Here is a 72,089-nt window from a genome sequence, read left to right as displayed (position 1 = left end):
ACTGACTGATCGCTACTTTTGAGTACAAAGAGAATACCAAGAGAAAAAGGATACTGTACCTTGGATCTGCTCACTCACCTTAGTAACCCCATGCATGTCTTTGATAATTTCCCGAAAGCTTTAAAACATCTTAAAATTTGTGTTTCACAGGAACCCTGTGAGATAGCCTTAATCTTCACTATGATCATCAAGTTCTGTTAATGAAGATGTGATGACTTGGAGAGGGCAAGTAATTTCCCCCAGGTCCCATTATTAGCAGATGCAGGTGACTGGGCACCAATACACTCCTCTGTTCACTTCCTGATGTCACATCACACATGCCTGTGGCCCTCGGTCTGCATGTGTGTAACCAGGACCTCATCAGGAGCTATGATGACTCTGCTTAAAGAGAAAAATATTTTGTCTTTGACTGCAAAACAGCAGTGACCTTAGAACACTGGTTTTTTCCACTTGTTCTGCTCTGTCTATAAAACATGCACTGTTACAGTCTTTGACAATTATCAGTGTGGGGGCCTGGTTCTCCTGGCTAGCTTTTCTTCCAGGCACTTTGACAGCTCTTCTACTTTTATGCATCTTTAATCCTCTCGTTACGTTTGTTTCTTCGAGAAAGTAGTAACTAAATCTCCAAATGGTAATACAAGAATATTACCTGGTCAGCACCCAAGACAACGTCATCGACTCTGCGAACAAGGCCTGCCCTTTCCTGACTTTGACTTTTTAGGGACAAAATTTATCTGTCTGATCGGGGGTACATCCTGACAACCCAAGGGGCTTAGTTTTTGAACCATCTCCAAGCATCTCCTCTTTGATAATAGAACTAGACTTCATGCTTCCATGATGTATGTAATATTTCAGAAATTATTCCTGGCCCTACCTTTGGCTAACAGAAGCATAAAATCATAGACTCTTGCACGTGTGATTTTAATATTACTTTTCCTGTGCATCCTTTGTATGCAAACAGAATTTAAGACTGAAATGAGCAAGAATTGAGGTTGGACAAGAGAACTGATAAAATAGAGATTTTATCCTCCTGAATGAGATCTGAACATGATTCTTTTTCCAATTTACCAGAAGAGTGGTAATTTAATTAAGGATAACATATCTGCATTTATTAGGTTTTCTCTGCTCTTAGTTAGTTTAAAGGGGCATGGTATCTGAGAATAAAATGGTTAGTTAAAATTAGGTGATGAAAATAAAAGAAGAAGTTCTCAAAGGAAGACATATAAGTTGGAGAAATTTGGGACTATATCTTTCATCAACTAAAGACCTTATTGTGACAGGCTAGGAGAATAATAGCTTGTATAACATAGATGTATTTGTGTGCATATATTTATGTTCATGTATACATATGTTATGCATAAAAATATGTTTATTTCATTCATGGAACTTTGAACCTTAAAAAAATTCGATTTTATAATAGCTGGTAAATATAACAGAATACCCACATTCCTAATGTAATTGATCATTTATTGGTAGATGACTATATGTGTTTTTTTTCTATTAAAATATTATTCATGTGTTTGCTTTGGTAGCACATATATTAAAAAATTGGGATAATACTGAGAAGATTAGCATGGCCCCTACCCAAGGATGACACACAAATTTGTGAAGCCTTCCATATTTTTCTGTAACAACTTTGAGGGATGGGATGGGAAAGACGGCAGGAAGGAGGTTCAAGAGCGAGGAGACATAGGTATACCTATGGCTGATTCATGTTGATGTTTGCTGGAAAGCAGTACAGTATTGTAAAGCAATTACCCTTCAATTAAACATCAATAAACTTAATTATTAAAACTGTTATTGGCGATCATATAAGAGGTTCATATATCCATTGTATGACTAAAGACTATCTGACTGGAAACTGATGGTGTCAATTATCATTGGTTAGTGATTCATTAACTTTATAATTGAATGAGAAAAATAAACTAACAAACACTATTGTCTTGATTCAGTGTCATAGCAAGCTATAAGCCTTGTCTGCCTTCGCTTTTAGGTGGTATAGTGCCCAAACTTTGAAACTGAGGCTGTTTCCAGAAGCGCACAGTCGTGAGTCCTGCCCAGGGTTTTTGTTCCTGATGCTGGAGGCTTCTGTTCACTGGTCCATTGAGGCTGAAATCTTCTCTGCTGAGCATTCTCTGGGCCTATCACGTGCACAAGTCTTTATATTTTGGTTTTCTAATTTGATTCTCTTATTCTTTTAATTAGACTACCAAGTCCCTTTACGATTTATTTTCAGACCCTTTTGTGCTTTGATCTTTCTGATACTCATTAGTGTATTTGCTTCCATGTCTATCTCTCTGAGTAGTTTTCAGCATCTACATAAACCCTACCCTATTCTCTTACCGTCTGGATTTTGGCGTTTAGCATCAGCATATTTTTATGAACTTCATTTTCCTTCTGGTGTGGTTTCTGGTACACAGCTTAAGCTTGTTGGCTCCCATCTGGCTTGTTCCTGTTGTCTCCAAAAAATTAGAGAACTCTGCTTTCTTTCGAGGCAGTACTGCCACTTGTTTTGCTACCATTGCTAATTTTCCATGATTTCACTTCCTGCCACATAAGCTTTGTCTTAACCTACTGTAACTTGAGTACCATGTGCCTCTATGTTGGTATTACTATTTTAAATCAATATCAACCTAGTATAGCAGAGAATTAAAGGGAAGAAAATTACAGTAGTATTAGTAATAATACATTCCCCCAAATTATAATACAGTAATGCTCCCAGTTTTAAATGACTTTCTATGCATGTATTACTGAGGTCCCCTACTCATTTTTCTGTACTAGGTGTTTCAATTTTGAAATAGAATGTAGAAAACAATGGAGTGGAAAATTCTGAAAATCACCTTGGATTTTAGATGCCTCAAGATTAAGTATATAATTATTAGTTTTTATAATTAGTAGGGTGTTCTTAGCACATACAGCTCAGTGTCAGGTGATTGCTAGTGAGTGAAGGATGTATACTGTGAACTGCAATCACCAAACAGGTGGTTGGAGATAAAGAATGCAATGCCAGGAAGAAACAGGCTTTTGTTCTGGAAGGAAAACCTTACAGTGTCTGTCATCTACAGTCTACTCTTCAGATTTTTCAAAACATTTACTCTTCCTTTGCTCATTTAATAATTTGGAGTGTTTTGATTTCTTTTCCTACTGAGTTGCATGAGTCTCTTATATATACTTGGATACGAAGCCCTTACCAAATATGTGATTTGCAATTTTTTTTTTATTCCATAGGTTGTCATTTCATTTTACTGATGGCTTCTTTTACTATGCAGAAGGTTTTGAATTTGATGTGGTCTCACTAGTTTATTTTTGCAGTTCTTGCCCTTGCTTTTGATGACTGAGTTGTTTGAGCTGCTTGTATTTTGGAAAGCAATCCTTTATCAATTGCTTTATTTGCTATTATCTTCTTCCATTCTTACCAAAACACACAGACTGGCTGAGTGGATACAAAACCAAGACCCATATATATTCTGTCTACAAGAAACCCACTTCAATCCTAGAAACACATACAGACTGAAAGTGAGTGGATGGAAAAAGATATTCCATGCTAATGGAGAAAAAAAGAAAGCCAGATTGGGAATTCTCATATCAGAAAAAATAGACCTTAAAATCAAAACTATTATAAAAGATTAAGAAGGACACTACCAAATGATCAAGGGATCAGTCCAAGAAAAAGACATAATAATTTTAACTATTTATGTACCCTACATAAGAGCACCTCAATACATAAGGTAAACACTAACTGACATTAAAGGGGAAATTGACAGTAACACAATAATAGTAGGCATGTTAACACCACACCTATACCAATGGACAGATCAACAAAATAGAAAAGTAATAAGGAAACATAAGCCTAAAAGTCAATGTTAGAGCAAACAGACCTAATTGATATCTTCAGCACATTCCATCCAAATGCAGAAGAATACAATTTCTTCTCAAGTGCACATGGAACATTTTTCAAATCTTGGGTCACAAATCAAACCTCAGTAAATTTAAGGAAATTGAAATTATTTCAAGCATTTTCTCTGACCTCAACACTATGAGACTCAATATCGATCATAGGAAAAAAACGACAACTGTAAAGAACACAAACACATGGAGATTAAACAAAAAATTTCTAAATAATGAAAAGGTTACTGAAGAAATAAGGGAAATCAGAACATTCCTAGAAACAAAGAACAATGAAAACATGATGATCAAAAACCTATAGGATGCAACAAAAGCAATTCTAAGACGGAAGTTTATAGTAATAGAAATCCTACCTCAAGAAACACATAAATAGATAACCTAACTTTGCAGATCTTTAACTCTTTTTAAATTTCTCTTATCAATGTCTTAAAGATTTTCTATAAAATTTTTCAACACCTTGCTTAAGGTTATTTCTAAGTGTCTTATCTTTTTTTTGATGCAATAGTAAATGGGATTGTTTTCTTTATTCCACTTTCTGATAGCTTGTTGTTGATATATAGGTAGGCAACTGAGTTTTTTATATTGGAATATAGTAAACATAATGTATGCTCCATCTTTAAAGAATAGACATTTTCCCATAAATAAGACATACAGATGATTTAGAGGTATATGACAAGCTGCTCAGCATAAGTAATAATCAAACGAAATGAGGATCAAAAGCACAAGAGATATCACCTCATACCCCTTTGAAAGTCTAGTACCAAAAATGTAAGAAATGACAGATGTTATTGAGGATGTGGAGAAAAAGGAATGCTTATGCAATGTTGGTACGGACGTATACCGGTGCAACTCCCACAGAAACATACTGTGAAGTTTCCTCAAGAAATTTAAAAGAGAACAGTTATGTGATCTGTTATCCCACTTCTGGATATATAATCAAAGGAAATGAAATCATTGTCTCAAAGAGAGATCTGTATTCCCATGTTCATTGCAGCATTATTCACAGTAGCCTTGTTATAGAAACAACAATCTTTCAACAGGTGAATGGATTAAAACTATCTGATGTGACATATATAGGTAAATATTATTTAGCCATTAGAAAAAAAAAAAGAAATCCTTCCATTTGTGGCAACATGGATGAAACTGGACAGCATTATGCTAAGTGAACTAAGTTAGAGAAAGACAAATACCATATAATTATAAGCAGTTAAAAAAAAAAAAAGATAGAACTCAGAGTAGAAAAATGTTTGCCAAAGACTGGAGGGTAGGACAAATAGGGAGAGATTTTTAAAGGTTACATATTTTCATGTATAAAAAATTAATAAGGTCTGAGGATCTAAGTTTGAGCTTCATGATCTAATCATGAGATCTAATCATGAGATTGAACAAGCTCTGGGAGTTGGTTATGGACAGGGAAGCCTGTGTTGCCACTGTCCCTGGGGTCACAAAGAGTCGGACACCACTGAATGACTGACTGAACTGAAGAGAGTGGAACTTACCTGTGTTCTCCTCAAAAAGCAAAAGTTAAACATGTGTGGCGATGGCAATGTTACTTAATAGAAAGGGAAACTAGTTTCTAATACATGTACAAATGGGGGTGGACAAGATGATGGAGGGGTAGCTGGAAGTGGGTACACCTCTTTCCACTGATGCATCAGGAACGTCCAAAGACGCAGCAGTTCTCACAGAAGACCAGGTGAATACTGGCAGGACTCCCTGACTACTGAGAAGGAATATCTGGATCCATACAGAACTCAGTTGGACAAAGGAAAGAAGGGACAAGGAGGAAGGGGAAAGAAGGAGCAGAGCAAGTGGAACCAGCCTGCACCTGGGGGAGAGGGAGCTGAAGCACAGGAGAGAGATCCCCGCATCCATGGAAGTCCACTGGGACGGGGGAGTCATTTGAAGCTGTTGGGGAGTGAACTCACTAATCTGTGACAGTCTGAACGGAATGAGAACCACATAGACGAGCCATGTTGCAGCCTTTCATACCTCGGACAGGGTTGTAAGTCCACTGGTGTCCACAGAAGCTGGGAGCTGGAGCCATGGGGATTGCAGAATGATCCCAGGGTGAGGACTCCTGTTGACCGTGGGGAGTCAGCCAGATGGGATGGGATGGGATCGAAGAAATGTGCTGCATGGAATGCTTCTTAAGGAAAGCCATGAGGCCATAAAAGTAGGGTTCAACTGCCTGTGGAGTAGAGCTATCTCTTTCTCCATGCTGGTACCTGCAGGTTGAGCAATAGATAAAGACTTCAATGAGGGTGGTCCTTGAGTGCCTGATGTACTAAGCAATGGAGAACTTTGAATGTCTATATACCCGACTCTACCCTATTCTTTGTCTAAATTTTGGGTTTTAGCATTGTAATATTTTTATGAACTTAAATTTCTTCTGGTAGAGTTTCTGGTTTCCAAATTAAGCTAATTCCTCACAGCTGACTCATTCTTGCTATTTCAAGAAACTTTGAGAACCTTCCTTCCTCTCAAGGCAATATTGCCCTTTCCTTTACTACCACTGCTGGCTTCCCATACTTTGACTTCTTGCCTGATATATTCTATGTCTTTCTCTAGTCACTATAAATTTAGTAGTATGTGTCCCTATGTTGCTATTAATATTTATAATTAATTATTATCCTGATGCAATCAATAACCAAAAGGACTACAGTTACAACAGTAGTAATAAATTGCCCCCAAATTATAAACCATTAATGCTCCCATTTAAAACTGATTTTATTTTTTTCCCTTTTTTAAATTTATTTATTTTAATTGGAGGCTAATTACTTTACAATATTGTGTTGGTTTTGCCATACATCAACATGAATCCACCATGGGTGTACACGTGTTCCCAATCCTGAACCCACCTCCCACCTCCCTCCCCATACCATCCCTCTGGGTCATCCCAGTGCACCAGCCCCAAGCATACTGTACCCTGCATCGAACCTGGACTGGCAATTCGTTTCTTATATGATATTATACATGTTACAATGCCATTCTTCCAAATCATCCCACGGTCTCCCTCTCCCACAGAGTCCAAAACACTGTTCTATACATCTGTGTCTCTTTTGCTGTCTCGCATACAGGGTTATCGTTACCATCTTTCTAAATTCCATATATATGTGTTAGTATACTGTATTGGTGTTTTTCTTTCTGACTTACTTCACCCTGTATCTATATATTATTGAGGTCTCTTAGCTAATTTTCCTTACTAGGTGGCTCAATTTTGAAATGAAACATAGAAAACAATGGAGTGGTAAACTTGGGAAATTATCTTCCTTTTGATATTCCTCATTTGTAAGTATGCAAATGTTAGTTCCCCTCCCCTCATTGGGGCTGTTCTTAGTATACATTATAGCTCACTGTGGGATGATTGTTATTGACTGAAGAATGTACTCAGTGAACTGTAATTGTCAAACAAGTGAGTGGAAATGAAGAAAGTAATGCCAGGAAGGCACAGGCTTTTGTTGTTCTGGAAGGAAAACCTTGCTGTGTCTCTCATCTACAGTCTAATCTTCAGGTTTAGTGAAACTGTTCCTTTTCTTATGCTCCATTAAAAATTTGGATTATTTGTGGTTTTTTGCCTTGAGATGTATGTCTCATGTCTTTTTGGATATTAAGCCCTTATCAAATATATGATTTGAAAATATCTTCTGTCAATCTGTAAATTGCCATTTGATTTTGTTGATGTTCCTTTGTTTGGAGTTTGATGTGGTCTCACTTGTAGGTTTTGCCATTGTTGCCTTTGCTTTTGGTGTGAAACCCAAAAACTCATTGCAAAGACTGATGGCAAGAAGATTACCTTGATGTTTTCTTCTAGGGGTTTAATCGCTTAAGGTCTTTTGTTCAACTTTTTAATCCCTTTTTAGTTGATTTTTGTGTATGGTAAAAGACAGGGACACAGTTTCATTTTTTCATAGGACTATCCAGTTTTCCCAGTGCCATTTTTGAAAAGCTTGTCCTTCCCCCACTGGATATTCTTGGCTCCTTTTTCATAAGCTAACCGACAATATATGGGTGTGCGTTTCTTTCTAGCTTCTATGTTCTTCTCTGTTGAAATTAGAAGACAATTGCTTCCTGGCAGGAAAGCTATGACAAACCTAGACAGTGTGTTAAAAGCAAAGACATCACTTTACCGACAGAGGTCTGTATAGTCAAGGCTATGCTCTTTCCAGTAGTCATGTACACATGTAAGAGCTGGACAGACGATAAAGAAGGCAGAGTGCTAAAGAACTGATGTTTTTGAACTGTGGTGCTGTAGAAGACTCTTGAGAGTCCCTGGGCGCCAAGGAGATAAAACCAGTCAATCTTAAAGGAAATCAACCCCAAATACTCTTCAGAAGGACTGATGCTGAAGCTGAAGCTCCAATACTTTGGCCACCTAATGTGAATAGCTGACTCATTGGAAAAGACCCTGATGCTGGGAAAGATTGAAGACAGAAGAAAAAGAGGCTGACAGAGGATGAGATGGTTGGATGCCATCACCAATTCAACGGGCATGAACTTGGGCAAATTCTAGGAGATGGTAAGGGACAGGGAAGTCTGGCGTGTTGCAGGCTGTGGAGTCACAAAGAGACAGACAGGACCTGGCAACTGAACAACAACAACAGTTTTATACAAGTTGTAGAAGTTTTTTTGTTTTTTGTTTTTTGTTTTTTTCTGTTTTGTGAAAAATGCCTTGGAATTTTGAAAGAGACTGCAGTGAATATGTAGATAGCTTTGGGTAGTATGGATGTATTAAAAATGTTAATTCTTCCAGTCCATAAATATGAAATATGTTTCCTTTTGTGTCTTTTAAACAGTTCTTTCATGAGTGTCTTGAATGTTTTCATACATAGATCTTTCAACACCCTGCTTAAATATATTTCTAAGTATTTTATTTTATTTTATTTTTAAACTTTACATAATTGTATTAGTTTTGCCAAATATCAAAATGAATCCACCACAGGTATACATATGCAATTGTAAATGGATTATTTGTATTTCTGTAATTTGTTTTGATGTATGGATAGGTAACTGAGTTTTATATATTCAAATACAGTATACAAAATGCATGCTATTTTTTACAGAATAAACAATTTCCCCCCCCAAATAAGACATACAGAATGCCCAAGAAGTATATGACAAGATGCTAAAATATCACTATCAGGGAAGTGCAAATCAAAAGTACAACATACACCACCTCATTCCTGTTTAAATGGCTTTTACCAAAAAGTAAGAAATAAGTGTGGTTAAGGATGTGTAGAAAATGGAGGTCTTAATGGATTATTGGTGGGAATGTATACTGGTGCAACTCCCATGGAATACCTTCTGGAAGTTTCTCACAAAATTCCACAAAGAACTGTCATGCACCCATTAATCCCACTTCCGGATATATATTCATTTCTGCATATATAGTCAAAGGAAATGAAATAATTATCTCAAAGAGAAATCTGCACTCCCATGTTCATTGCATCAATATTCACAGTAGCCTAGAAACAATTTATTATGGGAACAGTCTAAGTATCTGTCAGCAGGTGAAGTGATTACAACAATGCGATGTGATATATATATGTGTGTGTAAGTGTGTGTGTGTGTGTGTCTGTGTATTGTATTTACCCATTAAAAAAAAGTCCTCCATTTGTGGCAGCATGAATGAAATTGGAGGGCCTAATGCTAAGTGAAACAAGTTACTGTGTGATCTCAATTGTAAGGAAACTAAAAAGAAAAAAAAAAAAAAAAGTGGAATTCAGAAACAGCGTAGGTAAGTGATTGCCAGGGCTTGGAGAGTGGGGGAAATAGGGATGGGTTTGTAAAAGGTTATACATTTTAACATATGAAAATTATAAGGTCTGAGGATCTAATGAATAGCATGATGACTATAAGTGATAAAATTGTGTTGTATGATTGATGCTGTCTAAGAGAGTGGTCATGTATGGATGTGAGAGTTGGACTGTGAAGAAAGCTGAGTGCCAAAGAATTGATGCTTTTGAACTATGGTGTTGGAGAAGACTCTTGAGAGTCCCTTGGACTGCAAGGAGATCCAACCAGTCCATTCTAAAGGAGATCAGCCCTGGGTGTTCCTTGGAAGGGATGATGCTAAAGCTGAAACTCCAGTACTTTGGCCACTTCATGTGAAGAGTTGACTGATTGGAAAAGACTCTGATGCTGGGAGTGATTGGGGGCAGTAGAAGAAGGGGACGAGCGAGGATGAGATTGCTGGATGGCATCACCAACTTGATGGACGTGAGCTTGAGTGAACTCTGGGAGATGGTGATGGACAGGGAGGCCTAGCGTACTGCAATTCATAGGGTCGTAAAGAGTTGGACACAACTGAGTGACTGAACTGAACTGAACTGAAGAGACTGGAACTTACCTGTGTTCTCTTCAAAAAATAAAAGGTAAACATGTCAGATGACAGTAATGTGACTTAGTAATACACAGGGAAAGTCTTTTCTAATACATATGTAAATGAGGGTCGGCACTATTTCAGAAGGGTAGGTGGAAATGGCAATATACTGGAGCGGGTTGCCATTTCCTCCTCCAGAGGAGCTTCCTGACCGAGGGATTGAACCATCTCCTATGTCGCCTGCATTGCAGGCATATTCTTTAGCTGCTGAGCCATCAGGGAAGTCCTAACAAAATTGCCATATATCCTAAAAATTCTACTATTGGGCATATACCCTGAGAAAACCATGGTTCAAAAAGACATGTGTACCCAAAATTCATTGCAACAGTGATTACAATAGCCAGGACATGGACGCAATCTAGAAATGCATTGAGAGAGAAATGGATAAAGAAGGTGTGGTACATCTATACAAGGGAATTTTAGCTAACCTGAAAAAGAAGCGAATTTGGGTCACTTGAGCTGAGGTGGATGACCCTACAGCCTGTTATGTAGAGTGAAGTAAGTCAGAAAGAGAAAAACAAATATTGTATATTAATGTGTGTACATGGAATCTAGAAAAATGGCACCAGTTAACCTATTTTCAGGGTAGGAAGAGACACAGAGAACAGATTTGTGGATACAATGTGGGAAGGAGAGGGCAAGTTGAATCGAGAGAGTAGCGTTGACACGTAGTACATTACCATATGTAAAATGTTAATAGATGGCAGGTGGGAAGTGGCTGTGTGACACAGGAAGCTTACCCATTGCTCTCTGACAACCTGGAGAAGTGGGATGGGGTGCAGGTGGGGGATTCAAGAGGGAGGGGATACATGTATACTTATGGCTGATTCACATCATTGTACAGCAGAAACCAACACATTGCAAAGAAATTATACTCCAATTAAAAGTAAATTTAAAAAATACATACATATATCAAATTATCATGTTATATACTTTAAACATCTTACAGTTTTATTTGCCAATTCTGTCTCAAAAAATACTCTGCTTGCTAGTCACTATTCATGACATTTGGTTTATATATGTTGGTGACTACATAGGAAAAAGAAAAACTTTGCAGTATCTACTGAGAAAGGCAAAACGGAGATTTTTTTGATACTTAAATATCACTTAAGCAAAAGGATTAATAATTAAGTAGTTCTCAGTGGATGAATAGCCCCTCAGTCTCTGGCCTCACTTTTATTAGTGAAGACCCTGCTTCTCCTCTTTCTAGTGCTTTGGTGGGTTCCTTATCTTTGAGGGCAAATTTAACAAGTCAGCTTCCATACAAATGTTATAACTGGGTGCTTAGTCCCCAGAGGTGACAAAGAACCTAATCACTTGAACCTGCCTGTGTGAAATAAAGCCTCCCCCATATCATTTGTGTTTTGAAGGAGATCCAAGAAGCTGAGGGAAGCACTAAGGGGGAGGTTCTGTTTTCCAAGCTGGATCCTCTTGTCAGGACTAGATCAGGGGTGTGTGAAATTTTTCAGGCTGCTTGAGCAGCATTAGCTGTCTTATGCTTGCATACATATGCCCATCACACACACACACACACACACACACACCACACACACACACACCACACACACAACACCCCATATAATAAATGACCAGCATGAAACCAAAGTCAGGTTTCCATTTTCCAGTGACTGAAAATAAAAAATTTAGACTTATCTTGTTGCCCTTATTCTCTTCTTTTCAGGGTAAAATGTGAATGAAAAACATGAAAATCCCACACAAACGTTCAATTCAGAAGAGAATTTTAATTTTACTCCTTCATTTTCTTTAAATAAAAATATTCAACAAATATAAATACAAAGACATCAATATATTCATACAGATATACATAAAGGGTAGCTGAATGATCTTCTAACAAAGATGTCATTAACTTTAGTGTGGAAGGTCTGAGTGTGTTATGATGACCAGTCACTGAAAGGTTTGACATTTTTCATGGGGCTGAAATATATTTTTTTTCTGGACACTTCAGATCATAAAGCCTTTGTAGAGCTACATGCAAAAACTGAGAAACTTGCTCTTGTTTTGCTATCACCACTCTGATTTTTGAACCTCTGGGGGTGTCTTATAAACAGAAGTCTCATATGAAATGGCTGCTATTAAAATGAACATGTGTTGTATACTGCATGTTTTATTTGAAAAGATATTTTTATTATTTGTTACCATAATAGCTGGAATTTTCAACTACGTTTCCATTCTGTAGGTAGTTTTACATTTCAAAATGTGGATGTTTGTATTAAAGTTATAGGGACTTTGCATAAGAGTTTTGAAAAATTAATGCTTTGATCAAATTTTGGAACTGGAAAATAGGATTGGGGTGACCTGATTTCTCTCAGTCCTTTTGCTTGGTTACAGAGTGGGAACCACATCAGATGGTGACCATTCTGCTCCTTATACAATTCCTGAGAAGTCAGGCCACAGTCTTCTTTAATGATCCACCTCAGGACTCAACAACCCAGATTGTTGAAATTTCCTGTTATATATACCTTGAAGCTTGAAGTCATTCCATGTTTTCTTTTCCATTTTCCATGGAATTTGAAACCTCTCTAGTCTAATAATTCCTAATACACTTTGATGTGATTATTAAATGATCTTAAGCATAATTTTCTAAGGGTAAGCCATCTTCAGCATTTAGCATTTCTCATGTCTTCCTTTCCACTCTATATTTTGTATATTTTGGCATATGAATAAATAATCAAGATTGAAATTGTTTCAAAACTTCATAATTTATAAAGCAATTTTTATATCCATGCTGATCTTAGTCTCATTGTGATATACAAGGAGACAAGGGTTTCATGCACTTAAGGAAGAAAGAAATCTGGGAAGGAAGGAAGGAAGTTAAGGTGATGTTTAATGAAAGGTTGAATAGAGCAGGAAATGGATGTAAGAACATGAAATAATGGGATGCTTACGTATTTCAGTGGCCAAACTATGTAAGATAGATGGGTCAGCCAAGAACAGTTGCCCTTTTCTGATTCACTAATTTTTGTAGCAAAATCAAAGCCTCATATTTTTTTGCAGTCTGTTGCCTGATTGAATCCCATCCTGACAAAGTTGACACACCTACACACACAGGTGTGTACACAGACCTTGACAAGTGAAATGAGCCAATTTGCATTGTGGCTACCAATGGCTCTTTGGTCTGCCCCTCTTTCTCTCCAATTTTCTGTACTCTTCATGCATGTTCTACCGGGTAGGATGTGGGAATGGATAGCTCAAACACACACATTAAAAGTTGTAGGGATCAAGTTGACTCCATTACAGATTACAGTCACACCGCTGGTTCAGCAGTAAAGACCCCACCTGCCAATGCAGGGGACCCAGGTTCGAGTTCCCGAGTGGTGAAGATCCCCTGGAGAAGGAAATGGCAACCCGCTCCAGTATTCATGCCAGGGAAATCCCGTGGACACAGGAGCCTGGTTGGTTACGGTCCAAGGGGTTGCAAAAGAATCAGACACAAATTAGTGACTAATAACAAAATCAGGGAAGTCTTTCCCCCATCATTCCCTCTTTCTGGCCACTGCTGAATATGATTTAAAAACTGGAGATTTGGAGTTGTAATTGAAAATCAGAAATATATATTACTTTTCCAATTGAAGGAGGAATCTGTAAACTCAGTCCGTGAATGTTTAAAATCTCAGAACTTCATTAAGTTGTGATGACTACAGTGAGACAGTCAAGGTTGAGAAATAGAAGCTCAGCCTTCTCTCCCCACCAGACAGCTGCCAGACGACGCTGTGCTCTGAGCTTGCTCTCTTGGCCTCTGTTCTGCTTGTCTCCTGCATGTAGAGCAAGAAAACTTAAAAAGCTATTTGGGTTTGGGGGGCTCAGATACTCAATGGCAAACATTTTCCTCAATCCCACAAAGAAAACAACTTTTTTTTTTTTGAAAACTTAAGGAAAGATTTATAGACCTTCAGGTTTATAAAACCATCTGGTGCTTTGTAGTTTGCAGGCTGGTTGCTTTGAGAGTTCAAAGTTTAGACTGACCACACCACTATTGTTACCACTCCCTCCTTCTTGAATAGTTCAATTTACTTTCTATAATGATACCTAAGAGTCTAGTTTTTAAACTTATCGGACAACTTGTAAAAATCAGTAGGATTTAGGAGAATGTACCTGTTGCTTTTTAAGGGCATTTTTACTGTTTGACCCTTGTTGCACTAAGGAGTCCAGTTGGTGACCTCTGAGTTTCCACTTAGCTTAGCTTCCTTGTGGAAGCATTGCGTAATTTGGGTTCTGTTCTAGCTGTTTGACCCCTCTCAGTAAAGTGTTTAGGCTGAGGAGGACTGAAAAGAGCTTTCTGATGGGATATTTCCAACCTCTTCCAAGCTAGAGTAGTCTTCCTCTCAGCATAGCAAAGCCTTATATAGAAATGGTTTCCATTCTCTATAGAGTGTTCTGATGGAGCAACTCAGATCAAAGGCTTGATATTTGAAAAACGCACATTCACATTGCAGAGCAAAAAAAAAAAAAATGTTATGCAAGTCAATAATATCACTTCAAAGTAACTCAAGTGTGTTCTCAATTTCAAAAGAAAATGGAGAAAATGAGAACAGGTGTATAAATATTCTCTGCCTAATTCTATTTGTAACTGACCTGAAATCTCAACTATCTCTTTACTGCTAGTGACAGGTCCCCAAGGTCTGGGTGTAAGGCAATCTGCTTATAAATTGCCTGTACTTGTGATAATCTTTTACACTTACATTACAAGGGTGACAAACTTTGATCCACCTCACACTTTTGGAATGCAAATTAGTTGCACTTTATTAAAGGAATAGCATTTTAGGGAAGAATATAAAGTGAGAAACAAAGATAATGTGGATTCACCTTTAGATACCTTTAGTCCCAGAAAATTAGTTGTATTCATAGGAAGTTTTACTGTTGTTGTTATAGTATTTGTGGATTACCCATTTTATGGGTGTCTGTCATTCTCCTATGTAGAGTATAATTGTATCTTCAGATTACACAACATTTTAGGAATAAGGCTCTTTATTTTTTTCTTTGCATGTTCAACATGCTTTATGATAACAATAGAAAAGTCTTCTCTGTGCATTTACACATGCAAATGTTTTAATGTATTATATCGGTGCTTACTTGACATATGTATCTTGCATACATTATCTGATTTGCTAGAAAATAAATATTAACCATATTGTGACGAAAATTAACTCTCCTGACAACTCTTTCTTTCCCCATATTCTTTCCTGAAATGATGATGATGAACTATAATATTGTGGAAGTCTATGTTCAGAATGTAAAGCTCAAAACACGAGGCTCAGAGATTGAAACTTGAGATCTGATCTGTTCCTTAACTTTGCCTTAACCCGTTAGACATTATGTCAGCAGTTTGGCAAGGCAATATTTTTCCTTCCACAACAGTAGCTCTTATTTTTCTTCTCAACCTCTGACAAATCTATTTGTTTGCATCGTCTTTCCAACATAGTGCTAACATGTCAAAGTTCATATGTAGACTGAGTTGTGGATCTTAAAGGATATCACAGAGTCATTTTTTTTGGAAAATGGGGAGACTCCAGATTGAGCAGTACGATGCACAGGTATTTGTCTAAACTGGTTCTGGATCTGACTCATCTGTGACTGAATCTTGGTTACCAGACCTGCATTTCATTTCTACTTAAATTCTGAAAGTGCTTAGGAGATTTTGATCAGGTTCTTTTGAATTTACTTTTGGTTAATCCCCTTAGACACAGTTTATAGACTAAGGGGAACCTCCCAACACTTTGCAGAATGAAATTGCATCCCCTAAAGTGCTTACTTCTTGTATTGCTCAGTGACTGGTGTAAGAAAGCAGGCTGACTTCAGCTGTTTTCTTTCCTACTGTTTTGTAGTCAGTATAAAAGCAAAGGGCTCTGTAAGCATAGTTGAATGAATACACAGCTAGAGGCTCAAGATTTTAGATCACCTTTTGCTTACTGACTTCTCCCTTCCTGTCCTCATATCACATCTGTCACCAGTTTCTTGAGACAGTTTCTCCAGAGAGTGGGCGTTTCCCCCTGCCTCTGATGTGAAATGCACTGAATATAGTTTTGAGCTTTGACAGACATATCAACTTCAGTTTTTCTAACTAGCAGCACCAAAGAAACTCTGACATGGGGATTACTGACCTCATGTCTGCCAACTGGGGTTGATCCCATGGTTGCCATCACCATTTAGAAAAGTACATTTGAAAATATCACATGATGTGAGTTTCAGCTGCAAATTTTGGAAGTCTTCAATCCATCTGTTGTCATAAATGAGAAATTTAGAAAATGTCTGAAACTGTATATATGCACTTTTATATACTGTTTTATATATAGATATAATTTATGTATATAAACTTAAATATGCTTATATATATTTATATATATATTTAAATTGAAAAGGTTATTTGTATTAAATACAAATTTACCTTTTTACCTTTATCAAGAAAGGGCAAAACAAATTCATTCTTTCATCTTATTGTGTTTTGTCATTCTTCCTAGTCTTCTGAATCAAGTTCTAGTTTTCACTCTAAATTGAGTGGAATCCACACCAAGTTTGTTTTCTTCCCCAGCTTATTAAATACTTCATCATGGGGTCAACTTCATGTATTTTCTGACCTCTAAAATTTCACCAGAGCAAACCCGCAGTTTACCTCAAAACCATCATGAGAGTCTGCCAGCCTTGGCATCTTGATTTTTATACTAACCACGCATTTCTGCGTAAGTTGACATATCCATGCTTTTCTGCAATATTATGTCAAAAGCCTTGGTCAGTGGTTTTCACGGGGAGTGGGGGAGCTACATTTTTAGTATTAGAGTTACACCTGGGGCCTGGGCAAAATGCAGTGTGCAGAAAAGAAGACATGACCATTCCAAGAACTTTGGCCTTTGACCCAGAAATATATCCTAATGGGTCTCTGGCTGAATTTCCACACTGATTCTTAGCACAATAAAACTGACAAGCATGAGTTCTTATGAAATGTGTACACTGTAGTTTCTTAACCACATGTGAACACCATTGAAGCATTTATAAATAATCTTTGGATTCTCAAAGTTCACAAACATTTGTCTGACCTTGAAAAAGGTCAAGGGAAAAGTATATGGAATTCCGAATCTGGAATAACTGAATAAATGAGATAATGTATCTGATAATTTTCTCTGACTTGTAACTATAAGACTAATGTTGATCATTGGTATGTACAGTTCGATTATTTTCTTTAAGTTCTATGGAATAAGATTTAGGTTTGTCAGATTATTTGGTTTCTGTATGTGTCATAGTGAAACATAAATTGAATTAGGTTCAGATAACTGATTCCGGTCTTGCTTTGGTATACCAGTTGTCTGTTGGTTCTACACACCTTTTATTCCTATCTCTAAGGAATATTTTTTTCTTCTGTTTTCTGCCTATCTCTTTCTCTTAGAAATCACCTATTCCCCACCTGAGTCTATGTTTTGTCGGTGGGGCTGACCCTGTTTCCTTACTCCAGGAATTGCCAGCTGTCTTGATCAGAGCACTCAGGTTTCATCTAATTTGTTCATGGTGGGCTTTGAGTAATGCTAACTTAAAATACTTTCTTCTGGGACTTTGCTAGAACTTTTGGGATGAGTAAAGACACAGCTTCTAGTAGTTGCATTTCCTGTCCTGTGGGGACAGCCTTCCTGTCAACTGGGAGCTAAGGAGAGGGATGGAGAAAAGAGACACATTCCTGATTATAAAGGTTGGACTCTGCCTCCTCCCATTCTCCAAGTCAGTCCCACTGAATCTCCCTGCTCTGTGGTCCAAAGAACATCTCCATCTTTTTGTCTGTTTAATTTGCTTCAGAGAAGCTTCTGTTCCTGGCAATGGAACGTTCTGGTTTCTTCCCAACGTCATTCACAGGCTGCCTAGTGGTTGTCTTACCTGGAACTTGGCAGCCATCTTTCCTCAGTTTCAGTGTTTTCATGTGTAAAATCATTTTGATATTTGGCAAAACTAATACAATTATGTAAAGTTTAAAAATAAAATAAAATTAAAAAAATTGTAGCATTTAGAATTCAAACAAACAGTATACAGAAATGAAAATATTTCAGGAGTGTTATCAAGTTATGGGAGTTGGGTGCTATTAAATGTGTTGTTTTTAGCCTAGATCCAAAGAAATGGGAGAAGGGGGCATCTCTGGAACTTAGAGTCCTGCAGAGGAGGACACCTTGAAGAAACTGTGATTGTATCTGGGAAAATTTAAGAGGAGGGAGCCAGGGGAATAAGTTCACAGATCTCATTCTGTTTCCTTCCATCCATCTCCTGCCAGGGCTTCCCATTTGTCGATCCCAACAGTAAGACAGAAACTAAGGGGGCCTATTGATGTGGTCCCTAGGCCATCCCACAGAGGCCATAAACATGGTGGAGAAGGAAGAAAATATATCCAGAAGGGCAAAGAGAAGGAATCTGGCATGGCAGATAATCTTGGACTAGTTTTTCAGTTCTAAAATTAAATGAGAATGAATAAAAGGCTAGAAGGACGTGACTTTGGGATTCATTTGGATTAATGTACACATATGAGTGAGAAAAGAGGAGGGAAATCTTACATTACTCCCCCCTCTTTTCTGCACATTTAATATTCCAGTTCATTAAAAGGATGACTAATTAATTAGGCCAATGATGTTTACTGTTTCAAATGACCTCGCAAAAGAGTTAGGTAATTTACTAGTTAAATTAGACAATAAATTGATTCAAATTATTCTTCAAAGTTGATTTTTAAAATTAGAACGGTATTTTGAGTGTTGATTTTGAAAAGAGATTTAGAAAAGTATGTTTCTTTTGTATGCAGTAGAGTTGAATAGCTTTAACTTACTCAACTAACATGTGCTTGAACATAAATCAGAAAAGTAGACTCACAGATGTGCAAAACGAACTAGCGGTGAGTAGTGGGTAGGGGGTACAAACTATTGGATATAAGAAAGGCTGAAGGATGTTTTGTATGACATGGGTAATGTAGCCAATGTTTTGTTGTAAATATAAGTAGAAAGCAACATTTAAACATTGTATATATTGTTTTAAAAAAGCAGAAGACAGACAAACATTTATTTTTTAAAACTAACCACTAAAGAGAGGCCTAGTGTTGCATCTGGTTTCTCCACTAAAGAGGTAGAAATTTGTCTAAATGCTTGACAAAGCCTGACCATGTTAGGCTTATTGCAAGATCACAAAGTACATATAAAACCACATATACCATTCTTTGTGGGTGATTTAAAGAATGTTCAAGAGTAAGTTTTTCTCCACACAAATTTCCCCACTTATTTAATTCCTGAGTAACATAGAGTTCCATTGTAATGGCACAATAGAATATTTAGAGTTGTTGTTCAGTCCTAAATTATGTCCAACTGTTTGCGAATCTACATACTATAGCACACCGACTCCCCTGTCCTTCAGAATATTCAGAGAGAATAATTCTTTATAAAGATATGAAGGTCTTAAAAATTTATAAAAAAGCCCGTTCAACTCCCATTCTTTTGTTAGAACTGCATGCTCGTAGATATGAAGTCTAAATGTATGTGTATTAACCTAAAATACAGAAACACCACCTTCCTCCTTGGTGATAGTGATGGTCGGTGTCTATAGCTAGGGAAGTCAAACAGGCTACTTCTGTTGTGGGATGGTTCTCCTGTGCCCTGCCCACCAGAGAGGTCTCTGTGTGGCCATCTCCATGTATGTGTACCTTGTGTGTGGATAAACTGCAGTTCTATAGCACCCCTGCCAAGAACTTTGTCTTGGCCACTGGAGGTGCAAACTGCAGAGTCTCAAGATTTTATTCCATCCCAAAGGGTTTCATCAGAAAGGTATAACCCATAGGAGTAAAAACAGACTCCCTGGAAAAGAACACAAACTGTGATCAAGATCATGGTCTTGAACGTCTTCATAAATTTAAGAGAAAAATCTCACCAAACGGATTGACATATATTTTCAAATAACATTTTTTTATTGGCTGCCAGCATGTAAAGGTGCAGCATTCATAATCTGGAGGTCACAGTGTAGACTCTTTCCACATACACAGCCTCCTGCCACATTCCTTTCACTTTGCATTGGTGAACTGCAGTCTTTGCACCCAATGGTAGAGTGCAAAATACAGGATTTGACCCAGAAATAAATTCAACCTCACATCACTTGTAAGAAGTGTGAATTGTTACTTCACTCTAAAGATAATCATTTTCAGTCTTTTGAGTTTCTTCTATGCACTAGGCAGTATGCTGCTGCTGCTAAGTTGCTTCAGTCGTGTCTGACTCTGTGCGACCCCAGAGATGACAGCCCACCAGGCTCCCCCATCCCTGGGATTTTCCAGGCAAGAACACTGGAGTGGGTTGCCATTTCCTTCTCCAATGCATGAAAGTGAAAAGTGAAAGTGAAGTCGCTCAGTCGTGTCTGACTCCTAGCGACCCCATGGACTGCAGCCCACCAGGCTCCTCTGTCCATGGGATTTTCCAGGCAAGAGTACTGGAGTGGGGTGCCATTGCCTTCTCCAACTAGGCAGTATGCTGCTGCTGCTAAGTCGCTTCAGTCGTGTCCGACTCTGTGCGATCCCGTAGACGGCAGCCCACCAGGCTCCCCCGTCCCTGGAATTCTCCAGGCAAGAACACTGGAGTGGGTTGCCATTTCCTTCTCCAATGCATGAAAGTGAAAAGTGCAAGTGAAGTCTCTCAGTCGTGCCCGACTCTTAGCACCCCCATGGACTGCAGCCTACCAGGCTCCTCCATCCATGGGGTTTTCCAGGCAAGAGTACTGGAGTGGGGTGCTATTGCCTTCTCAGAGATGCTAAATGTAGTCTACATTGTCACATTTATATTTTTATTCAAACTATCATACATGGCAGGGGTGATTCTCTAGTTATTTTACAGCTAGAAAACTTCTTTCTCTCTTACTTTGCTTATCCCTCCTACATATTAGACTTTGTTGTAAGTTTTAAACATTCTTTTACTTAAATCTTTTAAAGATTTCTTTTCTTTCCAGACCTTCTACCACAAACTGCTCCAACAATCTCCAGGGTAATCCCAGTCCCTGAATTAATATCCCTGAAACCCCTTCTGCTCCCTCTAATACTGGCTCCATTCTTCAGCGGGGTTTTGTTTTAAACATAGATGTATAATCGTATCTCTGCTCACTAAACCCTTGGATGGCTACCCTTTTCCCTAGAGAGAGCCTCCTTTTCTTCCCGCTGTTCCTGGGTCTCTCCTAGATCTGGCCCTTGCCTGGGCTTCAGCTCCACTCCTGCTCCGTCCTCTCCTCTCTCCAGTCCAGCTACACCAGACCTGACCAGTTCCCTGAACATACCATGGTCCTGCACTATCTTCCTTGCCTTGTTTTGCTCTGCCGAGAACGTTTTTTCCTACAGTTTGTTCAGCTTCCTCCCATGTATCTTTTAGATTTTTAGCTTCTGTGTCAGTTCCTTGGACAGTGACTCCTAACCCTTTAGACTAGGGGCCGAGTTCCCTTGCTCTCTGCTCCCACAGTGTGAATCCTTCCTGTTTCCCCATCTCTTCATGCTTGGATTACTTGTTCAAATACCTGTCTTTTCCACTAGAATATAATCTTAATGAAATCAGTGACCTCACCTGTCCCATTTATCAAAGTATTTTCTTTCTGTAATGTAGAATCTGGTGCTGGGGAGGCATTCAGTAAACCGTTGTTAAATACATTAAGATTTTTAAGAAAACAGAAAACTGGAGAGGTTGAATCTCCTGCCCTGAGTCATACAAGTTATACCTCTGGCCACACCTGGATTAGAACCCACGTGTGTTTATCAAGAGTGTCCAGCTTTCCTCCATTTGACTGCTACCTTGGGGAAGGGCTGGTGTGACTGGAAATGTTCATTTATAGTGTTTCCTGTTTTCTGCCCTTGGAACAGTATTTTGGATCCAGTTTTATATAATTGATGGTTCTAAGATATTTGTGATAATAGAACATATACTTTAAAAGAGTATTTTGAAATTATAGATGCCTGCTTAGTGATATTTCTACATGTTTCAGAAAGTTATATGATCTAGAATGTTCTTGTGACATCTATCATTAACTACTTTTAATTTTCATCTTGAATTTTATGTTAAAATTTAAAGTAAGTATTTTTTTTTTGTAATCGTCTTCTAAGGTTTTCCCTTAGTTAGAACTGGACATGGAACAACAGACTGGCTCCAAACAGGAAAAGGAGTACGTCAAGGCTGTATATTGTCACCCTGCTTATTTAACATATATGCAGAGTACATCATGAGAAACGCTGGACTGGAAGAAGAACAAGCTGGAACCAAGATTGCCGGGAGAAATAACAATAACCTCAGATATGCAGATGACACCACCCTTATGGCAGAAAGTGAAGAGGAACTAAAAAGCCTCTTAATGAAAGTGAAAGTGGAGAGTGAAAAAGTTGACTTAAAGCTCAACATTCAGAAAACTAAGATCATGGCATCGGTCCCATCACTTCATGGCAAATAGATGGGGAAATTGGAAACAGTGGCTGACTTTATTTTGTTGAGCTCCCAAATCACTGCAGATGGTGACTGCAGCCATGAAATTAAAAGATGCTTACTCCTTGGAAGGAAAGTTATGTCCAAACTAGATAGCATATTCAAAAGCAGAGACAGGACTTTGCCAACAAAGGTCCGTCTAGTCAAGGCTATGGTTTTTCCTGTGGTCATGTATGGATGTGAGAGTTGGACTGTGAAGAAGGCTGAGCACTGAGGAATTGACACTCTTGAACTGTGGTGTTGGAGAAGACTCCTGAGTTTCCCTTGGACTGCAAGGAGATCCAACCAGTCCATTCTGAAGGAGGTCAGCCCTGGCATTTCTTTGGAAGGAATGATGCTAAAGCTGAAACTCCAGTACTCTGGCCTCCTCATGCGAAGAGTTGACTCATTGGAAAAGACTCTGATGCTGGGAGGGATTGGGGGCAGGATGAGAAGGGAACGACAGAGGATGAGATGGCTGGATGGCATCACTGACTCGATGGACGTGAGTCTGAGTAAACTCTGGGAGTTGGTGATGGACAGGGAGGCCTGGCGTGCTGCTATTCATGGAGTCACAAAGAGTCGGACACGACTGAGCGACTGAACTGAACTGAACTGAAGGTCTTCCCAGGTGGCTCAGATGTTAAAGAATCCACTTGCAATGATTGAGACCTGAGTTCGATCCCTGGGTTGGGAAGATCTCCTGCAGGAGGGCATGGCAACCCACTTCCATATTCTTGCCTGGAGAATTCCATGGATGGAGGAGCCTGATGGGCTATAGGCCATGGAGTCACAAGGAGTCAAACATGACTGAGCAAATAAGATACACATACCACTATCAACTATTTTTCACTATAAGGGCTTGTAGGATGTGGAGATACCCCAAATTATACATCAGGATTATGCAGATACTTTTAATGTATTGGTTATGGACTAAGCATAAAGAAATCTTGCTGTTTGGGATAACATGAATGAATCTTGAGGGCATTATGCTATACGAAATAAATTCGAGAAAGACAAATGCTGCGTGATCACACTTAAATGTAGAATCAAACAACAACCATGAGGAACGGAACATAAATCAGAAAACAGATTGGTAGTTTCCAGATGCGGGGTTTGGGTGGGCAGCCAACATGGGTGAAGTGGGTTAAAAGGTACAATTTACAGTTATATGTAAGTCATGGGGATATAACACAGAGCGTGGTGACTCTAGTTAATGATAGTGTATCACACACTTGAAAGTTGCAGAGAGTAGATCTTAAAAGTTCTCACCACAAGAAAGAAATCATAACAATGTGTGATGATGGATGGTAACTAGATTTACTGTGGTGATTATTTTCCATCTGAGCCACCAGGGAAGCTCCTATTTGCAGTATATACAAATACCAAATCATTGTGTTGTACATCTAAAACTTGTGTGATGCTATATGTCAATTATATTAATATCTCAATCTAAAAAATACACCATGAAAAAAATGGAGAGAGAGACTTTGATCATATGTATTTCTATGTTCCTTATGGTCTTATTTCACCTATATTAATTGACCTAAGAATCTATGCCCACATAACCCTGAATAACATGATGACTTGAGATATTTTACTGACAAGAAGAGAGAAAAGGAAGAGAGTCTGTTTTAATATTCATGCAACAGGCATTTGACCTTAGAAAGAAGAGAATAAGACTCCCCAGGTTTTATTGATAAACCCTCTGCCCTTTGTCCCAGTGGTAAAAAATGAAAGTGAAAACCGCTCAGTCATCTCTGACTCCTTTTGGCCCCATGGACTATATTCTCCAGGACAGAATACTAGAGTGGGTAGCTGTTCCCTTCTCCAGTGAATCTTCCACGCTCAGGGATCGAACCCAGGTCCCCCTTATTGCTGGTGGATTCTTTACAAGCTGAGCCACAAGGGAATATGCCAAGGAATGAGGAAATGCTCAGTTTTCCACTCTTCTTTAGTCAGGGTAAAGCAACCTAGGAATATGTTTGTGTATTCTGTGATGTGTTTCATTACTTATGTTATTTATTAATTTTTTTGAATTTTAATATATGTGGTATAAGAGATGTGGTTACCTTATAGATGTGTACAATTCCTTGTAGTAATATGGTAATATATTGCATTTTTACCAAAGAAGATAATTATGGTCTAATTCTGTCTTTTATACAAAGTAAAATTCCTATGTCTCACTGTAAGAAATAATTTCTGAAGGACATTGTAGACATATATATCTATATAGTTGGTCAAGAGTGATGTTAAAAATACAGTTTGTAAATATCCATTATCTCATCTACCACATATTGGACATTCATTCTAAATTGGACAATATTATTATACATTATTAGTGAAATGAAATGAAGCATGTGAAATGAATGAGTTATATTTAAAGATGCAACTACTGTACAATTGATGCATTTGTAACCCTATTTTATTATGTGTTTTCTGATATGAGCAAAATATAAATAGAGATGTAGTGTTCTGAGGTGATTTAAATTTAGGAAGGATAAAGGAAATGGAATTTTTGATTGAGAGGAATACATTAAATAGATTGATTTTACTTTTGAATTTTCTTTATGTATAGACTTCATAATAGGGCTTCAATTACATAAAAGGGAACCATTCAATAAGCTAGAGTTAGAAATTCATTTTAAATGTTGAATGATTTAATTAAGTTTTATTGGTGTCTCATCTTTTTTTTTTTCATGTTGGATAGCATTTTGGATATATTTGCATTGTATTTTTATAAACAGTGTATATATTCATTTCTTAAAATAATTTTTTCACATAAACTGAAATGGCCAAGGAAAGAAATAGTAAGCAATTACGAAGCATTAAAATCCACAAAATTTAGTCACTGCATTGCTTTTTTGTTTTAAAAACCAATATATTATACAGTTTCTCTAGTAAAAATTGTATTTGCTTCACTCCAGTTTTATTTTTATATAGTCGTAATGGATTTTGCCAAAGTATAGCAACTGTTCCATGTCCCGCCTCTGAGGCCAAGTGCAAATGATGCTTGCTATTGCACTGGACATTGGGAATCAAGTCCAAGGGGGCAGGTAGCAAAATGGTGTCAAGCAAACAGACAGGGAACAATTAAAGGGTAAATTACACGAATTATACCACTATCAACAGTTTGTTCACCATGAGAGGTGAGTAGGGTGTGGAGTTAACCAACATTATCCTCAGGATTATGCAAGTACTCTTAATGTATTAGTTATGGACTTACCATGAAGAAATCTTGCTCTCTGTGATAGCATGAATGAAACTTGAGGGCATTATGCTATGTGAAATAAGTCAGATAAAGACAAATGCTATATGAGCTCACTTAAGTGACGAATCAAAAACCAATAATCACAAAGAACAAAATATAAATACACAACAGTTAGGTGGTTTCCAGAGTCAGGGTTTGGGTGGGGGAGCTAGAATGGGAGAAGTGGATACAGATTTCCTGTTACAAATAAGTCACAGGGATATAATACAGAGCGTGGTGACTATAGTTAATAACAGTGTATTGTATACCTGAAAGTTGCTAAGAGAGTAGATCTTGAAGTACTCACCACAGGAAAAATTTGAAAATTTGAAGCAGTGTGTGATGATGGATCACACTAGTAAATTAACACTAGAATAACTGTGGTGATAATTTTGCAATATATACAAATATCAAACCATTGTGTTGCATATCTAAAATGTGTATGGTGTTATATGTCAGTTAAAAGATAACCTACATCTTGGGGAAAAAAAGTAGAGGAAAACTTTGACCATATGTTTTTCTATGGTCCTTCATATTCCTATTTCACCTTTATTAACTTATATAAGAATCTAGGAGGATATAGCCCTGAATAACTTGATGACTTGTGAAATTTTCCTGACATCGGAGGAGAAAGAAAGAGAATCTAGCTTGCAATACTTATTCAACAGGCATTTGACCCTGGATAACAAAAACTAAGATTCCCCAGACTTTCCTGATAAACCCTGATTTTGAGTTTACTACTTTACTCCTTTACATTAATAAAAATGTAATACTATCCTGAAACATAGCCTAAGGCATTTTGGCATGAGAAATGACCATAGAAATTCATAAATAACCAATTTATAAATAAATAATGTATTTTGAGCATTTGTTCAACTTACATTTATTAAATATTATAAAGGGTTAGTGTTTGAATTTAATCTTGCTGGTCCCAAATTTTTCATGAGAAAGAGATAAATATGTGAATAAATAATTAGTCCAGTTGTATTCATCTTTTTGGTGAATGTAAGTAAAACTTAACATAGCAACCCAAAGGAGAGAAGAGCTGATTTGTCTGGAAAAGCTACAAGAATTTTCAAAAAGGAAGTGAAATAGGATCTGGAGGAGCTCCCCAGGAGTAAAAGGGGACGGGACTCCAGGTTGTTAAAGAGCTTATAAAAAGAATGACATTTAAAATCCAAAGAGCACGGAAGGTTTGAGGAAAGATGATGAATTCTATCGACTCTCTCCTATCTTTGGGAGGGCCAGGCAAAAACAGCAAAAGATCCCTAGCCTGTGACTCACGTCTCACTTGCTCCCTGTAGCTGTGTCCTTCCTATGAGTGGATTTCCGGGCAGACACATGGACTCATGAGCCTAGGAGCGAACCCTCCACTCCTGTCTGTCCTGGAGACAAGCCTCCTCGCATGACCTTGGGAGAAAGCACTGGGTTCTATAGGTAAGATACCCTGAAGAAGGAAATGGCAACCCAATCCAATATTTTTTCCTGGAAAATCCCATGGACAGAGGAGCCCGGTGGGCTACAGCCCAAGAAGTTCCAAAAGTTTCAGACACACTTAGCAACTGAAGAGCAACAATTAGAAACTGGTAGTGACAACAAATCAAAGAATTGTGATTACATTGGGCCTTTTAATTGTGCTGTGATTAGCCTTTATTACAACTCAGATTACTGAAGTTATTCTGTATGTGTAATGTAAGACTGCTTATATTTCATAAATATTAAACTTCATATCCACACATTAGGCCTTGTTCTTCTTGTTGTTCAGGCACTAAGTCATATCTGACATTTGTGACCCCATAGACTGCAGCACACCAGGCTTCACTGACCTTCACTATCTCCTGAAGTTTGCTCAAACTCATATCCATCAGATCAGTGATACCGTCCAACCATCTCATCCTCTGTCACCCCCTTCTCCTCCTGCCCTCAATCTTACCCAGCATTAGGGTCTTTTACAAAGAGTCAGCTTTTCGAATCGGGTGGGCAAAATACTGGAGCTTCGGCATCAGACTTCCTTTGAATATTCAAGTTTGATTTCTTTTAGAATTGACTGACTTCATCTCCTTTAATCCAAGGGACTCTCAACAGTACTTCCAGCACCACTGTTTGAAAACATTAGTTTTCCAATGCTCAGACTTCTTTTATGGTACAACACTCGTATCTATACATGACTACTGGAAAAACCATACCTTTGAATATACAGTCATTCTTTTGGCAAAGTGATGACTCTGCTTTTTAGTATGCTGTCTAGTTTTTTAATAGCTTTTCTTTCAAGGAGCAAGCAGCTTTTAATTTCATGGCTGCAGCCATCATCTGCACTGATTCTGGAGCCCAAGAAAATAAAGCATGTGAGGCCTATCAAATACCTAACTCAAACTTCTCATCAAGATAAATGTGGTTAAAGTATTATATAGTCCTAGGATAACCACATTTTGACTTTTTTTAACCAATTAAAATGTTTCTTTAATGATTCTGATTTATATCTCAAAGTTGTATTCTTTTTCATAGAGAATGACTCAAATTTACACTGAATCTACTATGTTCGCTAAGAAATCCTGTTCACTAAGAAATCCTGTGGCTAATGACATAATAGGGGAACAAAAGTAAAACAAAAAATTAGGTGGTTAATGCTGACATTGGAGAAAAAGAAGAGAACCATAAATTAATGTAAAAATGTGCACTGAATAAAGTTCTGGGTGGTAGGAAAGAGTGCCATTTGGGTCTTTAAGAACAGTAGCCACATGGGGACACGATATTAAGAGAGGATACTCAATTTTCCATAAAGCTTCTACTTCCTGGGGACAGTGGGTATTCAGTTCAGTTCAGTTCAGTTTAGTCGCTTAGTCATGTCCAACTCTTTGCAACTCTTCCTGGGGACACTGGGTATTAAGAAATTGAAAGTTAAAACTTACATTGCTATAAGAAATTTAGTGAAGAAGATGACACATTGGTGTGGTAGGGACAAGGTCACTTTTCTCAGCAAAAGACATTTTAACCTCAGGGCATATTCTAGCGTAATCAAGGTAATTAAAAAGCAGGCAACTGTCCCACCTTTGAAAAACGATTTCACAATTACCTGTTTCTAAACTTTACAGGCAGTACAAGAGAAGAACATCTGTATTTAATATTTCTTTAAAATCACGATTGTAACTGCTGTTTCCAAGGCCACCCACTTGAGGGGTGGGAGACACAGTATTGTTATAAAAGTTGACTGTAGATACAAATGGTAATTCCATGGCTTAGAGTCCCCAACTGGCTTCCTGGAAGGAGAGTGAACTCCTATCCTTCTTGGAGGAAATTTTCTCTCAGACAAAAGTAGAACTAAGAAGTAAGGGGTGGTGAGGCCATCAGTATTTTCCCACTAGGAACACCTTGGGTTGCTTAGAACAGGTCTGTGTTGCTCCTCCATTGCTTGGTCATTTGTATCGCTGTTGCTGGTATCCTATTTTGGATACCGTTGCCTACAGAGAGCTCGCTCTGTCTATAATGAAGGGCTGTGGGCTGAAACACTTCTGTCTTGCCACCAGAGCTTAGACTCCATCCTTTTCCCTGTCCTCAGTTGGTGCTCCTTCACATAGAAGGAGTGGGCTCCTTCACATAGAACCTTGAGGACCACATCTCACCAACCATTCCTCAGAGAAGTTAAAATCCTTTCTCCCACTGTGTATCGAACTCCCTTCACTTAGACTTCAGATTACATTTCTCATCTGTCCACCCCATTTTCAGGAACCCCATTCCAATTGATTTATCACTTATCAACACCACTGGTCACATGGGAAGTTCATGAAAGCTTCACCCAAAATTAAGAAAATCATTAGAATATTGGATCATTCACACTGTGTTACCAAAGCAGGGTATTCTGGGGTACACGAAGTTTTCCATGTCATATGCTCATGGGGAGAGATTTACGGTTAACAATTTTCACACTCTCAACACTCATATGAATTTTTTTTCTAAATTTATCTCTCTGAGAAAGCATTTGTATCTGAAGGCATAAATACCGGTCTTCTTTCCCACCCCCCATTTCAGAATTGCTCTGGCCCTCTTTGATAAAGAAAGACATGCCTTTCACTATCTGGAATCTTATTGTACTATTATGCCCCACGGTGTACTGATTTCTGGGATGCCAAATAAAAAGACCATTTGAAATGCTCCTGTCACATAAGCCTTCTTTGATCATGGCATCATGAGCATATGGGAAATCTTCATGTCTTTCTGTCTTTTTTTTATCTCTGTTAAATGGATAACAAGAAGAGTTAATGTTGTAACTTCATTAATTCATATATACTGTGGAACAGAATGACAGGACTGGACAATATTGATTCAACAATCCTCTTTGGATGTGCACTTGCATGTGAAACTTTCCTCCGAATGGAAATGGTGTTGGAACTTTCCCCATTGTCCAGTGCTTAAGGATCCGTGTTCCTAATGCAGGGGGCCTGGGGTTCAATCCCTGCTCTCAGATCTAGATCCCACATGCCACAAGAGAGTTGGAAGATCTGGATATGCTACAATTAAGACACAACACAACCAAATAAATAAAAAGGTTAAAAAAAGAAATGTTGGGATCTTTGCCACATAGTGGCTTTAAGTATGAACCTTGGAGTCCTGTAGCCTTTGTACATACTCCCACTCCACCACTCACTAGCTCTGAATCTTTAGGCCAGCCTTAATTTACTTCTCTCCATAATGCCATTCAAACTATCGTCCACATCATGGAGTTGTATAAGAATTAATGAAGATATGCAAGAAAAACATTTCAGAGAAAGACCAGAAGAAGATAAATGCTTGACCAATGTTTGTCACTTCACATTTTCTTAGTGTGAAGTTAAAGAGGGAGCCTTGTCAAGCAAATCCAGCCACAGGGCTGTGTAGTAAAGGGCTCAGCCTCATCCAAAGGGAAGTCTGGACTTTGCCCTTGTTTCCTGGGAGCTCCCTTAGGTTGTTAAACCCTTAGGTTGTTTCCTCTGGGGAAGGGTGACTAAAGGTGTAAAAGGCTGACACGGAGGAAAGTGCTACTGTTTATGTGAGGGTCTTTGGCCAGACTGATAGGGATGTAAACAGCATGGTTTAGAGCAAAAACTTTTGGCCACAAGAATGATGTGATTCAGGATAGGGGTTTTGATCATGCAGTATCAGCTGCACCTCTAGAGAGGTTTGAGCCTGAGATCAGCTGTATGGACCATCAATCATGCTTACAAGATGGAGCCCTAGTAAAAGCTCTGGACATGGACCCTGGAGTGAGCTCCCATGTCTGCAAGTGCTCAATGCCAGCACATCGGTGCTGGGAGCACAAAGCTACCCATGACACCCTGGGAAGAGAAAAGCAAAGTTCCATGTTTCACACTTTCTTTGAGTCTGCCATATATGCCTTTTCCTGGGCAGTTTTTTATCTGTATCTTTTAAAAAGCTGCAATCCCCTAGATATATACCAGGAGAAAATCATACTTTGTAAAGATACGTGCACCTCAGTGTTCCTTCTTCATCAGGGCTTCCCTGGTGGCTCAGATGGTAAAGAATCTGCCTGCAATGCAGGAGACCTGGATTTGATCCCTGGGTTGGGAAGATCCCCTGCAGGAGGGGATGGCAACCCACTCCAATCTTCTTGCCTATTATTTTCCACAGGGACAATCCCCATGGACAGAGGTGCCTGGCAGGTTACAAACCATGGGCTCGCAAAGAGTCAGACATGACTGATCGACTAAGCACAGAAGTGTTCATTGCAGCACTGTTTACAATAGCCAGAACATGTAAGCAACCTAAATGTCCATCAACAGAGAAAGGGACAAAGAAGATGTAGTGCAGATATACAATGTATGTTACTCAGCCATAAGAAGGAACAAAATAATGCTATCAGAAGCAATATGGATGGACCTGGATATTGTCATACCAAGTGAAGTAAGTCAGAGAAAGACAAATTCATATGATATCAGTGATATGTGGAATATTAAAAAATGGTATAAATGAACTTATTTACAAACAGGAAGAAAGTCACAATGTAGAATATAATCTTACGGTTCCATGGGGAAGAAGAGAGGGATGAATTATGGCATTGGGATTGACATGTACACACTAATATATATATATATATAAGATAGATAACTAATAAGGACCTACTGTATAGAAAGGGAAATTCTACTCAACTCTCTGTAATGACCTACATGAGTTCAGTTCAGTTCAGTCGCACAGTCATGTCCGACTCTTTGTGACCCCATGAACTGAAGCATGCCAGGCCTCCCTGTTCATCACCAACTCCCGAGTCTACACAAACATATGTCCATTGAGTCAGTGATGACACCTAACCATCCCATCCTCTGTTGTCCCTTTCTTCTCTTGCCCTCAATCTTTCCCAACATCAGGGTCTTTTCAAATGAGTCAGCACTTCACATCAGGTGGCCAAAATATTGGAGTTTCAGCTTCAACATCAGTCCTTCCAATGAACACCCAGAACTGATCTCCTTTAGGATGGACTGGTTGGATCACCTTGCAATCCAAGGGACTCTCAAGAGTCTTCTCTAACACCACAGTTCAAAAGCATCAATTCTTCGGCCCTCAGCTTTCTTTATAGTCCAAGTCTCACATCCACACATGACTACTGGAAAAATCATAGCCTTGACTAGATGGACATTTGTTGACAAAGTAATGTCACTGCTTTTTAATATGCTGTCTAGGTTGGTCATAACTTTCCTTCCAAGGAGTAAGCATCTTTTAATTTCATGGCTGCAATCACCATCTGCAGTGATTTTGGAGCTCAAAAAAATAAAGTCAGCCACTGTTTCCAGTTTCCCCATCATTTGCCATGAAGTGATGGGACCGATGCCATGATCTTAGTTTCCTGAATGTTGAACTTTAAGCCAACTTTTTCACTCTTCTCTTTCACTTTCGTCAAGAGGCTCTTTAGGTCATCTTCACTTTCTGCCATAAGGGTGGTGTCATCTGCATATCTGAGGTTATTGATATTTCTCCTGGCAATCTTGATTCCAGCTTGTGCTTCATGCAGCCCATCGTTTCTCATGATGTATTCTGCATATAAGTTAAATAAGCAGGGTGACCATATACAACATTGACATACTCCTTTTCCTATTTGGAACCCATCTGTTGCTCCATAAGGAAAGAATCTAAATAAGAGTAGATATATGTATGTGTATAACTTATTCACTGTTCAAAAAAAACTGACATTTATAGCATTGTAAATCAATTACAGTACACTAAAATTAAAAAGTAATTAAAAATAAATCAAAGATCTGGAATAAACCATAACCAGATGTTTAACAGCTTTCAGTGAGCTCTTGTAGTCCTAGCTGATTATGGAAACCAAGAAAGATCTTGAGAGATCCCCAAACTTGTAATTGCTATCTGAAGTGAATAAAGTCTTGAGGACTTTCCACTATGAAATTTGCAACTGTCTAAGGCCCTTTTCTTCATATGCATAGCCGTGATGATTCCATGTTGGTCAACTGGTACTTTGTCTAAGAAATCAGTAATTAACTCATATTTCGAATAGGAACATGTATATTACAGGGGATTTCTCAATGACTGATAACCAAGGAAGACCCTGGAGACACTCATATATTATTGTGAAATCCATCAAGGAGTTTGCCATCTCAGACCCTCCACCAGGGGATGCTGGTCCTTATCCAGCTTCCTTAGTCCTTGGCTTCCTATCAGCACCACAGAGCATTCAGTATGGATGAGACATTGGGTTAGCTTAGAAAAGTCAGTCTCCCTGATGGGTGTGATGATCTAAATGCTTGTGTTCTCCCAATATTCATATGTTGAAAACCTAATTCCCAAAGTAATGATTTTAGGAGGGGGGACCATTGGAAAATGATTAGGTCATGAGGGCAGAGCCCACTTGAATGGGATTAGGGCTCTTGTGAAAGAGGCCTGAAATACTTTCTCATCCCTTCTATTTACGGATATGTCCTGGAAGAGGCCCTCACTCACTCAACCATGCTGGCACCCTGATCTTAGACTTCTAGCCTCCAGAACTGTGAGAAATAATGTGGTTTATAGACCACCCAGCCTCTGGCATTTTGTAACAGCAGCCTGCATGCACTAAAACACTGGACACGATTAAATGGGAAAATATTGTCACTTTTGTTTTCCCTTCCTAAGCCATGAATGTAGAACAGGTAGCATAGATATTCAATTCCTGAGGCACATGGTAACATACTCCATAGAATTGTACATTTCTTTCTAATTGTAGTTCTTTGACATGCCCACCTGGGAAGATATTTTCTTAGAGGTAATTAACATTTAAACCAATAGATTTTGGATTTTATGCTATCAGTTGAGGGCCTTAAGAGCAAAGAGAGAGGTTTCCCAAAAATCAAAACAATTCAGCCTGAAGACAGCACCATTACTGGTACCCCAATTTCCAGCCTATCAGCCTAAAGAAGCACTTGGATCCTAAGGCTTGTCACTGGGCTCTCATCAGAATCCTAACATAACTGCTCTTTGACTTGGAAAACTTATCTTTACTTCTCTAGGCCTGGTTTTCTCAACTGGAAAAGGAAAATTAGAGTAGAAAATCCTTTACATTTCCCAAGATTATGCAAATCTCTGTATAAAACATGATTCCAAACTGAGGTTTTATTCTTTTTCCCCTAAAGAAAATTCTCAATTGGTTGTGCGGCTTCCCTGTTTGGATCTCTTATACTTCTCATTATCTGCTCTATCTCACAATGTATTTCTCTAGCTTAGCTTTAAGAAAAAATCCTTGATAGAAATAATTACTTGACTGTTACAGAATATTACTTTTATTTTTGATCTTCCACTGAAAAGCATGAGTTGCAGTTAAGCACACTAGTGAGAGAAACTGTTTCTAAATGTCAGGATGTCACCTAGAGAAGTTTGCTGTGCGTAATTGCTCAGTCGTGTCCAACACTTTACAACCCCATGGACTGACTACCCCTTAAACTGCAACCCGCCAGGCTCCTCTGTCCATGGGAATTCTCTAGGTGACAATACTAGAATGGTTTGAAATGCCCTCTTCCAGGGATCTTCCTGACCAGGGATGGAACCCAGGTCTCCTGTATGCAGGCGGACTCTTTACTGTCTGAGCTGCCAACTCCTAATAAAATGGGTCTTGAAGTATACAGAAGATGCCTGATTTGTCTACTTTTGTATCCTGCAACAGTGTGTTTTTTTTTTTCCTAATTAACTTATCAATCCCATTTGTATTTACCTAAACGTTATCTAGAATGAACTCTCTCTAAAAGAAAAAAGTTAAAACAAAAGGAACTTTTATCTGGAATAGCAGTTAGTTTTGTCCAGTTGTCAGTTTATCCAAAATACCAAAGGCTGGGTATTTGCTTTTAATTACAATAGTTCATCAAGGTTGTATATTGTCACCCTGTTTATTTAACTTCTATGCAGAGTACATCATGAGAAACACTGGACTGGAAGACACAAGCTGGAATCAAGATTGCAGGGAGAAATATCAATAACCTCAGAGATGCAGATGACACCACCCTTATGGCAGAAAGTGAAGAGGAACTAAAAAGCCTCTTGATGAAAGTGAAAGTGGAGAGTGAAAAAGTTGGCTTAAAGCTCAACATTCAGAAAATGAAGATCATGGCATCTGGTCCCCTCACTTCACGGGAAATAGATGGGGAAACAGTGGAAACAGTGTCAGACTTTATTTTTCTGGGCTCCCAAATCACTGCAGATGGTGACTGCAGCCATGAAATTAAAAGACGCTTACTCCTTGGAAGGAAAGTTATGACCAACCTAGATAGCATATTCAAAAGCAGAGACATTACTTTGCCAACAAAGTTCCGTCTAGTCAAGGCTATGGTTTTTCCTGTGGTCATGCATGGATGTGAGAGTTGGACTGTGAAGAAGGCTGAGCGCCGAAGAATTGATGCTTTTGAACTGTGGTGTTAGAGAAGACTCTTGAGAGTCCCTTGGAATGCAAGGAGATCCAACCAGTCCATTCTGAAGGAGGTCAGCCCTGGCATTTCTTTGGAAGGAATGATGCTAAAGCTGAAACTCCAGTACTTGGGCCACCTCATGCGAAGAATTGACTCCTTGGAAAAGACTCTGATGCTGGGAGGGATTGGGGGCAAGAGGAGAGGGGACGACAGAGGATGAGATGGCTGGATGGCATCACTGACTCGATGGACGTGAGTCTGGGTGAACTCTGGGAGTTGGTGATGGACAGGGAGGCCTGGTGTGCTGCGATTCATGGGGTCACAAAGAGTTGGACACGACTGAGCGACTGATCTGATCTGATCTGACAATATTTACCTCAGAAAGAACAAATGGCTGGCCAGTTTCTGCCATGTTTGATACTCAGTAAAGAGCAACTTCAAGGCAGTTGGCATACCCTTGTAGTCCCAATGGAACTGAATTAAAGGAGGGGGAGTTGGTGTTGTTCAGATAATTACTATAAGTCAGAAAATGGTCAATGAGAATAAATGGTGAGAATGACATTAGGAAGCCATAAGGAGGAAGATGACACTTTCATCTAGGAAAAGTAGGTAACAATTCAACTAGGAGGTAAATTTCTTTTGAACCTTCAAAGAGAGATTAGGTGTTTGTGTACAATGTAAGAATATTTCATTTGTAGGCTCTGCTTAAAGTATTTTTATCTGTCATGATCCGAGAGTACAGCTAAGAAACTGAACTCCTCTAGTGAAGCTGAGAATCCTATGGTAAAAACTAGACTGAAGCGGCAGGTTCAGAGCACTGTCTCTCAGTTCAGTTCAGTTCAGTCGCTCAGTCATGTACTACTCTTTGCAACCCCATGAATCGCAGCACACCAGGCCTCCCTGTCCATCACCAACTCCCAGAGTTCACCCAGACTCACGTCCATCGAGTCAGTGATGCCATCCAGCCATCTCATCCTCTGTCGTCCCCTTCTCCTCCTGTCCCCAATCCCTCCCAGCATCAGAGTCTTTTCCAGCGAGTCAACTCTTTGCATGAGGTGGCCAAAGTACTGGAGTTTAAGCTTTAGCATCATTCCTTCCAAAGAAATGCCAGGGCTGATCTCCTTCAGAATGGACTGGTTGGATCTCCTTGCAGTCCAAGGGACTCTCAAGAGTCTTCTCCAACACCACAGTTCAAAAGCATCAATTCTTAGGCGCTCAGCCTTCTTCACAGTCCAACTCTCACATCCATGCATGACCACAGGAAAAACCATAGCCTTGACTAGATGAACCTTTGTTGGCAAAGTACTGTCTTTGCTTTTGAATATGCTATCTAGGTTGGTCATAACTTTCCTTCCAAGGAGTAAGCGTCTTTTAATTTCATGGCTGCAGTCACCATCTGCAGTGATTTGGGAGCCCCCCCAAAAAATAAAGTCTGACACTGTTTCCACTGTTTCCTCATCTATTTCCCATGAAGTGATGGGACCGGATGCCATGATATTCGTTTTCTGAATGTTGAGCTTTAAGCCAACTTTTTCACTCTCCACTTTCACTTTCATCAAGAGGCTTTTTAGTTCCTCTTCACTTTCTGCGATAAGGGTGGTGTCATCTGCATATCTGAGGTTATTGATATTTCTCCCGGCATGTCCTATTCAGCCTTTTAGTCCGTGAGTGGATTATCACATTATCTTAGGACATGAACTGCATGGGCTAGTGTATGCAGAATAAAAGACTGAACATCCAGTGTTTTCCATCTAATAGGTTAACAATTAAAAGCAAATGCATCCACAGTTCTGTGAAAGTGAAAGTCGCTCAGTCGTGTCTCACTCTTTGTGACTCCATAGACTATACAGTCCATGGAATTCTGAAGACCAGAATACTGGAGTGGGTAGCCTTTCCCTTCTCCAGGGACTATCCCAACCCAGGGATCAAATCCAGGCCTCCCTCCCACATTGCAGGCAGATATTTCACCAGCTGAGCCAAAAGGGAACCCCCACAGTTCTAGTTCTGTAATTATGTCCAAATAATCAGGGTACGAGGTTTTGGGTGGGAAGAAAAGACCTCAATGGTTTTAGTTCACTGTATGCCATGATAGCAGCATCAAAAATTCATTGAAATTTTATTCTGCACGAACAAAAATGTTTCATTGAACAAACACACAACGAAGACCTGTGGGATGCAAAGAATGGACAGCAGTGAAGAGCACACATGTGGACTTTGTAAATTAGGACTTAAATTTTAATAGAAAAACAGAAAGAGGTGAATTTCAAAGTTAAATGTTGCACCACAATTGGGGCACGTGTCGAGAGGGAAAAGCACAGAATGCCATATGTCCACATAACAAGGAGAGCTGAGCTCTGTCAGAATCAGGAACAGTTGCTTTGGGGAAGTGGGTTTTACTGAGATCTGAAAGATGTCCGGGAAGTCAGGAGGTAAAAGAGAGAGGGTCTTCCAGGGAGAAGGAATGGCTTTTATAAAAAGTTAGCCATATGGGCGGAGAAGGCAATGGCAACCCACTCCAGTACTCTTGCCTGGCAAATCCCATGGACGGAGGAGCCTGGTAGGCTGCAGTCCATGGGGTCGCTAGGAGTCAGACACGACTGAGTGACTTCACTTTCACTTTTCACTTTCATGCATTGGAGAAGGAAATGGCAACCCACTCCAGTGTTCTTGCTTGGAGAATCCCAGGGATGGGGGAGCCTGGTGGGCTGCTGTCTATGGGGTCGCGCAGAGTTGGACACGACTGAAGCGACTTAGCAGCAGCAGCAGCAGAAGCAGCCATATGTGAGAATATAGAGTGAGAAGAACAGACATGCCAGGATTGAACCTTGAAGGAACTCAATTTACTTCATAGAACTTAGGCTAACTGGACAATGAATACAAGGTGGAATATGTTCAGTTCTGTGAAAGAGATAAGAATCAAGTTTTGCAGAGCATAAGAGATACTTCCATTTGCCGGGTAATTCGGTAAAGATTCACTTAAACCTTGGAAACCTGGTTTCTACTGCTACTTTTGCATTGAGTTTTATAAGTTTAGATAAGTGACTTAATCATTCTTGGATTTACTTATGTATTCTTAATAATTGGATTTACTTATATATTACTTATATAATTGCCTAGGTAATTTCCAAAGTTTCTTCCTTTTCTGAATACCCAGTAAATCCCACTGGTGATTATCTGGAATTAAAAAAACCCTTTTACATACCAAGTGTAAATGGCTGAAATATCTACAATATTATATAAAAAGCATTGAAATTCTTCTTTTTTTTTCTTTTTTCAGTTTTTTAAAATATAATTTCCAGATAAAATGGCAAGATATTTAAATTATACATTTAATATATGTATTAAATATATTTAAACAGACAGCACTGTTTATAATAGCCAGGACATGGAAGCAACCTAGATGCCCATCAACAGATAAATGGATAAGAAAGCTGTGGTACATATACACAATGGAGTATTACTCAGCCATTAAAAAGAATATATTTGAATCAGTTCTAATGAGGTGGATGAAACTGGAGCCTATTATACAGAGTGAAGTAAGCCAGAAAGAAAAACACCAATACAGTATACTAACGTATATATAGAGAATTTAGAAAGATTATAATGATAACCCTGTATGTGAGACAGCAAAAGAGACACAGATGTATAGAACAGTCTTTTGGACTCTATGGGAGAGGGAGAGGGTGGGATGATTTGGGAGAATGTCATTGAAACATGTATAATATCATATATGAAATGAATCACCAGTCCAGGTTTGATGCAGGATACAGGATGCTTGGGGCTGAGGCACTGGGATGACCCTGAGGGATGGGATGGGGAGGGAGTTGGGAGGGGGGTTCAGGATGGGGAACATGTGTACACCTGTGGTGGATTCATGTTGATGTATGGCAAAACCAATACAATATTGTAAAGTAATTAGCCTCCAGTTAAAATAAATAAATTTATATTTTAAATAAATAGATAAACATGATTAATGGATTCCCTCACTGATTTAATTAACGTATCTATTAATATCACCTCACATATTTACCTTCCAAGATCTTTTTGGTGAGAACTTTTAAGTTTTCTCTCTTACATGTCTGCTAAGTGACGTCAGTCATGTCCAACTCTTTGTGACCCCATGGACTTTATAGCCTGCCAAGCTCCTCTGTCCATGGGGATTCTCCAGGCAAGAACACTAGAGTGGGTTGCCATGCCCTCCTCCAGGGGATCTTCCTGACCCAGGGATTCAACCCATGTCTCTTATGCATCCTGCTCTGGCAGGAAGGGTCTTTACCACGAACACCACCTGGGAAGCCCCACAAATGTCAGTAACACATTACAAACCATAGTCACCATGTTGCACACCAGATACTCAGACCTTATTCATCATCTTTATAGCTTAAAATTTGTGCTGTTTTAAAAATTCATTCTTAAATCATTGATTTCTCAGCACTTATTTTTACATGATCTGTGACATGTTCTTGTATTTATGGTTTTGGAGTCAGGAAAAAAGAAGTCCCCCTCCTGTTGTAAGCAGTTTAGCATTAGATCTTTGAGGGACCATCTTTATCTAGCAGCTCCGTAGCCACCTATCATTGTCAGAAATCAAGATGATTTACACAGATAAGGATAATAAAGAAAAGTGGTTTCCCTTGTGGCTCAGATGGTACAGAATTTGCCTGCAAAGTGGGAGACCTGGGTTGCACCCTTGGGTTAGGGAAGACCCATGCAGAAGGAAATTGTTACCCACTCCAGTATTTTTGTCTGAAGAATTCTTTGGACAGAGAAGCCTTGTAGGCTACAGTCCATGGGATTCACAAAAAGTCAGACATGCCTGAGTGACTAACACACAATGAACTTAAGGATTTGGAAGCCATATCAGAGCTAAGGATAGCTTAAAAGGAAAAGCAAAACTCTTTGAGACAGGCTAGAAGAGGGGTACATGAGCACTTTTAGGCCCACAGGGCAAAGAAGGGAATGGATATTGCAGCCTAAAAGAGTCTTGTACATAGCTACAGCTAAAAGTGAGGGCCTCTGACCAGAGCTCTGGGCTTCAGTGGAGAAGCTTGGCTACTTCCCAAAAAGAAAGGAGCCAGAGGAAATAATCAATCTCTTTCTCTACTGACTCACCAAGCTCTTTTGGCCATCCCTGGCCAAACTCAAGTAGAAGTCAGAGGCCAGAAGAGCTGGAGGTATAAAGTATGGTCTTCTCAGCCTCCAAAGGTTCATAATATAATAGAAAATGATCAACAGGGTTCCCGAGGGGCATATAAAGAATATCAAACACACCCACCATTTCTATGTAGTAGATATGTTTTCTTTATCTTATGAATCTAGTTGCAGTTATTTTTGCTAGGCATTTAGGATGACTGGTATGATTAACTTTAATGGGAGAAGTCAGTTTCTGGTTTGACCTAGACTTGAGTATTTGTCACTGTATTTCTGGTATCAAAATATTATTACTGGGACCCTAACAGACTATATCCTTGATTCACTTAAACCCTTTGAAGAGATAGGTAATGGCACCAGACTTATGAAGGACCAGAAACTATCAAGAGATGTTTTTATACATTGTTGAATTCATTTGGTTGATTTGTATGTATGAGAGTGAAAACTTTTAATTCCAAATTTGTGAGAGACGTTAGTCTGAAATTTCCTTTTGTACTGCCTTTGTCTAATTTTTATATAGAGCAATACTGGCCCCATCTAATTAGTTGGGAATGGTTTCCTACTCTTTCATTTTCTTGAAGAGATTATGTCAAATTGATCTTAATTTTTTAAATATTTATTAGAATTCTCTGGTCAATCTATCTTGGATTGATGATTTCTTTTTCAAAAGTTTTATGTCACAGTTTCAATCTCATTAAAGTTTATAGGAGTATTTAGATGATGTATATATTTTTGCTTCAAGTATTTTGAGATTTTGCTTCAAGAGATTTTGAGATTTGAGTTGTTTGATGTATACATATTTAGGATTATTATGTATTCCTGCTGGATTGACTGTTTTTTCCTTATGTAATGTCCTTGTCTTCCTTTGTCTTTCAAAATTTTCTTTGCTCTAAAATCCACTTTATCTATTATTAATATATGTTTTTATCCCTTAATTTTCCAAGTATCCATGCCATTATTGAGTTTCTTGGAGTTTCCTGGTGGCTCAGCATGTAAGGAATCCACTTGCCTTGTGAAGACCTGGATTCAGTCCTTGGGTTGGGAAGATCCCCTGGAGGAGGACATGGGAATCTGTATTCTTGCCTGGAGAATTCCATGGATAGAGGAACCTGGTGGGCTACATTCCATGGGTTCACAAAGAGTCAGGCACAGCTTAGCAACTAAACCACCACCTGGTGTTCCTTCACATGTATTCCTTGGGAGGAACAGCCCTACTCAGGTTGCCTTCTGATGCTAGGTTGGAGGTCAGGAATGCTGGGCCTGGCTTGTCTTCTCTTAGGTGCTGCTGTGTTGCTCTTCCATTCTTCAGTCTTGATCTAGTTCACCTTCTTTTTGCAAGCTATAAAATGTTTCCTTTAGTGGTCTCTTTTTTCCAGAACAAACAGAGGAGTGGGCACAAAGAGATTAATGCCGTCTTGCCTGAACCAGAAGCCCAAGGTGTGTTTTATAACCTAGGGAAGAGATTTCATGGAGGGAAGTTGAGGAGGAAAGTGGAAAGGAGTCCACAGTAGGCTGGAGATGAAAGTCATGGAGTCTCCTTCTTTAGAAGTCATCCGAAGCTGAGAAACTATTTTTTCTAAATGATGTGTATATTCAGCTCTGAGTGAGTACACTTTCTGTTTCAGCAAACTGTAAGTCTTCTGTATTATTTCTATAATTTTCTTTACAAATGCACATATATAATGATATCCATATGACATTTTATTTATTCTTCTAGGCCATTGCTCCACTTTTATTCTGACTTGAGATTTAAACCCTTGAAAAAAAGAAATCTATTGTAGATTTTGGATTATTTACCAGTAGATGAATTGATGGAATAACAAAAGAACTAAAGATGATTACTTAGTTGAGCTCACAAAATTTTATATATGCATATGAAGAGAGTTTTTCACATATAATTTATTCTTGGCCCCTTGTGATATTCTGAGAACTTTGATTGAAGCTATATGTTAAAGAAATTACTTTATTATTATAGTTAAATAACTGGTATAATTATGTGTGTACATTCAGAATCCGTTAGTCCAGTGGCCAAAAAAATCAGTGTCTTCATCACCCAGGGAAGAAAATATTAGCATTTCCTTTTCTATTTGTTATTATCTCACTGTCATTTAGTATATTTTGTGTATATTTTTTAAATGTCATAATATATTATAATAGCAATGAATATATAATATTTTTACATAATATAATTAGGTCACTGACAGTGTGTTGAAAAATGGAAAATAATTTGGAGATTAGTTCTTCAGGAAACAGAAAATTATCAAAATTTGCTGCATAAATGTTACTTACTTTGGGGTAGTTTACCAAAAATTTTTTATGAAACCATTTCAACTAAAGAGGCAGCATGTTCAGAACATCCATGTTTGCATGAGTTTGCATAGAGCCTCAGAGATGGAAACATTTCTGAAATTGGGTAGAAGACCAAGAGACCTGCCTGGACAGGGGAAAACTTGAATCTTGAATGCAAGAGAGCATGTTTGCTCCCCTCAGTTTATTCTAAGTTGTTTTTCTCTAAGTCACCTCTCTTTCTTCACCTTTATTCCCTAAACGCCATCCTCTGATTATTATTTCTTCTCCCATAGTACAGATCACCTGTTAACATACCATAAAATGTACTTGGATTCATGTTTTTGCAGATTATCTGTCTTCTCCCAGCTGGAATATCAGTCACATGAGAATAAGTGTCTGCCTGCTTTGTTTATTGATGTAAACTAATGCAAACATGGGCTCGATAAAGGATAGAAATGGTATGGACCTAATGGAAGCAGAAGATATTAAGAAGATGTAGCAAGAATACACAGTAGAACTGTACAAAAAAGATCTTCACAACCATGATGGTGTGATCACTGACCTAGAGCCAGACATCCTGGATGTGAAGTCAAGTGGGCCTTAGAAAGCATCACTATGAACAAAGCTAGTGGAGGTATGGAATTCCAGTTGAGCTCTTTCAAATCCTGAAAGATGATGCTGTGAAAGTGCTGCACTCAATATGCCAGCAAATTTGGAAATCTTAGCAGTGGCCACAGGACTGGAAAAGGTCAATTTTCATTCCAATCCCAAAGAAAGGCAATGCCAAAGAATGCTCAAACTACCACACAATTGCACTCATCTCACATGCTAGTGAAGTAATGCTCAAAATTCTCCAAGCCAGGCTTGAGCAATACGTGAACTGTGAACTTCCAGATGTTCAAGCTGATTTTAGAAAGGGCAGAGGAACCAGAGATCAAATTACCAACATCTGCTGGATCATGGAAAAAGCAAGAGAGTTCCAGAAAAACATATATTTCTGCTTTATTGACTATGCCAAAACCCTTGACTGTGTGGATCACAATAAACTGTGGAAAATTCTTCAAGAGATGGGAATACAAGACCACCTGACCTGCCTCTTGAGAAACCTATATGCAGGTCAGGAAGCAACAGTTAGAACTGGACATGGAACAACAGACTGGTTCCAAATAGGAAAAGGAGGACATCAAGGCTGTATATTGTCACCCTGCTTATTTAACTTCTATGCAGAGTACATCATGAGAAACGCTGGACTGGAAGAAACACAAGCTGGAATCAAGATTGCTAGGAGAAATATCAATAACCTCAGATATGCAGATGACACTACCCTCATGGCAGAAAGTGAAGAGGAACTAAAAAGCCTCTTGATGAAAGTGAAAATGGAGAGTAAAAATATTGACTTCAAGCTCAACATTCAGAAAACGAAGATCATGGCATCTGGTCCCATCACTTCATGGGAAATAGATGGGGAAACAGTGGAAACAGTGTCACACTTTATTTTGGGGGGCTCCAAAATCACTGCAGATGGTGACTGCAGCCATGAAATTAAACGACGCTTACTCCTTGGAAGGAAAGTTATGACCAACCTAGATAGCATGTTCAAAAGCAGAGACATTACTTTGCCAACAAAGATTCGTCTAGTCAAGGCTATGGTTTTTCCTGTGGTCATGTATGGATGTGAGAGTTGGACGGTGAAAAAGGCTTGAGCGCCGAAGAATTGACACTTTTGAACTGTGGTGTTGGAGAAGACTCTTGAGAGTCCCTTGGACTGCAAGGAAATCCAACCAGTCCATTCTGAAGGAGATCAGCCCTGGCATTTCTTTGGAAGGAATGATGCTAAAGCTGAAACTCCAGTACTTTGGCCACCTCATGTGAAGAATGACTCCTTGGAAAAGACTCTGATGCTGGGAGGGATTGGGAGCAGGAGGAGAAGGGGATGACAGAAGATGACATGGATGGATGGCATCACTGACTCGATGGACGTGAGTCTGGGTGAACTCCAGGAGTTGGTGATGGACAGGGAGGCCTGGCGTGCTGCGATTCATGGGGTCACAAAGAGTCAGACACGACTGAGCGACTGAACTGAACTGAAGCACCTATAAGAATTTCTGAGTCAGGGAGGAATTAAGTCAATGATCAATTGGTTAAATGACCAATAGCAGAGTACTGGGCAGGCCAATAAGTTTCACAATTTTGTGGTTTCTATTAGCTGTTCTGCAGTTAATGTTACAAGGCTAAGACACGCTTCTCTTTCTTTAATCAGCATAAACATAAACAACATTTGAAGATATGGTTTAGACCCAACAGGATAGCTAAAATGCACATTTGGAAAACAAAGTTATATTCAATTTGTTTTCTTTTCCAAAATGTAATCATATTCCATTTCAAAAACTTTTCCTTACATAGGTGTGTGTACATATATGTTTATATATATAAATAAAATTCAATCTAGTCAAAGGTGTGGTTTTTCCAGTAGTTATGTATGGATGTGAGAACTGGACCATAAGGAAATTGAGCACTAAGAAATGATGCTTTTGAACTGCGGTATTGGAGAAGACTCTTGAGAATCCCTTGGACTGCAAGGAGATCAAACTGGTCAATACTAAAGGAAATCAGCCCTGAATATTCATTGAAAGGACTGATACTGAAGCTAAAGCTCCAATACTTTTTCCACCTGATGCAAAGTACTAACTCATTGGAAAAGACCCTGATGCTGGGAAAGATTGAAGGCAGGAGGAGAAGGAGATAGCAGAGGATGAGGTGGTTGGATGCCATCACCGAGTTGATGGACATGAGTTTGAGCAAGCTCTAGGAGATGGTGGATGACAGGGGAGCCTGATGTGCTGCATTCCATGGGGTCTCAAAAAGTTGGATATGACTGAGTGACTGAACTTAACTGAAGGTATGCATATGTGTTATGTATATAAAATAATGATTATATGATCATTATACATAGGTCATATTGACAAATATGCTATTTCAGTTTCAGGTATCATTATACATAGATAATATTGAATATACTGTTATTTTGGTTTCAGGTGTACAACGTAATTATTTTATATATATTGCAAAATGATAACCGCAATAAGTCTGGTGAACATCTGTCACTAGAAATAGTACAATTTTCTTCTTGTGATGAGAACTTTTATAATCTCTTAGCAGTGTTCAAATAGGCAATAAGTATATTCCCTTTTTCACTTAGTGCAGTTAAATGAGACAAGTGGCTTAGAGTCTTAGAATCAAAGAATCATGTTAAAACAGTTGAGTTGAATCAGGTTTCTCAGTGCCAACTCATATAGAGCTTTCTTGAAAAATCCATCCCTGATTAGGCCCACTTGCCTCCCATCACACATGGTATGGTGTGCAGGCAGAGATTGGTGTTTACAGCTTATGGTATCTTTTCCACTTGTCCATGCATTTCTTTCTTGACATTGTTCAGTTCCTCATCCATTTCCTGTCTTCACTATCCAAACAGGTTATACTTACAGCAGAAGACATCTAAGTAGCTAGACTCGCAATTGCTGCCCACTGGGCATTTTGGAAAGAGGCTGGGAAGGAGTCCTTCCAATATTAGAGTTTTACTTTCAGGGGATTAGGAAGCTTTTCAGTTTGAAGAGTCCATCAATACAAATATATATTAGGAGTGAACACTGTTTAATTATTTATTTTGAGATTATCTGACCATCTGCTGAGAGTAAGGCAATGAAGGGTTAATAAAGAAGGGAAAATTCAGACAAAAGGAATGAGAAACTCTTGGAGAAAGTGGACACATGATTAAGGAGACCATTACCTCTAGTTTATTTGGGTTTTAGGTATTGTTTAGGCTGGCTCTGTAATGGTATGGGTTGTTTCCATTTTATTTCCATTCATCCTCTATGCTTTACAATGTATGTCTTATTTAACTGTTGAAAGTGACTAGTGACTTGCTGCTTGTTATCACTGGGTAGTCATGCTTTGGTTCTGGTGTTCCATAGGGTCTAGCAGAGGCTCTTTAAAGTACTTATTTCTATAATTTGCTGCAGAACCTTAACATTTTTTGGTAATTTCTGGTACTAAGTTGATGAAATACAGGAAAATATAGCTCAGATGCTTTTGGATAAAACCTTAATTTATCTCCTCCCTTCTCTCTAACTTTTCAGTTATTTATTTACTCAACTAGTTCCATATTGTCGGATGACTTTTTTGACTCTTATGTCTCCCTCATTCCTTGCATGTGGTCAGGGTCTATTTCATTTCCTGTATCTCTCACATCCTTTGTGCCTTTTCACTTGGCAGAGCCCTCTTTGATTTTTAGTGTCATAATATCCCCAGCTCTTTCTGGTCTCTTTTTCTTTCTCTACCAGCCCCAAGAGCCACAACTCCTCAATCCAATTAAAGTTTCTCTTTTCTAATTCTGGACATTCTGCTCTCTTGGACTAAATATTCTTGGTTTCCTGTTGTTTTGTAGAATAAAGACAAACTCTCCAAATTGGCATATATGATTCCCCCTAATGCATAAAAATCCATACAAGTATTTCTCCATTCTAACCCTACAATAATATATACAGTATATCATGGGAGCACAATCATGAGAGATAAAACATGAATGGTAAGAAATGAACATTTCTTGTGTTTTTGTCAGACTTGATTATTCACTGATACCTTATAATGCTATACATTTTAATATCTCAACTGCCTTGATCTAGGATGTCAGAGATCCTTACTTCATAAGATAATCCTAACTGAATTGACAGATCGACTGTTTTCCTAATTTTTGCACTCAATATCCCAGCAACCTTTCAAAACTCCATCATAAAGCCAACTTATTTGTGTCACTCCTATGACTATTCAGATGGCTCCTAGCTTTATTTCAATCCACTGTAGCACCGTGTTGACCTCACATCTTATTCTTCTTCACTCTACCATGTAATATAACAATTTGTGTGTTTATATCACCCTCTCCTTCTCCACAACATGAAGGCCTATTTCTGGAAAATAAAGATTTTTTTAAACCTCAGTTTAAGTCCTCACTGTATCCATGACATGTGATTTACTAATCTATAAGGTCAGTGAACTTCAAAGGTTCTTCATTTTTTTCCATTTGGTAACCACTGCTACTATTCTTGATATAGCAGGGCCATTTCTTCAAATGTAATCTTACATGGAAACCTGTAAAAGAGGGGAAAATATATGCTTTCTGGATAGCAAGGGAGTGATTGTTAAATTCTGTCCAAATATCCCCACTTTGACTATCCCTGATTGACTCTATAGAATATCTATGGCTCTGTTCAATATTGTCTGAAATCTACAGTATTCAGTTTTGCCGGGGACCAGCCCCGGCTGATCCAGGGTATTCGAAGGAGAGACGGCTAGGCGACCTATTCAAATGTTAATTAGAGATAATAAAGAGGAATAGAATGAGGATAGCTCAGTAGGAAAATTCAGTGGAGAAAAGAAGCTGAGTGGCTTGGTTTACGCAGAAAATCAATATAACCCGTGACACCAGGTTAGCTCTGACCACGGAGGCTGCAGGCGCCCTCTGGAATAGCGGAAGGTGCCCCACCTTAGACACCTTCTCGAGTGGGTCTTAGAAGCCCAGGCAAATAAATGGTCGCAGAGGATATCCACGCTCCAGATGGACACTCAGCTAGAAGTTAAAGGGAAGAATGACATGGGGAGACCAAGCGTTGGTGAGCAAGGCCCATAGCTTTATTTTCAACAGGGGCTTTTATACCCTAAGTTACACATAGAGGATAATAGGGGATGCAAAATCAGCAGTCTTTGATGCTTATCAAAAACCAGGGTTTCTTTCCTGCAGATTTATCGTATACAAATGGTTTAGGTGATTTACATCATCTTCTGGCCAGAGGCCTATTAACATTTTATGACTCTTGACAAGCACTTATCAACAAAGACTTATTTTCTCTAAGAGTAATTATTTTAAGGTTTGGCGCCATCTTCCGAAGATAAGATTACGTTCCTATAGGGTGGATGTGTAATGGGTTTACAAAGGAAAGAATTTACTACCTTAAGGGTCTAAAGTTACTAACACCAGGCCACTACTAATTTTTTCTACATACCAACTATATTAATTAATGCACATTCAAGGATACAATTCAGGGGATGTGAAAACTTGGCAACAAACATTGGCTCATCAATGAAATCTTTTACTAGTTTTATTCTGACAGTTTCTAATTCTCTGAGAGGCTCTAAGCTATTTGAATATCTTAAGCTTCCCGTGCCTCTGGAGGCTGGGAGACTGTAAACAATCGTATGCATAGCTGTAGGAGTCCGGGTAAACTTGTCAGGCGAGTTAGAGAGCCATCTGAGGGGTTTGGATTTAAACACTCCTAATTGCCCAGGAACTTTATTAATTGGAGCGGTAAGTTAACTCTTTGACAGAGAGAGTGAGATGGTGGTGGGGGACAGCCCCCAGTAAAGTCAGAGGTGAGAGCACAAAGCAATAAAGTAGGCAGACTCTGGTTTTTTGGGGGGTAGATGCTCGAGAATATCCGGGGGCACTCCCGAGGCTCGATCCCGCCTTTGCGTATGCTGAGCCCCCTTCCTCATGATCTTTGTCACGAGTGGAATGTCTCTCGCCGGCTCCCGGCACAGTTTATATGTCACAGTCAAGCAAGGAGAGCACTCCCAATGTCACCACCTCTGTTCTTGATGTAAAGTCTTAAATATATGGTTGAAATAAATTTTATGAGACAAATACATGAAGAAGTGTGTGGTCTATTGGTGAGTATATGTTTCTTCAAATTGCATTGTTCCCATTATTGCCAAATTTTCCCTCTAATAAATACCATCCTCTGCTGGAAATATCTAGACATTGAAGGAAAGAAAGTTAAGCAAGTAACACAATACAATTAGATGTTTTGGTCAGTAAATGACTTAGAAAGTGCTTACAAGGTTTTTTCATGGTCTTTTACCTTCTGGAAGAAGAAAGTGAAAATTCAAGAAAGCTGACACTTTACATGCATGAAGGAGCCAAAGGAGGGATTGATAGATTGCTTTGGGTCAGAGTATTCTGTCATGTTCTGAAAGGTTTGGGTCATCCCAGGTAGAGGCAGGGGCAGGACTCAGGCAAGAATAACCCTGGCTATGAGGGAAGAGATTGGTTTTGCTGGACAGTGTTCCTGTATGTGGGTGAAAGGTGTCCTTGCCTAAAAGAAGATAATTTGGCTGGATTCTGCCCTGAAGATTTGCCAAGCTTTGTTCATCTCTAGAACTATGGCCATTAGTAAAAACAAAGGGATACTCCTAATATAAAGAACAATTTCAGAAAAAAAGAGGAGAGAAGGGAAAATGGAAATAAAAGGGAATATGAGATATTTGCTCTTAGGATATTAAAAAAACATTATATATTAGGGTCCTTAAAAATAAATTGTTCTAACAACATTTCATCCTTCACTACCCAAGTCCTAGATTCACTTTCCCTTTGCTGCTTTTCCTTCCTTCTGTTTTCTCTTCCTTCTCTCTTATTCATCCCCCTTTCCCTTCTACCTTGTGATTTCCCATTTTCTTTACCAAGAATTACTGCTAAAGCCCTAAAGATGCTGCAACACCAGCCCAGCAACATAGCTGACTTCTTAGCAGAGCCAGTCAAGAGATTGGCCCTCATCCCAGGTTGTTTGGAGGCTGTTGAACAAGCTGAGCATCCCTAATCCAGTCACACTGCTCCAGTCTCAGTAGAGACTCAGTCTATTTGATTTTATAATTCAGTCTATTGATTTTATAATTCAGGTACCTACTAGGGCATGTTTATAAAGGCATATAATTAATGACAAGAATAGTTACACTGAAAGGAAGAAAGAATGGTATCTCACTTCTCAGATAAATGTGTTTTAAATCTGGCTTTCTGGTCTACTCGGTGTCTAGGTGACCAGTAGGACAATTGTCCATAGGCCTCAGGTGGGGGACAGATGAACACCAGTATATCTGCCATTCAATTGTTCAGAATGTTTATGATACATGGGGTTCCTGTGGGTCAGTTAGTAGGCAGCTGACTGTGGGCTGCTTAATTTTCTCCAGATGGTGCTTGCAGAGTGAGGGGAACAGAGAGGCTGTGGTGACTACTGCAGGTGGGGAGCTGTGGTTCCAGAACATTTCCCTTGATTAAAAGGGAAACTATGAATTTGGGGACCCCCAAATTGTGAATGTCCCAGAAAATCACAAGGATACCCCACAAGGGAAACACTTGTCAGTCAGGGGGAATTTCTGATCAGTCCGTCTGGACCAAGAGAAGGCTACAACAGCACCATGTAAGTCAGTGATGTCAGAACTTTCCCATCTCATTACCATCGCCCCTGTTCCAACATGGCCCAAGGAATGAAGATCCAGAGAGGGAGAGAGAAGAAACCTTGCAAAAATGGAGACATCTACGTTTCCTGGTAGGTCCCCTGGGCCTCAGCAGGGGAGAGGGAAACATTGAATAGACTGAATATGAGATGAAGTTGACACTTGACTGACCTGGACTTGTGAAATTCAGAGTGATAGAATGTATGGAATGGCTGCAAGGTGATGCAGGAAATGAGGATGCAGTGGAGTGTGGGTGACGACAGCCACTGCAGGAGGAAGAGCCAGTTCACATTTGTATCTGCTATGGTCTCAACATTTGTGTCCCCCAGAAACTTCATATGATGTAATTCTGATTCCCATGGTATGGCATCCATAGACGGTGCCTTTGTGAAATGAAGGAGTTATAAGAATGGAGCCTCTTCAATGAGATGAGTGCTTTTACATATAAGAGACACACAGAGCTCCCGAGCCCTCCCCCCATGTGAGGATACAGAAGAAGTGTGTGACCAGAAAGGACCCTACATGACCATGCTGTGGAAATCCATTTGCATTGTTTTTAAGCCTGTGATATTTTGTTATAGCAAGCCAGAAGGACTAAGACAGCATCCTAACAATCTTTAGACAGTTCAGTAAACCTCATGCTATTTATACAAAGGTGCAAAGCACTTATCTTGTCTGGTGTAACACTGTGATAGTTGGCTGACAGTTCATGGCTGGCTTTCATCAAGAAACCTGAGTATTCAGTCTTCTTAGTAGCATCACCAGAACCATGAACAATTATCTAAATCTTTGATTCTAATAACTTGACCCAGAATAACTGGCTGTGATTCTTACATAATCTCTTAATGGTCTTCTTTTTAATGCCAGGTTCTGCTATTTATGACTAACTTTAATAGGAGCTTCATTCTGTCAATTGTAGGGGTGGATTTTCTTTTGATTTTCTATTAAATGAAGAAAAGAAATGTTAACAAATTGCCGTGTTAGATTTTGACCTCTCTATAGGGTCTGTGTTTATTTTTTTAAGAGGCGACCCATTTCACAGAGCATGCATTAAAATGCTTAAATTTCAAAGAAGCTTGCTATGGGATAGATCATTATGACTGCCTCAGAGCTGGATGGAATGGACTTGGATTTAGCACGTGTTGGTGATTCGGCACATCAGGATCTTGGTGTAAATGTCAATTTTACGTGTATCTCCTCACAGGCACCGGAACAGGATATAAAATACAAAAGGACTCCTTTCTTCATCTCTGAAATTCAGGATTGGAAGTTTTGCCCAGTAAGTGCGAGCTTCCAACATCTTTCACTTGACTGGAAAAATAACCTGAATACCCAATAGATAATGACCTCTTAATTCATTTTATAAGTATTTGCTTTTTTTTGTCCCTTCTAATTATCAAATTAAAATTTGGGGAAGACATATGAATAATTAAACTCTATAGATATGGATTTTGGAGCCAGCCTATGAGAAAACTCTTAGGAATCTAAAAAGTAGAAACATAACTCTAGTTTAAACTTTCTCTTTTCTTCCTTCCCACTCTCATCCGTTGATTTGAGGAGAACAGAGAAAGAAGACAAGTGGACCTTCAATAGCAGATGTCCTGGGATACTTTGAAGAAAATGCTGATCTTGGAAATTCTGTTCTCTAGTTCTCTTACTCTTGAAAATATTTCAACCACGTGTGCCCAGGAAGAGGCAAGCTTTTGGTGGAATTGTGTGCAATGCAGGGAAGGCTGCCCATGTCAAAAATTGCAGTAAAATTCTTATTCCTTTACAGGAGAATCTATCACTATGAATGACTAGGCTCCTGCTTTATGTAGTAGCACTCTAGAATATAGAAGTCATGAACCTTTTTCTTACACAATGAGATATTTCCTAACTCCTTACGCATTACAGAGGTCACCTTTTTCATTCATGAACAAAGCAAGAAAGCCCTCTGCAGCATGCTCGCCTGGCTGAATTGCCTCTCTATGAGTGCTTGACGTTTGTATGATTTTTTAATATTGTCTCTGGCGCTTCATAGGATAGCATCTGAGACTTCTTTCACACACTACAGGCCCTTGACTAGATGATTCAGAGAATATTCCAGGAGTTATTTTAGGAACTAATTCTTCTGATGCATTCCAACTTATAACATAAAGAATTTTCTTTTTTCCTCTGAAATTTTACCACCCACTCACTGAGTTCTTTTATGTTGTGTATATTTGCATGAGAGAATCTAAGTATTTATGGCAAGTCAGTATGTGCTGCAGTGCCTGACCCAGGAAAGAGGGATTCCACCTGTGCCCACATCATTGTCACCCAGTGATTCATTCGTATTAATGAATCAGATGAGTCATTCGTATTGATTTTTGGTCAGTAATTTGTTTTATGATATTACAACAAAGAGACAATGAAAAGACGTGACTTTCCTAAACAGTCTTCTCTCCTCAGCTGATCCCACACCAGCCCCCTGCTGATATCAGAAGAGTCTGTTTTGTTGACATGTGTCCAGGCAGAAAATGGCACAGCGTTGTCTTTAGTAACAGCATCAGTGGGATTCACAATGGAGGGTTTCCCCCTCTAGTTCACTACTACTAGCAGAATTAAGCATGAAAATCCCAGGGGCTGAAAATCTCTAGTTAATATGCTTGATTTCTTTACAGCCATGAACTGTTTTAGTGGTACAGAACAGAGAACTGAGTAGGATTAAATATACTAATGCACATAAAGTGCTGAGTAAAATGTATGGTCATGTAGTAACTCAATAAACTTTAAATTTAAGCTTATTGAAAAATCCCTCCTCCTCCTCCTTTTTGACCTTATCCTCATTACTAATGAGCTTAACAGAGGAAAAGAATGCTGGTAACATTAAGAAAGTTGTAGAGAGAGAAGAGAGTATTTTAATGGGGGATGCATGTGAATATATTTTAAATAATGTTAGAACGAAGGATAATGCAGGAAATCAGAAAGGAGAGATTATAATGGTGAAAATTTGGAGCTGCCATAAATGATTGAGGCTTGATACGTAAACTGTGTTGTCCTCAGAACAGAGGCAATTGTTGTGGCCATGAGAAGCAAAGCAATGTTTTATAGGCCATTGTGGGGGGAACTTACAAGTTAAGAATAAAAAGTGACAGAAGAGTCATTGCAAATGACGAGTGAAGGAGGTATCAGAGAAGTAGAAGCAGAATCAGGAGAGCCTTGAAAGGCAGACGTGGTGGTTCGGGTGGTGCAGTATAGGACTCCCACGTACGAGTCACTAGTAACAGGGAGTACTCAAAATGGGGTGTGTTTCTTACATATTCATGAATTTTGCAATCTTATATTTTACACATGGAAGTTCCCATTCATTTCTTATTTTTGTACAGTATAATAGCTGAAATCCTGTGTCTAATGCACTGGTTGAACTAAAGTTGTCTGCATGGACAATTTATAGATTACAATATAACAGATCTTTAGTCATCCCTTGATTTCACTCATGCTTCATCAACTGCATAATATAATTTCTCTTCAACTACTTACGGTTCCTCCACCTTTTTCTGCATGTACAGTTACCATACCTCTAACAATCTGAGGCCTGGTAAACTACATACTGTCTCATTTGATCTGGTGAAAAACCCAGGGGAAAGACTCATGTTCATCTGTTGGGCTTTTTCTCTTTCTTCAGGAGTATGGAGGGAATTGGTGTGGCAGTGTTGCATTGGTTGCATTGCATTTGCAACCAATGCATTGCAATTGGTTGCATTGATATACTCCAGTTTGCCCTGGGCATATTTTTCATCCTGAAAGTGATCAGGCAATTAGTTATGGTTGTTGGGTATTCAGTAGATGAACCCATTACCAGAACATTAACATGTTTGATAGACTGTAATTTTTTAATGGGGGGGAGGGGGGCATCACAAAATTTGAAAGTCATTCTTTTCCTACTTTTTCTATGCATTGTCTCTATAAAAATGGTTTTACATCTAACTTTGCTAAGTTCAATCTTTTCCCTTCTCTATTTAATCATTATCTTTTTTTTTTATTTTTTTGTATTTGAATCAAATATAGTACATTTTTACCAATACTTGGTGCTTCCCAGATGACAGTAATGGTAAAGAACACCTGCCAATGCTGGAGATATAAGAAGACTCAGGTTTGATCCCTAGGTGAGGAGCATCCCTTGCAAGAGGGTACAGCAGCATACTCCAGTATTCTTCTCCTGGTGAATCCAGGAGAGGAGCCTGTTGGGCTACAGTCAGTAGGGTTGCAAAGAGTTGGACACAACTGAGGTGACTTAGAATGCATGCATGCACCTATATTTAACCATTTAATATCTTGTTTACTGTGGGTTAGAGACAATATATTGCCTTATAAGGAGTAATACAGTTATGACTCTGACTTATCTCTGAATCCATACACCAAGAAGCTTAGTGTTCATCCCAGGTGTAGAATACAATGTTGTTTATGGCGACAAAATGGTACATCAGAAAAACATGGCATAAAGCTATAGGAAGTACTAGCAATGGACTGAGAATAATAAGAGTAGAAAAATCTAGCTAACACATTGATAGAGAAAAACTAATCTTTAGTGAAAGTTATGAACATTTCAAGAGATTACTTGAAAGAGTTATAAAAAAAATGGACAGTCAAAAATGGAGGATGAAGCAAAAACTAGTGAGTAAAAGAACAATGTGAATTTAATAGAAACCTTTAGCTCTGCTTTTTATTAGCTGTCTACTCTACTGTGTGCTCCTTGATTGACCTAAAAGAATTAACATACAACTTTCAAATACTTTCCGCAGAAAGAGAATAATTGTTTCCAATTAGCATACTGTATTGGTGTTTTTCTTTCTGGCTTACTTCACTCTGTATAATAGGCTCCAGTTTCATCCACCTCATTAGAACTGATTCAAATGTATTCTTTTTAATGGCTGAGTAATACTCCATTGTGTATATGTACCACAGCTTTCTTATCCATTCATCTGGTGATGGGCATCTAGGTTGCTTCCATGTCCTGGCTATTATAAACAGTGCTGCGATGAACACTGGGGTACATGTGTCTCTTTCAGTTCAGGTTTCCTCAGTGTGTATGCCCAGCAGTGGGATTGTTGGGTCATATGGCAGTTCTATTTCCAGTTTTTACTGAATCTCCACCCTGTTCTCCATAGTGGCTCTATTACTATTTTAATAAATATCAACCTAGTATACCAGAGAATTAAAGGGAATAAAATTACAATAGTATTAGTAATAATGCATTCCCCCAAATTATAATCCAGTAATGCTCCCAGTTTAAAATGACTTCCTATCCATGTAATTGAGGTCCCCTACTCATTTTTCCTTACTAGTTGTTTCAATTTTGAAATAGAATGTAGAAAACAATGCAGTGGAAAATTCTGAAAATCAACTTGGATTTTAGATGCCTCAAGATTAAGTATGTAATTACTAGTTTTTTACAGTTATTAGGGCTATTCTTCGAAGAAGGCAATGGCAACCCACTCCAGTACTCTTGCCTGGGAAATCCCATAGACAGAGGAGCCTGGTGGCTACAGTCCATGGGGTGGCGAAGAGTCAGAGACGACTGAGCGACTTCACTTTCATTTTTCATTTTCATGCACTGGAGAAGGAAATGGCAACCCACTCCAGTGTTCTTGCCTGGAGAATCCCAGGGATGGGAGCCTGGTGGGCTGCCATCTATGGGGTTGTACAGAGTCAGACATGACTGACATGACTTAGCAGTAGCAGCAGGACTATTTTTAGCACATATAGCTCAGTATAGGGTGATTGCTATTGAGTGAAGGATGTATACTGTGAACTGCAATCACCAAACAGGTGATTGGAAATTAAGAATGTAATGCCAGGAAGACACAGGCTTTTGTTCTGGAAGGAAAAACTTACAGTGTCTGTCATCTACAGTCTAATCTTCAGATTTTTCAAACACTTACTCTTTCTTTGCTCATTTAATAATTTGGGTTGCTTGATTTATTTTCCTACTGAGTTGCATGAGTCTATTATATGAACTTGGATATGAAACCCTTGCCAAATATGTGAATTGCAAATATCTTTTTTTCACTTCATATGTTGCCATTTCATTTTATTGATGGCTTCTTTTACTATGCAGAAGGCTTTGAGTTTGATGTGGTCTCACTAGTTTATTTTTGCAGTTCTTGCCTTTGCTTTTGATGACTGAGTTGTTTGAGATGCTTGTATTTTGGAAAGCAATCCTTTATCAGTTGTTTTATTTGCTATTATCTTCTGCCATTCTTACCAAAAGAGACAGACTGGCTGAATGGATACAAAAACAAGACCTATATATACGCTGTCTACAAGAGACCCACTTTAGTCCTAGACACATACAGACTGAAAGTGAGAGGATGGAAAAAGATATTCCATGCAAATGGAAATCAAAAGAAAGCCACATTAGCAATTCTTATATCAGAAAAAAATAAACCTTAAAATCAAAACAATTATAAGAGATAAAGAAGGACACTACCAAATAATCAAGGGATCAGTCCAAAAAAAAGACATAACAATTTTAACTATTTATGTACCCAACATAGGACCACCTCAATACATAAGTTAAACACAAACTGACTCAAAGGGTAAATTGATGGTAACACAATAATAGTAGGGCATGTTAACACCACACCTCTACAAATGGACAGATCAACAAAACAGAAAATTCATAAGGAAACATAAGCCTGTGGCTGCTGCTAAGTCGCTTCAGTCGTGTCCGACTCTGTGCGACCCCATAGATGGCAGCCCACCAGGCTCCCTAGTCCTGGGATTCTCCAGGCAAGAACACTGGAGTGGGTTGCCATTTCCCTCTCCAATGCATGAAAGTGAAAAGTGAAAGTGAAGTCACTCAGTTGTGTCCAACTCCTCGCGACCCCATGGACTGCGGCCCACCAGGCTCCTCCATCCATGGGATTTTCCAGGCAAGAGTACTGGAGTGGGGTACCATTGCCTTCTCCAACATAAGCCTAAAAGGAAATATTAGAGCAAACAGACCTAATGGATATCTTCAGTACATTCCATCCAAATGCAGAATATATTTTCTTCTCAAGTGCACATAGAACATTTTCTTCATCTTGGGTCACAATCAAACCTCAGTAAATTTAAAGAAATTGAAATTATATCAAGAATTTTCTCTGACCATAGCACTATGAGACTAGATATCAATTATAGGAAAAAAACAGCTTTAAGGAACACACACACATGGTGACTAAACAACACATTTCTAAATAATGAAAAGGTTACTGAAGAAATAAGGGAAATCAAAACATTCCTAGAAACAAAGAACAATGAAAACACGATGATCTAAAACCTATAGGATGCAACAAAAGCAGTTATAAGAGGGAAGTTTAAAGTAATTGAAATCCTACCTTAAGAAACACATTGAATAGACAACCTAACTTTACATATCTTTAACTCTTTTAAAATTTCTCTTATCAATGTCTTAAAGGTTTTGCATAAAATCTTTCAACACCTTGCTTGTTTATTTCTAACTGTTTTATCTTTTTCTGATGCAATAGTAAATGGGATTGTTTTCTTTATTCCACTTTCTGATAGTTTGTTGTTGATATATAGGTAGGCAACTGAGTTTCATATATTGGAATATAGTAAACATAATGTATGCTACATCTTTAAAGAATAGACATTTTCCCACAAATAAGACATATAGATGATCAAGAGGTATATGACAAGATGCTCAGCATCACTAATAATCAAAGGAAATGCAGATCAAAAGCACAAGGGATATCACTTCATACCTGTTTGAATGGCTAGTACCACAAATGTAAGAAATGACAGATGTTATTGAGGATGTGGAGAAAAAGGAGTGCTTATGCAATGTTGGTAGGGATGTATACCAGTGCAACTCCCATGGAAACATACTGTGGAGGTTATTCAAGAAATTTAGAAGAGAACTGTTATGTGATTCATTATCCCACTTCTAGATATATAGTCAAAGGAAATGAAATCATTGTCTCAAAGAGAGATCTGTATTCCCATGTTCATTGCAGCATTATTCACAGTAGCCTTGATATAGGAAGAACCTGAGTATCTTTCAACAGGTGAATGGATTAAAACAATTTGATGTGACATATATTGGTAAATATTATTTATCCATTAGAAAAAGAAAGAAATCCTTACATTTGTGGCAACATGGATGAAACTAGAGGGCATTAAGCTAAATAAACTAAGTCAGAGAAAGACAAATACCATGAGATCTCAATTATAAGGAGTCACAAAAAAAAAAAATCTGAGAGAGTGGACATCATCTACTGGCATACCAGCTCAATGGATATGAGTTTGAGTAAGCTCTGGGAGTCAGGATGGATAGGGAAGCCTGGCGTGCTGCAGTCCATGGGGTCTCAAAGAGTCAGACGGTACAGAATGACTAACTCAACTGAAGAGAGTGGAACTTACCTGTGTTCTCCTCAAAAAGCAAAAATTAAACATGTGTGATGATGGAAAGGTTAGTTAATAGAAAGGGAAACTCATTTCTAATACATGCACAAATGGGGGTGGACAAGATGACGGAGGGGTAGTTGGAAGTGGGGTACACCTTTCTCCACCAATGCATCAAGAATGTCTAAACATGCAGCAGTTCTCATAGAAGACCAGGTGAATACTGGCAGGACTCCCTGCCTACTGAGAAGGAATATCCGGATGCATATAGAACTCTGTAGGACAAAAGGAAAGAAGGGACAAGGAGGAAGGGGAAAGAAGGAGGAGAGCAAGTGGGACCAGCCTGCACCTTGGAGAGAGGGAGCTGAAGCACAGGGGAGAGATCCCTGTATCCATGGCCATCCACTGGGATGGGGGAGTCATTTGAAGCTGTTGGGGAGTGAACTAACTAATCTGTGACAGTCTGAACGGAGTGAGAACCACATAGACAAGCCATGCTGCAGCCTTTCATACCTCAGACAGGGTTGTAAGTCCACTGGTGTCCACGGAAGCTGGGAGCTGGAGCCATGGGGATTGCATAATGATCCCAGGATGAGGACTCCTGTGGACCGAAGGGAGTCAGCCAGGAGGGATGGGATGGAGGAAATCTGATGCATGGAATGCTTCTTAAGAAAAGCCAAGAGGCCATAAAAGTAGGGTTCCAAAGCCTGTGGAGTAGAGCTATCTCTTTCTCCATGCTGGTACCTGTAGGTTGAGCAATAGAGAAAGACTTCACTGAGGGTGGTCCTTGAGTGCCTGATGCACTAAGCAATGGAGAATTTTGAATGTCTACATACCCTGCTGCTACTGCTGCTAAGTTGCTTCAGTCGTGTCCAATTCTGTGCGACCCCATAGACGGTAGCCCACCAGGCTCCCCGTACCTGGGATTTTCCAGGCATGAACACTGGAGTGGGTTGCCATTTCCTTCTCCAATGCGTGAAAGTGAAAAGTGAAAGTGAAAGTGAAGTCACTGAGTCATGTCTGACTCTTTGTGACCCCATGGACTGTAGCCTACCAGGCTCCTCTCTCCATGGGATTTTCCAGGCAAGAGTCCTGGGGTGAGGTGCCATTGCCTTCCCTACCCTATTCAACTACCGCACAATTGGACTCATCTCACATTCTAGTAAATTAATGCTCAAAATTCTGAAGCCAGGCTTCAGCAATATGTGAACCGTGAAATTCCAGATGTTCATGATGGTTTTAGAAAAGAAAGAAGAACCAGAGATCGAATTGCTAACATCCACTGGATCATGGAAAAAGTAAGAGAGTTCCAGAAAAACATCTATTTCTGCTTTGACTATGCCAAAGCCTTTGACTGTGTGATTCACAATAAACTGTGGAAAATTCTGAAAGAGATGGGAATACCAGACCACCTGGCCTGCCTCTTGAGAAACCTATATACAGGTCAGGAAGCAACAGTTAGAACTGGATATGGAACAACAGACTGGTTCCAAATAGGAAAAGGAGTTCGTCAAGGCTGTATATTGTCACCCTGCTTATTTAATTTATATGCAGAGTACATCATGAGAAACGCTGGGCTGGAAGAAACACAAGCTGGAATCAAGATTGCCGGGAGAAATATCAATAATCTCAGATATGCAGACGACACCACCTTATGACAGAAAGTGAAGAAGAACTAAAAAGCCTCTTGATGAAAGCGAAAGAGGAGAGTGAAAAGGTTAGCTTAAAGCTCAACATTCAGAAAATGAAGATCATGGCATCTGGTCCCATCACCTCATGGGAAATAGATGGGGAAACAATGGAATCAGTGTCACACTTTATTTTGGGGGGCTCCCAAATCACTGCAGATGGTGCTTGCAGCCATGAAATTAAAAGAAGCTTACTCCTTGGAAGGAAAGTTATGACCAACCTAGATAGCATATTCAAAAGCAGAGATATTAATTTCCCAACAAAGGTCTGTCTACCCAAGGCTATGGTTTTTCCAGTAGTCATGTATGGATGTGATAGTTGGACTGTGAAGAAAGATGAGCACTGAAGAATTGATGCTTTTGAACTGTGGTGTTGGAGAATATCTTGAGAGTCCCTTGGACTGCAAGGAGATCCAAGCAGTCTATCCTAAAGGAGATCAATCCTGGATGTTCATTGGAAGGACTGACGTTGAAGCTGAAACTCCAATACTTTGGCCACCTCATGGGAAAAGTTGACACATTGGAGAATACCCTGATGCTGGGAGGGATTAGGGGAAGAAGGAGAAGGGGACAACAGAGGATGAGATGGCTGGATGGCATCACCGACTCGATGGACATGAGTTTGGGTAAACCCTGGGAGTTGGCAATGGACAGGGAGTCCTGGCGTGCTGCAGTTCATGGGATTGCAAAGAATCAGACAGGAATGAGTGACTGAACTGAACTGAAAAATCAAATATGAATTAAAAATAAATCAAAGATCTGGAATAAACCATAACCACATGTATAACAGCTTTCAGTGAGATCTTGGAGTTCTAGCTGATTATGGAATCTAAGAATGGTCTTGGGAGATCCCCAAACTTGTAATTGCTGTCTGAAGTGAATGAAGTCTTGAGTACTTTCCACAGTTAAATTTGTATCCCTCTAAGGCCCTTTTTTTTCATATGCATAGCCGTGATGTTTCCATGTTGTTCAACTGGTACTTATCTAAGAAATCAGTAATTAACTCATATTTCAAATAGGAACATGTATAGGAGGGAGGGGATTGCTCAATGACTGATAACCCAGGAAGACTCAAGATACTCATATACTGTTGTGAAATCCATCAAGGAGTTTGCCATCTCAGACCCTCCACCTGGGGCTGCTTCCTTAGTCCTTGGCTTCCTATCAGCACCACAGAGCATTCAGTATGGATGAAGCATTGAGCTATCTTAGACGAGTCAGTCTCCTCATTGGGTGCCATGGTCTAAATGCTTGTTCTCCCAAAATTCATATGTTGAAAGTCTAATCCCCAAAGTGATGATTTTAGGAGGTGGGGAGGAGGGCGGGCATTGGAAAATGATTAGGTCATGAGGACAGAGCCCACATGAGTGAGATTAGGGCTCTTGTGAAAGAGGCCTGAAATACTTGTTCATCCCTTCTATTTAGGGATATGTCCTGGAAGAGGCCCTCACTCATTTGACTATGCTGGCACCCTGATCTTGGACTTCTAGCCTCCAGAACTGCGATATATTACATGGTTTCTAAACCACCCAGCCTCTGGCATTTTGTAACAGCAGCCTGCATGCACTAAAACACTGGACATGATTAAATGGGGGAAAAAATTGTCAATCTTGTTTTCCCTTCCAAGGTCATGAATGTGAAACAGGTAGCATAGATATACAATTCCAAATAAAGTGGCACATGGTAACTTACTCCATAGAATTGTACATTTCTTTCCAATTGTAGTTCTTTGACATGCCCACCTGGGAAGATATTTTCTTAGAGGTAATTAACATTTAAACCAATAGACTGTGGATTTTATGCAATCAGTTGAGGACCTTAAGTGCAAAGATAGAAGTTTCCCAAAATCAAAGCAATTCAGCCTGAAGATGGCACCATTAACTGGTACCCCAAACTTCAGCCTATCAGCCTAAAGATGAAGCAACTGGACACTAAGGCCTGTCACTGGGTTCTCATCAGATTCCTAACATAACTGCTCTTTGACTTCTAAACTTATCTTCACTTCTCTAGGCCTTGGATTTCTCAACTGGAAAAGGAAATTAGAGTAGAAAATCATTTACATTTCCAAAGATTATGCAAATCTCAGTATAAAACATGATTCCAAACTGAGGTTTTATTCTTTTTCCCAAAAAGAAGAGTATCGATTGGTTAGGCAGCTTCCCTGTTTGGATCTCTTTATCTGCTCTATCCCACAGTGTATTTCTCTAGCTTAGCTTTAAGAAAAAATCATTTTATTTCCAATATTCTGGGAGGTAGGTCATAGAGGATCCTGCTGTGATTTATGTCGGAGAGTGTTTGGGCTATGTTCTCCTCTAGCAGTTTTATAGTTTTTGGTCTTACGTTTAGAGCCTTAATCCATTTTGAGTTTATTTTGGTGTATGGTGTTAGAAAGTGTTCTAGTTTCATTCTTTTACAAGTGGTTGACCAGTTTTCCCAGCACCACTTCTTAAAGAGATTGTCTTTTCTCCATTGTATATTTTTGCCTGCTTTTTCAAAAATAAGGTGCCCATAGGTGTGTGGATTTATCTCTGGGCTTTCTATTTTGTTCCATTGATCTATATTTCTGTCTTTGTGCCAGTACCATACTGTCTTGCTGACTGTGGCTTTGTAGTAGAGCCTGAAGTCAGGCAGGTTGATTCCTCCAGTTTCATTCTTCTTTCTCAAGATTGCTTTAGCTATTCGAGGTTTTTTGTATTTCCACAAAAATTGTGAAATTATTTGTTCTAGCTCTGTGAAAAATACCATTGGTAGCTTGATAGGAATTGCATTGAATCTATAGATTGCTTTGCGCAGTATACTCATATTCACTATATTGATTCTTCCAATCCATGAACATGGTATATTTCTCCATCTATTAGTGTCCTCTTTGATTTCTTTCACTAGTGTTTTATAGTTTTCTACATATTAAAAATTAAAAGATTCTGCACAACAAAGGAAACTATAAGCAAGGTGAAAAGACAGCCTTCAGAATGGGAGAAAACAATAGCAAATGAAGCAACTGACAAGCAACTAATCTCAAAAATATACAAACAACACCTGCAGCTCAATTCCAGAAAAATAAACGACCCAATCAAAAAATGGGCCAAAGAACTAAATAGACATTTCTCCAAAGAAGACATATAGATGGCTAACAAACACATGAAAAGATGCTCAACATCACTCATTATCAGAGAAATGCAAATCAAAACCACAATGAGGTACCATTTCACACCAGTCAGAATGGCTGCGATCCAAAAGTCTACAAGTAATAAATGCTGGAGAGGGTGTGGAGAAAACGGAACCCTCTTACACTGTTGGTGGGAATGCAAACTAGTACAGCCACTATGGAGAACAGTGTGGAGATTCCTTAAAAAACTGGAAATAGAACTGCCTTATGATCCAGCAATCCCACTGCTGGGCATACACACTGAGGAAACCAGAAGGGAAAGAGACACGAGTACCCCAATGTTCATCACAGCACTGTTTATAATAGCCAGGACATGGAAGCAACCTAGATGTCCATCAGCAGATGAATGGATAAGAAAGCAGTGGTACAGATACACAATGGAGTATTACTCAGCCATTAAAAAGAACACATTTGAATCAGTTCTAATGAGGTGGATGAAACTGGAGCCTATTATACAGAGTGAAGTAAGCCAGAAAGAAAAACACCAATACAGTATACTAACGCATATATATGGAATTTAGAAAGATGGTAACAATAACCCTGTGTACGAGACAGCAAAAGAGACACTGATATATAGAACAGTCTTATGGACTCTGTGGGAGAGGGAGAGGGTAGGAAGATTGGGAGAATGGCATTGAAACATGTAAAATATCATGTATGAAACGAGTTGCCAGTCCAGGTTCGATGCACGATACTGGATGCTTGGGGCTGGTGCACTGGGACGACCCAGAGGGAGGGTATGGGGAGGGAGGAGGGAGGAGTGTTCAGGATGGGGAACACATGTATACCTGTGGCGGATTCATTTTGATGTTTGGCAAAACTAATACAATTATGTAAAGTTTAAAAATAAAATAAAATTAAAAAGAAAGCCACTTGAAAAAAAAAGAAAAAAAAAAGAAATAATTACTTGACTTATGAAATATTACTTTTATCTTTGATCTTTCATTGAAAAGCAGGAGTTGTAGTTAAGCACACTAGTGATAGAAACTGTTTCTAAATGTCAGTATGTCACCTTGAGAAGTTTGCTGTGCATAGTTGCTCAGTCATGTCAAACACTTTACAACCCCATGGACTGATGACCCCTTGGACTGCAGGCCGCCAGGCTCCTCCGTCCATGGGGATTCTCTAGGCAATAATACTGGAGTGGTTTGAATGCCCTCTTCCAGGGATTTTCATGACCAGGGATGGAACACAGTTCTCCCATACTGCAAGCAGACACTTTACTGTCTGAGATGCCAGCTCCCAATAAAATGGGTCTTGAAGTATATAGAAGATGCATGATTTATATACTTTTGTATCCTTCAACAGTGGTGGTTTTTTTTTTTTTGGTAATTAACTTATCAGTCCAGTTTCTATTTATTTGAATGTTACCTAGAATGAGGCTCTCTCTAAAAGAAAAAATTTAACACAAAAGGAAATTTTATCTGTAATAGCAGTTAAGGTTTTGTTCTGTTGTCAGTTTATCCAAAATACCAGAGGCTGGGTATTTACTTTTAATTATAATATTTACGTCAGAAAGAACAAATAGCTGGCCAGTTTCTGCCATGTTTGATACTCAATAAATAGTAATTTCAGGGCAGTTGGCATACCCCTGTAGCCCCAATGGAACTGAATGAAAGGAGTGAGAATTGGTGTTGTTCATATAATTAGCTATAATATAAGTCAGAAAGTAGTGAGTGAGATAAAAATGGTGAGAATGACATTAGGAAGCCATAAGGAGGAAGATGGCACTTTCATCTAGGAAAAGTAGGTAACAATTCATCAAAGAGGTGAATTTCTTTTGACCTTGGAAGAGAGAGTAGGTGTTTGTGTACAATGTAAGAATATTTTATTTATAGGCTCTCCTTAAAGTATTTTTATCTGTCATGATCAGAGAGTACAGCTAAGAAAGTGAACTCCTCCAGTGAAGTTGAGAATCCCATGGTAAAATATAGACTCAAGTGGAAGGTTCCGAGCACTGTCTCTGCTGCTGCTGCTGCTAAGTCGCTTCAGTCATGTCCAACTCTGTGCGACCCCATAGATGGCAGCCCACCAGGCTCCACTGTCCCTGGGATTCTCCAGGCAAGAACACTGGACTGGGTTGCCATTTCCATCTCCAATGCATGAAAGTGAAAAGTGAAAGTGAAGTCACACAGTTGTGTCCGACTCTCTGTGACCCCATGGACTGCGGCCTACCAGGCTCCTCCATCCATGGGATTTTCCAGGCAAGAGTACTGGAGTGGGGTGCCATCGCCTTCTCTGGCACTGTCTCTAGTTCTGTCCTATTCACTCTTTCAGTCAGTGATTCGATTATCACATTATCTTAGGTCATGAACTGTGAGGGCTAGTGTATGTGGAATAAAAGACCGAACATCCAGTGCTTTCCATATACTAGGGTAACAATTAAAAGCAAATGCATCCACAGTTCTGTGAAAGTGAAAGTCACTCGGTCGTGTCCGACTCTTTGCGACCCCATGGACTAAACAGTCCATGGAATTCTTCAGGTCAGAATACTGGAGTGGGTAGCCTTTCCCTTCTCCAGGGAATCTTCCCAACCCAGGGATCAAACCCAGGCCTCCCACATTGCAGGCAGATTTTTTACCAGCTGAGCCACAAGGGAAGCTCCCACAGTTCTAGTTCTGTAATTATGTCCAAATAATCAGGATATGAGGGCTTGGGTGGGAAGAAAAGACCTCAATGGTTTTAGTTTACTTTATGCCATGAGAGCAGCATCAAAAATTCATTTAAATTTTATTCTGCACAAATAAAAATGTTTCATTGAACAAACACATAACGAAGGCCTGCTGGATGCAAAGAATGTACAGCAGTGAAGAGCACACATGTGGACTTTGTGAATTAGGGCTTATATTTTAACAGAAAAACAGAAGTGAGGTAAATTTCAAAGTTAAATGTTGCACCACAATTGGGACACAAGTCGAGAGGGCAAAGCACAGAATGCCATATGTCCAGATAACAAGGAGACCTGACCTCTGCCAGAGTCATGAAAGGCTGCTTTGTGGAAGTGGTTTTTACTGAGATCTGAAAGATGTCCGGGAAGTCATGAGGTAAAAGACAGAAGGTCTTCCAGGGAGAAGAAATGGCATTGATAAAGAGCTTTAGGCATATGTGAGAATATAGAGTGAGAAGAACAGACATGCCAAGATTGAACCTTCAAGAAATTTAATTTACTTGGTAAAACTTAGGCTAACTGGACAATGAATATAAGGCGGAATATCATCACTTCTGTGAAAGAGATAAGAATCAGGTTTTTCAGAGCATAGGAGATATTTCCATTTGCCGGGTAATTCGGTAAAGAGTCACCTAAACCTAGGAAACCTGGTTTCTATTGCTACTTTTGCATCGAGTTTTATAAGCTTAGATAAGTGACTTAATCATTCTTGGATTTACTTATATACCCTTAATATGGGAGGATTGTCTAGATAATTTCCAACATTTCTTCCTTTTCTGAATATCCAGTGAATCCCACTGGTGATTATCTGGAATTAAAAAAACCCCTTGTACATACCAAGAGTAATGGCTGAAATATCTACAATATTATATAAAAAGCATTGAAATTCTTGGTTATTCTCCTTTTTCAGTTTTTTAAAATATAATTTCCAGATTAAATGGCAAGATATTTAAAGTATATATGACAATTTAAATAGGCATACATGATTAATGGATTCCCTCATTGATTTAATTAACATATCTATTAATATCACCTCACATATTTACCTTCCAAGATCTTTTTGGTGAGAACTTTTAAGTTTTCCTCTCTTACATGTGTGCTAACTGACTTCAGTCATGTCCAAGTCTTTGTGACCCCATGGACTATATAGCCTGCCAGGGTCCTCTGTCCATAGGAATCCTCCAGTAAAGTATACTAGAGTGGGTTGCCATGCCTTCCTCCAGGGGATCTTCCTGACCCAGGGATTCAACCCATGTCTCTTATGCATCCTGCACTGGCAGGAGGGGTCTTTACCACTAACAGCACCTGGGAAGCTCCACAAATGTCAATAACACATTACAAACCATAATCACCATGTTACACATTAGATCCTCAGACCTTATTCATCATCTTACAGCTTAATGTTTGTGCACTTTTAAAAATTCATTCTTAGATAATTGATTTCTCAGCACTTATTTTTACATGACCTGTGACATGTTCTTGTATTTATGGTTTTGGAGTCAGGAAAAAAGATGTCTGCCCCCCGCCCCCGCCTCCATTGTAAGCAGTTTAGCATTAGATCTTTGAGGGACCATCTTTATCTAGCAGCTCCATAGCCACCCCTATCATAGTCAGAAATCAAGGTGATTTACAAAGATAAGGAAAATAAAGAAAACTGGCTTCCCTGGTGGCTCAGATGATAGAGAATCTGCCTGCAATGTGGGAGACCTGGGTTGCACCCCAGGGGCAGGGAAGATCAATGCAGGAGGGAATGGTTACCCACTCCAGCATTCTTGTCTGAAGAATCCTTTGGACAGAGAAGCCTCATAGGCTAAAGTCCATGGGGGTCACAAAAAGTCAGACATGCCTGAGAGACTAACACACAATGAACATTAAGGATTTGGAAGCTGTATCAGAGCTAAGGATACCTTAAAAGGAAAAGCAAAACTCTTTGAGAGAGGCAAGACATGGATGCATCAACACTTTTAGGCCAACAGGGCAAAGGAAGAGAATGGATATTGCAGTCTCTAAAGAGTCTTGTACATAGCTGCAGCTAGAAGTGAGGGCCTCTGACCAGAACTCTGGGGTTCAGTGGAGAAACTTGGCCACTTCTCATCAAGAAAGGAGTCAGAGGAAAGAATCAATCCACTAATCTCTTTCTCCACTGACTCACCAGGATTATTATGTATTCCTGCTGGATTGACTCTTTTTCCTTATGTAATGTCCTGGTATTCCTTTGTCCTTAGATATTTTCTTTGCTCTAAAGCCTAATTTATCTAATATTAACATATATTTTTATCCTATTTTCCAAATATCCATGCCATTATTGAGTTTTTTTGGGCTTTCCTGGTAACTCAGACAGTAAGGAATCCACTTGCCTTGTCAAGACCTGGATTCAGCCCCTGGGTTGGGAGGATACCCAGGAGGAAGACATGGGAATCCATGTTCTTGCCTGGAGAATTCCATGGACAGAGAAACCTGGTGCCCTCTATTCCATGGGTCACACAGAGTCAGGCACAGCTTAGCAACTAAACCACCACCTGGTGTTCTTTCACTTTTATTCCTTGGGAGGAACAGCCCTACTCAGGTTGCCTTCTGACGATAGGTTGGAGGTCAGGAATGCTGGGCCTGGGTTGTCTTGTCTTAGGTGCTGCTGTGTTGCTCTTCCATTCTTCAGGTCCTAATCTAGTTCACCTTCTTCTTGCCAAATATACATGGTCTCCTTTAGTGGTCTCTTCTTATTTCCAGAACAAACAGAGGAGTGGGCACAAAGAGGTCAAGACCATCTTGTCTGAACCAGAAGCCCAAGGTGTGTTTTATAACCTAGGGAAGAGATTTCATGGAGGGAAGTGGAGGAGGAAAGTGGAAAGGAGTCCACAGTAGGCTGGAGATGAAAGTCGTAGAGTCCTTTCTTTAGAAGTCATGGGAAGCTGAGAAAGTAGTTTTTCTAGGTGAGTGTATATTCAGCTTTAAGTGAATACACTTTCTGTTTCAGCAAACTAAGTCTTCTGTATTTTTCATTAATTTCCTTTAAAAATGCATGTATATAATGATATCCATATGACATTTTATTTATTCTTCTAGGCCATTTCAGTTCAGTTCAGTTAAGGCACTCAGGCATGTCTGACTCTTTGCGACCCCATGAACTGCAGCACGCAAGGCCTCCCTGTCCATCACCAACTCCCACAATCCAAACCCATGTCCATCGAGTCAGTGATACCATCCAGCCATCTCATCCTCTGTCGTCCCCTTCTCCTCCTGCCTTCAATCTTTCCTAGCATCAGGGTCTTTTCAAAAGAGTCACCACTTCGCATCAGGTGGCCAAAGTATTTAGAGTTTCAGCTTCAACATCAGTCCTTCCAATGAAGACCAAGGACTGATCTCCTTTAGGATAGACTGGTTGGATCTCCTTGCAGTCCAAGGGACTCTCAAGAGTCTTCTCCAACACCACAGTTCAAAAGCATCAATTCTTTGGTGCTGATTCAGCTTTCTTTATAGTCCAACTCTCACATCCACACATGACCACTGGACAGACCTTTTTGACAAAGTAATGTTTTTGCCCTTTAATATGCTGTCTAGGTTGGTCATAACTTTCCTTCCAAGGAGTAAGCGTCTTTAAATTTCATGGCTGCAATCACCATCTGCACTGATTTTAGATCCCAGGAAAAAGCTGGCCACTGTTTCCACTGTTTCCACTGTTTCCTCATGTATTTGCCATGAACTTATGGCAATGCATGCCATGATTTTAGTTTTCTGAATGCTGAGCTTTAAGCCAACTTTTTCACTAGTCCATTTTTTTCAAAGCCATTGCTCTGCTTTTATTATGATTTGAGATTTAAACCCTGAAAAAAAGAAATCTATTGTAGACTTTGGATTATTTCCCAGTAGATGAATTGATGATATACAATAGAACTAAAGATGTTTACTTTATTGAACTCACAAAATTTTATATATGCATATGAAGAGAGTTATCCACATATAATTTTATTCTTGGCCCCTTGTGGTATTCTAAGAACTTTGATTGAAGCTATATATAAGAAATTACATTATTATTATAGTTAAACTACTGGTATAATTATATGTGTACATTCAGAATCCATAAGCCAGTGGCCATAAAGATGAGTGTCCTCATCACCTAGGGAAGAAAATGATAGCAATTCCATTTCTATTTATTTTTATCTCACTGTCATTTAATTTATACTCTGTGTATATTTTTAAATGTCATAATATATTAGAATAGCAATGCATATATATTTTTACTTAATATAATTAGATCACTGACAGTGTGTTGAAAAATGGAAAATAATTTGGAGATTAGTTCTTCAGGAAACAGAAAATTATCAGAATTTGCTGCATAAAATGTTACTTAATTTGGGGGAATTTACCAATAATTTTGTATGAAACCAGTTCAACTGAAGAGAGGCAGAATGTTCAGAACATCCATGTTTGCATGAGTTTGCATAGAGCCTCAGAGACGGAAACATTTCTGAAGTTGGGTAGAAGACCAAGAGACCTGCCTGGACAGGGGAAATCTTGAATCTTGAATGCAAGAAAGCATGTTTGCTCCCCTCAGTGTGGTCTAAGTTGTTTTTCTTTAAATCACCTCCCTTTCTTCACCTTCATTCCCTAAACCCTGTCC

The 72,089-nt window shown here is 39.1% G+C and overlaps 1 protein-coding gene, 1 long non-coding RNA gene and 1 other non-coding gene across 3 annotated transcripts in view; 1 reads left to right on the top strand and 2 right to left on the bottom strand.

The window, feature by feature from the left end:
• LOC102411580 (placental prolactin-related protein 3) overlaps positions 1-6,092 on the bottom strand; it is an 11,931-nt gene extending 5,839 nt beyond the window's left edge. The window contains exon 1 of the mRNA XM_006072858.4: positions 5,899-6,092. Coding sequence (XP_006072920.4) covers positions 5,899-6,070 — 172 coding nt within the window. The 5' untranslated portion in view covers positions 6,071-6,092. The remainder of the gene's footprint in view (positions 1-5,898) is intronic.
• Positions 1,515-1,625, top strand: LOC112583045. The gene has a single exon (XR_003107408.2). It is a non-coding gene; the product is annotated as a U6 spliceosomal RNA (small nuclear RNA).
• A 7,745-nt stretch (positions 6,093-13,837) lies between the features above and the next one.
• On the bottom strand, positions 13,838-60,689 carry LOC123464890. Its single transcript, XR_006639951.1, has 3 exons — positions 60,463-60,689; positions 16,408-16,523; positions 13,838-14,061 (listed from the first exon to the last, which is right to left on the bottom strand). It is a non-coding gene; the product is annotated as an uncharacterized LOC123464890 (long non-coding RNA).
• Between the last annotated feature and the right edge of the window lie 11,400 nt (positions 60,690-72,089).

The sequence above is a fragment of the Bubalus bubalis genome, chromosome 2, assembly GCF_019923935.1.
Source record: "Bubalus bubalis isolate 160015118507 breed Murrah chromosome 2, NDDB_SH_1, whole genome shotgun sequence".
NCBI lineage: Eukaryota > Metazoa > Chordata > Mammalia > Artiodactyla > Bovidae > Bubalus > Bubalus bubalis.
Note: the sequence above shows the minus strand (reverse complement) of the source record. Positions and strands in the feature narration are given on the sequence as shown.